The following is a 71,570-nucleotide window of genomic DNA, read 5'->3' on the forward strand; positions in this document are numbered from 1 at the left end:
AGTATAGCCGAGGGGTGAGAACTTGTGCCTGCACACGTGGGCATGAGTGAAGGACGGGTCAGCAATTACTAGGAGAGGAGGCGGCAGACCGCTTGCCACTCGCCAGACAGGAGAGTTTCTCCTAGTTTCCAGAGACTTACCTGGATTCTCAGAAGGATTAACAATAAAGCTAACAAACAGGGAGGCCATTCTTCTCCATGCATTGCCCTGATTAGACTTCTTGACTGTTGAGAGGGAAAATGCATGAGGCTAGTGGAAGACCTGTAAGACAGGACCAAGCCTCCAGTTGTCTTGAATCCGGCAAGGTTCTCAGTTGGTAGCGTCTCTTCACTGCTTGTTGTCTGGTCTCTAGAAAACACTCAGGGATGTGAAAAGTCTTTGCTTCTGGAGTTCTTTTTTTTTTTAAATAAATTTATTTATTTTATTTATTTATTTTTGGCTGTGTTGGGTCTTCGTTGCTGTGTGTGGGCTTTCTCTAGTTGCAGCGAGCAGGGACTACTCTTCGTTGCGGTGCGCGGGCTTCTCACTGCGGTGGCTTCTCTTGCTGCGGAGCACGGGCTCTAGGCGCTCGGGCTTCAGTAGTTGTGGCTCGCGGGCCCTAGAGCGCAGGCTCAGTAGTTGTGGCATGCGGGCTTAGTTGCTCTGTAGCATGTGGGATCTTCCCAGACCAGGGCTCGAACCCGTGTTCCCCTGCATTGGCAGGAGAATTCTTTTTTTTTTTTTTTTTTTTTTTGCGGTATGCGGGCCTCTAACTGTTGTGGCCTCTCCAGTTGCAGAGCACAGGCTCCGGACGCGCAGGCTCAGCGACCATGGCTCATGGGCCCAACCGCTCCGCGGCACGTGGGATCTTCCCAGACCGGGGCACGAACCCGTGTCCCCTGCATTGGCAGGCGGACTCTCAACCACTGTGCCACCAGGGAAGCCCGGCAGGAGGATTCTTAACCACTGCGCCACCAGGGAAGTCCTCTGGAGTTCTTGTTAGAACTTTAGAAGGTGACAACTTGAAATTGAAGGAGCTGATTACAGCCCAGGGCAGGGAACGTGGGCAATTTTCCCTTTCTGTGATGGGATTGTGCAATAGGCGGCCAAATCATTCGGTGGGTTAAGTAACAGTTGAGCCTCCAGGACTCAGATTCTATTGGAGACTGAGTCAGTGGGAGGATGAATACTAGCAGGAAGGCAGGATGAGTAAGATGGAGAGGGACAAGATGTCCCAAGAGGGACAGGGGGGTGGGGCGAGGGCGTGGGAGCAGATTAGCTTGATTAGGAGCCCTGCATTTAGAGTCAGGACAGACCCTGGTGCCGCTCTTTTGCTAGCTGTGTGACCTAACTAGAGATTTAATCATGCTAAGCCTTAGTTTCTTCATCTGTTAAATAGGGCAATAAACTTTAACTTTACTAGCCTTTACCTGGCTAGTAAAGAGGATTTAATGAGATAACATTTGCAAATGCTCAGCATAGCACATGGTGAGCTATCGATAAATGGGCCCTCTTAATAACCCCAATAGCACACAAGTATCGAAAGCAAAAATAAGGTATCATGGGGAATACAATGTGACTGAGATATGGTCTTTGCCTTCAGTTAGCCTACACAGACGCAATACAGTCCAGTGGCTAAGAGTAAGGGATCCTTAGCTTTATCACCTTTGGCAAGTTCCCTAAGCCCTCGGAGCTGGTTTACTCATCTGTGAAAGGCCTAACAATAGCAGTGCATACGTCAAAGGATGGTGGAGAGCATTACATGAGATAGTTCACGTAATATTCCGAGCATCAAGTAAGTATCTCTATTACCACTTAGAGAGAAGAACGTGTGCAAGATTGTGACTGCATTTTTGGCACCAACCTGCTGGCAAAGAGAGGGTCATGTGTTGGCAACTTCTAGCAACAGGAAGGAACAGAAGGAGAAAGGGAGATAGTGGTATTGTGGAAAACCACCTACAGATTCTTCCCAGATCCTTGTGCTAGGGGCCAACCTGAGGAAATCAACAAGGCAGGACTCAGGGTTAAGGGGCAGTAGGCATAGGTCAGAGTGGCTGGCAGGGCTGGGGGAGCAGAGCTCTCAGCTAAGTGCTGGCGAGGTAGGGAGTCAGGCAGGGAATTGCTGGAGTGCTAAAATGGCTCAGGAAGGTGGGCAACTCAGAAGTTTCCCTGGGAGGGGATTTGAGTGGGCATTTAAACAATTGCATCTGCCCAGTGGGCCTCTCAGTGTCCCCTGGAGTGTCCCAGGTAATCACCTGGCTGCTGACTGGGCGTGTGTTCCGGGCAGTGGTGCAGGCCCTGCACTTAGAAGTGCCCTGCACTTGGTGTAACACTCTGCTGTTGCCATCTCGAAATTTTAATTTTGAACAAGGGGCCCTGTGTTTTCATTTTGTCTTGAGCCACGAAATCATGTAGCTGGTCTTGTTAATCGAGAGGAACCAAGCCTACGGGCATTCATGGGAGAAGGGGAGAATCGTTCCCCGCTGAGGGTGGGCAGGAGAGAGGAAAGAAGGTGTCATGGATGAGGATGCTTTTTTTTTTTTTTTTTTTTGCGGTACGCTGGCCTCTCCCTGTTGTGGCCTCTCCCGTTGCGGAGCACAGGCTCCGGATGCGCAGGCTCAGCGGCCATGGCTCACGGGCCCAGCCGCTCCGCGGCATGTGGGATCTTCCCAGACCAGGGCACGAACCCGTGTCCCTGGCATCGGCAGGCGGACTCTCAACCACTGCGCCACCAGGGAAGCCCGAGGATGCATTTTGAATTTGACCCTGAAGGATGGGCAGGATTTGGACAGGTAGAAATCAGAGTATGGCTGTCTGGTTGGAAGAAATATGTTTGAGAAGTCAAGAGGTGGTGAAGGGTGGGCTGTGTTTAGGGAATGGTAGAAACCCTTGTGAATGTGGAGTCCCTGCTCCTGAGCTGCTCACACAGACTCTCTCAGGACAGCGCTGTGCTCAGCTGGCTTTTGGGGCAGCCTTTTTCCCAAGGCCTTTCTTAGACCTTTCCTCCAGGTGCCATTCTGCTAGACGCCTGTTCAACTGATACATTAAATTTAGCCATGTTATTCATAGAAAACACAAAGCAAGGCAGGGGGCAGGAGAGGCAGATGTAACAAAGACTCAAATAGAAAGTTTTCATTGAGAAGTATGGTTATTGAAATAAAAATGAAAAATACTTCAATAGGTCAAATAATAGATCAAATGCAGACCAAGAAAAGATTCAATCCGGAATCCCCATCATCTAATTCGCTCTCTCTCGGTCTTTAGAACACAAGTTCTGTGTGGGGATTTGCACAGCACACACATGGTAAAGGTGGAATTCTGACCAGGGCCCACATCCTGCCCTCTGCCTACTACCCCACACTGCCATGGCCCTCATTTCACCCCATCATGGTGGGTTTCCCCAAACAGAAGCCTGGAGTGGTCCAGAAAACAGTGCCAGTGTTGGCACTTTTATAAGTGCCAACCTTCAGCTATAGTCATACCCTGGCCATACAGAGGAGAGACAACATAAAAGGAAAAAGGCGTTTTTCTTTTAAACATCTCACAATCTCTGTCCCCAACCTCACTACCCTAAAATTTGCAGTTAAAGTTTTATTTCTGTGAACAGCATGCATCATGAATGGCATGCCAATATACATTTTGTGGTCTTTCCATTTGATTTGCATAAATGTTAAACGTTGCCACTCAATCAACATGGCTTGAGTTTTCTTTTCCGAGTTAAATGTGCCATGGCTCCTAAAAGTTGGAGCTCCCATTCCTAAAGTAAGTGAGACAGAGTTACGTAGATAGCTAGTAGGTTTTATGTAGTCCCAGAGCCTCAGCCTCCTCCTAGGCTGTGTTGCTGTGTGTCTGGGGACTGGTAGGACAGATCACCAGGGCACCATTTGCAGGAGGGCTGGGGAACCTTCTGGGGCAGAACCCACCTCCATGGAACAGAGCCAGCACTGACAGGCCTGCCTGGTACTGAGGCCTCCTCCATGGTCAAAGCAAATAACAAAATAGTGTCTGTCACTCAGATTTGTCTCCTGGCCTGGCCCTGCTTTGAACTCATTATCTGAATTCTGAGAAAGAACTGAAGAGGGGCTGTCCCCAGAGGACCTCAGGAAGTTCCAGCATTTATGTTTTGATGCCTGTTGACCGCCTATAACACAGAAGAACAAAGGGACCTTCTCCCACAGTCTGCACAGACGTCGGCATGGCCCTGGGCGCTCCATGGCCTCAGCTGGGGCAGGAGAGGGCAGTGTCTAGCACTTGGAGTGGTGCCAGGACAAGGATGAGCGGTGCAGGGGGCAGGCAGTGTGCCCTGCAGCAGAGAAGGGTGCTCTCACGACATTTGATTGCTGTTAGAAAACAATGTCCACTCACTGTACGTAGCTAATATACAGTATATCTTGAGAAGTGAACATTTAAATTAAATTCTTCCAAAAGAAACTTGGAAGCATTGTGTTTAAGAAGGAATAGGAAATGGTTACCCAGGAAAGTTTAAACCAACAGAGACCATATTATAGAGGGAGAGGGGGTGGCAGCATTATCTCTTTGTGAAAAATCCAAAACTAACAGTTCAAGGTTGATTTACTTTCTGATGTAATATAAGTCCAAATTCAGTTTGTTATTCATATGTCCTCTGTCCATGAGCGCAAAGATAAGTCCAAGGAAAAGTTATTGACCAGAGAACCTGAGGCAGGGGGACAGGAGGGCATACAATGGAGTGGATGGAGGTGGGGCTTATGCCCTAATTTCCATCAGCACTGCCTTTCCTTTTTTATGAATGATTGATGTTTCCTCAAGTTAACATAAAATGCTATAGGAGTGCCAATTTATGACATGTCAGCTGCTCTGACCCAACCCCAGACAGGATACCCTGAGCCCCGCCGCTAAGTAGAAATCTAACCCACCAATGCCTACAAGCCTCAGTTCTGCCTCCGCCCTGCCACTCTGATGGTGTCACGAACACGCTGAGCCCAGTTTTCCCACCACGGTCGGGAGAACAACCATAACTCATTGCCCTCTCTCTCTCTCTCTCTCTCTCTCTCTCTCTCTCTCTCTCTCTCTCAAAACCTTGATTCTTTGCAGCTATCTCAATTGCTTAATGGTTTCCTCAGTAAAGGAATTTAGAAATTTGATACCTATTTAAATAAGTCTGATTTAAATTTCAAACTGTTCTAACACTTTCCATTGAGATAAATTTACACACAAGGGAAAAGTCATTTTTTTTTAGAGCATGTGTGGTGACTTTGCAGCAGCTGCGACTTCACCTGGTGTCCCTGACAACACGGGGGGCTGCTTTGCTGCAGCTCTTCTGCTCCCCCTGCTTTTTGTGCGTGAAAGGCAGTGGCAGGGTCTAGCGCTGTTGTTCTGTGGCGTACACAGGAGAGGCACGTGATAAGATTTTCAAAGAGGAAGGTGTGTGAACGAGGAGGGAGAAGATGATGGGGGCCGTGCTCCACGAGGGGAGGAGAGGGCTCAACAACTGGACCCAGCATGTCATTAGGAATGGTCTTTCCATGAACCAGAACCATCTTCAGCAAACGCTGGACCAGGGATGGCCCAAGCTGTCTCCTGGTGTGCACCTCCCTACCCATCCCAGTAGATCAGAAAGCACCCCCAGAGTTCTGCGCTGATAAGGAGTCTGAGTGCAGGGCCAGTTGCGGGGCGGGGTGGGGTGGGGAGGAACAAGCCTGCACCCCGACCTGCGCTGGCTGGCTTCCCCGTGCAGGAGCTGGCCTCTGGGCATCATTGGTTCCCCAGGGCCTCCAAAGTTCACGTACATTGAGGCTGCTTAATAAATGTGTAATAAATCAATAGAGTGTATTGTTTTCCTCTTACGTTTCCCTTTGAAAAAGTTTGCAATTATTCCTAATTGTTTTTATACCAGATTAAGCCTGTAAAGTCTTCCACAGTTGAGCTCTCTCTCGCCGCTTGATGTAACTCTGCCCACTCCCTCTCTGCACCAGAGACCCTGGGTTTTTCCCTGGCTTAAGAGAGGACACGGAGTCCCTGCCTGAGTTAGAGGGGAAGGGGCCGGCATTCATGGCCCATCAGTAGGGGGAGCTAAAATGACTCTAGAACAAACGGGAAACCTGGCAACTGTCAGTTAAAGTTTCCACACCTGACTCCTTAGTCTGCAGGATGTACATCAGCCCGTCCCCTCCACGGCAGACAGCGCCCTCTCGTGGAAATAAAGAAACCTTCTAAAAATGTTCCTTGTGGGTCTGGGCTTTCCCTCCGGAGGGTTTTTGCCGTCCGTGCCTGCAAGCTCAGGCTGTGACAGCGACTCTGAGATAAGCCAGCTGGCCATCGCTTGCTATCAGTAGCCAGGGCAGGCTGGAATTCTGAAATGGAATAATACCACCAGTCACAGAAACAGCTAATGCATTTTACTGTATAAAATGAAAACCCTTAATATGTGTCTTACGAAAACGCTTGGCTCAAGACTCACAAAACAAATAACCACACAAAACACAAAAAAAGGCAAACAAATAAAAAGACAATAAAACAAATAAAGTGAAAGAATTTTGCCAATATACAGTCAGAAAAATAATTTAAAAGATATTTTTAGGGGACTTTAAGCCCAGAACAATATAAGTAGAATATATTCTTAGGAAGCATGAGTGGATAAAGTTATTCATTAAAATAAATGGAAAACTGTGAAAGGAAAGACAATTTTAATTGTTTACATTTTAACCATATTGTCAGTACATGTAATAATTTCTACAGCTTCAATATACAGGACGAGGTGCATATACAACTTTCACCAAAGAAAATCATTTCCTCCCTGTCCCCCTATATAAATGTCCAAAGTGGAACGTTGTTTTCAATGTATGCCAGTCCGTGAACCAGTCCAGGGAGGACCCACCAGGGTCTGGTCTGTCACTGCACACACTCGGCCAGTAACTTGGCCCTGCTCCTCTAGGTTTCCGTGCACGTTTCTCATAGATTCTTCCTTCATGGAACATTTCAGGACTCAGCCTGGCTCTGCCCTTCCAGTCCCTTGAGCCATAGCTCTGCATTTGCCCCTGGCAGTTACGAATGACATGCAACTTCCATGCAAACTGCCCCTTCAATGCTGGACCTTAGGGTGACCAAGCATCCTGGCCTGACTGAGACTAAGTGGTTTCTGGAATATGAAACTTCCAGTGCTAAAACCAGAAACTAACAGGGATGAGTTGGTCACCCTAGTGCTGGTGCGGGTCACACCAAGTACCGTGAGCCTTGACTTTCAGAGCTCCAGCAGCACAGGCCCAAGAAATCTGAGGCTTTCTGCTGTATTTACACCCTGCCAGATGGTACATCGCAGGCCAGCTCTGGAGACACCTGTGTTTATTTCATAGCAGGCTCTGAGTTTGGTTTGCCTTTCCCCCTTTTAATGTTTAGTACTTTTCACCTGAAACCAATGACTGCCAGATATTTCTCCAGCAAAGATGGGTTTATTTGGGGTCAGCAGAGAATTGCAATTTGAAGTCTGCAATTAAGGTGAGCCACATACAAGTCCTCGCCTAGCAAGGGAAGGAGAATACTTTTATAGAGAGTAAAAGGAAGCTGGGAGGGCTGGAGTAAACAAACAGTCCGTGGCTTTTCATTGGCTGAGTCCTTGCCAGGAAAGAAGAGGAGTCTTTCCTCTTTCTGCTGGACTCTGCTATCATCTCAGGATGTGCGAGCTCCCCATTCTCATCTCCCTCTTTAATTGAGGTTTCTGTTTATTATTTTTTTACGTTTTCCCCTTTTGATCAAGATCTTTCTCTGAAAGCATTGCTGAGCAAGAATCAGATTTTCTAGTTTCAATGGCTTTTTTGTCTCTCAATGTCAGGAAGAACATTTCCTGGGTGTAGTGTCTTGTGGAAGGAAAGTGCACAGACTAGAAACCTATTAAGGTCACATCTGAGTAACAAGGAAAGGGAGGAGGGAGGCTCTCAGGCCCTTTTTATCTAAAGTCCATATTTTATCAAGATCCTAGACACTGGAGATCATCTGAAGTGTTATGTTATCATCAAAGATTTGGTGACAAACTTCCAACAGGCCTTGTCTGGATATCTTGGAAGAGCTGTCTCATCTGCTGTCATCTGCTTCAGTTCTGGGAAATCTTTACTTTCAGGTCACCAGATGATGGGCAGGTTCAGTCAGGGTTTGGCTCTTTCTTTAGTTGTGTCACATGAATCCAAGAGTTTATTCCTTGGAGATGGTGGCACAAGAGCTGGTTAGCAGTACTTGATAGGGGCCTTTCCATGAGATTGAAGAGAGTTCTCCTGGAGACGTCTTTTCCAATAGACAAAATCTCCATGTTGCAAGGTGTGATGCTTGAGGTCTTTGCCCCCCAGGGGCACACTGCAAAAAGATTGCTTTACCAACACATGGTTATTTTTAATAGAAGCAATTAGGCTTTTGCAATATTGGAATATCTCTTCTTTTTTTTCGGTACGCTGGCCTCTCGCTGTTGTGGCCTCTCCCGTTGTGGAGCACAGGCTCCGGACGCGCAGGCTCAGTGGCCATGGCTCACGGGCCCAGCCGCTCCGCGGTGCGTGGTACCCTCCCGGACAGGGCACGAACCCGTGTCCCCTGCATTGGCAGGCGGACTCTCAACCACTGCGCCACCAGGGAAGCCCAGGAGAGGGAATTTTAGAATCTCTGGTAGGACTGGGTAATGATTTGGTCCAAACCAGAGCCTTCTCTTTTTATCAAATCAACAATTATTGAATTGCCAACCTGTTTTCCTTTTCTGAGACCAATTTTTGGGCCTCTCTAGCCAGTTTTTATAAACTATCATTTGGGGAAATCTCCCTTTGGACCATGTCAGAGGTTTGGCTGCTGTTGGTCCCTTTAAGGACAGAAATCTCAGCAAAGTGATTTCCCTTAGCTTCCAGAGAGTCAAGTTTTGAATGACCTGGAATCTTAATTATAGCTAAAGTGGTAGATAAAATTATTGCACTTGATAATTCCTAAACATAGGGGTCATTTTAAATTTTATTTCCCCTGGAAGTAAGGAAACCATGTTGCTTCTACAACATTCCAAAATCATGAGCTAATCCAAAAGCATACATATCTACTTATCAGTATAAATATTGGCAGTTTTGCCCTTGGCTAAAAGTACAAGCCTGTGTAAGAGCGTATAATTCAGCCTATCGGGTTGAAGTAGCTGTAGTAAAGATTCTACCTCAGCATTATCCAAAGGACCTGTAATAGCATACCCAGCACACTATTTGCCATTCTCACCTTTTAAATAAGAACCATCAGTGAACCATGAGAAATCAATGTTACCCAGTGGAATTTCCTATAGATCATCAGGGGGAGTCAGGATGTGGTTCAACAGCATCAAGCAGTTGTGAGGAACTTTCTCAGTGACAGAGGGGGAAAGAGTAGCCAGGTTAAGCTTATTATAAGGTAAACTAGAGGTTGTCTTTTAACTAAAGACAAAACTGCTAATATATATATATATATATACTGATGGTAGATACGCTTTGGGCGTTGCCCATGATTTTGGCATGCTTTAGAAACAGGATTCTTATCTTCCTCAAGGCAAAAGGTTAAGAACAGCTCCTATGTTCTAGGACTTTGGGATGCTATGCAGCTGCCCAAATCCTTGGTGGTAATCAAAATGCCATTCAACAACAGACACAGGGGAAAGCAAGGGATACAGCTGATACCACTGCAAAACTGGCTGCCCTCAAAAGACACAAATTGGTGTTAGCAGAACCTTGCCTGCCTACAGAATCAGAGTATGAATGGATCACTAAAATATTAGAAGCCCAACAGCTCTCCATCCAGATGGACTGAGAGAATTGGATTAGGCAAGGCTGTACACATAATTCAAAAATAAACCTCTGGGTAGGGCAAATGGCAGCACTGTCTTCCCCGACCATCTACAGAAATTTATCCTGGTATATACACATAACCTGACACAGTGAAACATGGACAAAACTATTCAGTGGGGAAAACAATACTACTGGAAACCATCTCCTAAGGTGGCTCACCAAGTGTATTGAAGCTGTCAGGACTGCCCTAAACATAATCCGGGGAAGCCTGCTCACACTTCCATGGGCCATTTTCCTTCACCCTCAGGACATTTTGAGGTATAGCAAATGGACTTTATCCAGCTGCCACCACCTTGAGCCTATACATATATGTTAGTAATGATTTGTATGTTCTCTCGTTGGGTGGAAACTTTCCCTTGTCTCAGAGCCACAGCCATGGCAGAAAGTAAAGTTTTATTGGAAAAAAATTATTCCTACTTGGGGCATACCCTTTGAGCTTCATAGCAACAGAGGTTCCCATTTTACTGGTTAAATAATCCAATCTGTAAAATTTGGCCCATTTTATAACACTTCGATTGCACTTATCACCCCCAATCATCACGGCTGGTGGAACACATTGATGGGATAAAAAAATCCAACTAGCCAAATTTGTTGAGTTGCTCCAGCTGCCCTGGCCCAAGGCATTGCCTATAGTCTTACCCAACCTAACGTCCACTCATGGAAAGAGCAGGTTATCTCCCTTCAAGATCATCACTGGTAGACTCATGAGGCTTGATGAAAGCATGTGCGATGCTGCCCTTATTAAAGGAGACCTCTTGACTCACTGTAAAGAACTCACCAAGGCCTTAAAAGCTAACTTGTGGAACAATCTTTTCACATTACATTCTCGGGAGATGAAGATCTACATCAACATAACCTTCAGCCTAATGACTGTGTATGCTCCTTAAGGATGCCCTTTGACCTCATTGGAAGGGACACTATCAGGTATTATTAACTAATCCTTATGCAGCTAAACTCAAAGGCATTGATCCATGGATTCATGTTTCTCCTTTAAAGAAGACCCCTGCACTTGTCTGGACCTCCCAGCCTACCAAAGTCCTCAAATTGAAGTTATCCAAGAAAACCTCATGACTGATGGCCAACATGGATGAGGAGCAGACAACATATGTAGTAGACGGCTATCCCAAGATCTGGGACCAGGCTAGTTTTTATTAGACAATGGGCTTTCTTGGTAAAGTTGAAATTCTAGCCATTGCTTTCTTGCTTATAGGTATTTGCGTAATAATAACTCTTCTGTATACTGTTGGAATGATAACACTTTAAGAAGACCATACCCTTGATGGTTCCCACCTCCCTATGCTCCTCCTTGTCTGGATTGTTTCTGAGACGTTTTTATGCCATTCTCATGTTTCTGAATGGATCTATCAAAACAAAGTCTGGACGGAAGACTGAACTGAAATCATCTGGGCATGGCCTTGGGATCTTGCCCTGATTTTCACTCTCCCTAGCTATGTTCTCTCTATAACCAGTCCACCGCCCTGGCAGAATAATGCTATCGTAAGACTCTCTTGGTCCCTTGCATCCACGGGAAATTTATCCAATTGCTGGATATGCCATTCCCCTCCTGGGGTGGTCTTTTCCAGGAATATTGATCCAATCATCATCCCTATGACTAATTTTTTCAACGCACCAAATTATACCATATACTGTGATAGACATGCTTTTGGAATAGCTTACTGAGTCCAAATCTTCTCCCATGCAGGTATCACCCCATCCCTTGCTTTTCCTTGACTCCTTCTATAATGGTCCATATTTGTAACTATTGACCGACTAATTCTACAGACAATGCCACAACTGTATTCACCTTCCCAGCCCCCACTACTTACTTAGATGTTGTCTGTAAAAATGTTACTTTCAAATCAACCCCTTTATGTCAAAAGAGAGGCACTACATGAACTATGTATAAACAAGGCAAGCCAACAGCCCTGCCAATTTGCCAAATAAACTCTACTGCTGATCCATAGACCCTTCCTAACACCAACCCTTGGTTCTCATCTATTCTTGCTTTCTTACCTATTAACCAGTCTTTGAACCTTTGTAACCTGTCTGGGATTCTATGTGCCCCGAATGGATATACCCTTACAGGTGGGAAGATTAAGATTTTGGCTGGCCTCCTTAGAGGTGACTCATCTAGAGTATGAGAGAGCTGATTTGCAACATTCACTAAATCTGGAGTGAACATAGTTTCCCTTCTATCCTGGTCCTTTTTACTAGAAGGGAAAGGTCCTGGTTCAGCCCATTAATAAACATAGAGTTAAAGGCTACCCGGGTGGAATCTACATCTGAAGGAAGACCAGAATCTGAAGCCTACTGTAATATTCATAAACAGGTTCATCAGAGTTTTGTGTGCAAGCCTGAATTTTGCTCCCATCAACAGGCCTTGCAAAAGCCATAGCATGCTTGATGAAATTGCTTAGCAATTGCCTGAGTCTGATCATATGATAAGTTAATGGGCTGGTCTCCCAGCTGTAATTCTAGAGACCTTTCTGGACTTTCCCAATTAGTAGTTTTCATCCAGTGCTGGGCCTAGCCTTCACCACCGAGCATATGAACTAGCTGATACAGTCAGAGAAACTAGTTTCATAAGTTTGAATTAAATTCCTCAGCAAATCTGTGAGGATCTTCAGTTATTTGGGGAAAATCTTTGACTATGGCTCACAGTTCAACTTTAGCCCAGGGAGTATAAGAAATTAAGAGTTTAGCCGCTGGATCCTCAGAAGGCTTAACTTTAAAGAGACAGGTTCTGACAAGTGCAGAGGAAAAGGGAGTGGGGAGAGTTTCAGAGAAAAGGGAAAGTTTGGTGGGAGAATTAGTGTGAGCGATTTGAGGGTATAGGCATAGGCATTGTAGAAGTGAAGGAAGAAGACAGTGCCAGAGGCAGAGCCTGAGACAAGGAAGCCAAAGAAGAGTCTGAGGATTTGTGAGCCGTTGGCTTTCTTTAATTGTTTGCTTGCCTCAGTTAATCTTAAAATCTTATTTTGCAGAGAGGCAATATGAGAGGCCTAATAATGTTGGGAAGCCTGCAAATGCCAATTGAAATAAGCATTCCGCTCAGTTCTGGAAAGTGAGCTATTGCGGTCCAATTTGGTTGCAAGGAAATTAAGTTTGTAGATTTCAAAATTTGCCCATAATGGCCACTGATATTCTAAATTGCCTTTGGTCAGGTGGGTCCATTTAGTTAGAAATGCACTTGAGGAAGAACCTTGGTTTTCGAACATAAAACTGACCAGAGTTCCTATAGGGGGCACCCTCAAAATACTTAGGTAACTGGGGTCTCATTTCTCAGAGGCTTTTCCCTCTAGAGTAAGGAACAATTTTCAAACACCTTACAGCACTAATGGCACAATTTAAACAGCTTGCAAGCCAATCCCAGCCAGTCTTAAGGAGACAGCTTGGTCTTGGGGGAAACAAACCAAAGGCAGTCCCTTCGCAAAGGAACTGGGCCGAAGGCATTTTCAGCCAGCTTCGGTTGAAACAGTCTGATTTTAAGATCAGACCAAAATGCCAAACAAGTACTCACATAGAGAATAAGGCTTTAACCAGAAAGATGAAACCTTTAAATAGATCCTGAATAAAGGGGAGTTTCAAACACAAGGGGGTGTGAGCTTGGATCCAGGAGAAATATGTACCTTCAAACTCTAGGGTCCATGAGAAAAGCAGTAAGCCACTCTGGGCTCAATTGTGGATACCACACCTATTTGCTCAGCAGCCCTGGAACCATCGGGAGTCTTCTCTGGTCCCTGTTCGGGCCACCGAAATGTTGACATGAAACAAATAGACTGCTAAATATTTCTCCAGCAAAAATGGGTTTATTCGCGACCAACAAAGAATTGCATTTCAGTGCCACAACCACGGTGAGCTACAGGCTAGTCCCCAAACAGCAAGGGAAGGAGAACTCTTTTATAGAGAGGAAAAGGAAGCTGGGAGGGGTGTAGTAAACAAAAAGCCCGTAGTTTTCCATTGGCTGAGTCCTTGCTAGGAAAGAGGAATCTTTTTTCTGTTGTGCTCTGTTATCCTCCCAAAGCCTGAGAGCTCCCCACTTCTGGTCTCCCAACTCTATTTGAGGTTTCTTTTATTAATTTTCTATAGTACGCATCCCTCCTCCTAGCAGTTCCTGTATTTCTGGACCTGGAGCCGACTAAGAATGTAGCATCATTTTCCATCAGCTCTCTGCAGAAATTCTTCAGCAGGAACATTTCTTGTTTTTTTCAGAGTGGGAAGTACCACAGGGTCAGAAATCCACACATGAGCAGGTCAATAAATGTTTTACGCTGTTTGACATTGGGGAAAGATAACCTAAGATTTCAAAAATGTGATGTTTTACCAGAAATGCAAATTTCTTCAAAAACAGTTTAATCACATTTATTGCATAACAGTAATAATAACTGTCTTAGTTCAGGCTGCTATAACAAATTACTATAAATTGCCTGTCTTAAACAACAGACATTTATTTTCACAGTTCTAGAGGTTGAGAAGTCCACAATTAAGCTGCTGGCAGATTCAGTGTCCGGTGAGGGCAAGCTTCCTGGTTTGCAGATGGCTGTCTTCTTGTTGTATCCTCACGTGGTGGAGAGATCATCTCTCTCACATCTATCTTTATAAGGCACTAATCCCATTTATGAGGGTTCCACCCTCATTACCTCCTAAAGACTCTACTTCTGAATACCATCACACTAGGGCTTCAACCTATGAATTTGGTGGGGGGGGTAGGTGGGGGGGGAATTAAGGGCCACAAACCTTCAGTCCATAGCAATAACTAATATTTAAAGAGTGTTTGCTACACACCAGTACTTTGCTAAGTACTTCTAAATACATCATGTTGTATAGTCTTCAGAATATGAGGTAGATAAGGGGACTGGGGCTCAGAGAGGTTAAGATATTTCTCCGAGGTAACATTGCTGATAATCAGCAGATCTGCACTTGGATTCAGAACTGTAGACCTGGGGCTAATCATGATCACAGTTGAGCAAACTGATAACACTGCAATTTCACAGACTGCTTTCTAGGAAATTGTGGAAGATATCAGTCAGGATATCCTTCTTTAACCTACATCTATATCACTGGTGGGGCTCTCAGTTTCTACAGCAAGAGTTAAGTAAAAGATAAAATATCTGTGCACTAAGTGGACCCAAGAATTGCCCAGAGTTTGACCAGATAATCTGAAATATCAGGATCATTCTGGGATTCATACACTATCACCAAAATTCCAGGGACAACATGCCCATAGCTAGTAGCCATGGATACTTCTCAGCTCAACCAGTTCCCCTTGACAGTGAGCCACACTGATAAAGTCTGGGCCGGAAACTTCAGATACACCCTAAGGTTTGTGCTTCAAAGTCCATCAAAGAAATTAAAAAACAAAACAAAACAACTCATAGTGTGGTATTTTGTGACAGTTTTTAGTTTGCATCTCCTTCCTTGTTCAAATTCTCTTCATGCACATACATTCTCGGATTAGCTGTGTTTTGAGTTCTTCCCTAGATTTTCAGGTTCAGTATATTCAAATGTCACATCTTTGTGGGTGTGGTTTCCCAAGTTTTCTGCCTTGAGCATGAATTATTTGGAGAGGGGTAAGTGTTGGAGCCCCCTGCACTAGAATGTGAGGCCCCCAATGCGAAGAATCATATCTGAGCACCTTACATATCCTCAGCACCTTGCACAGTGCCTGGCAGCTGGTGGAAATGAATTCAGTGATCATATTATGTTGAGTCCTGAGGAATACTAGAAGATGCAACTGACTTTAAGAGACTTTTCTTGTGCTATTTGGTTTAAAAAACAATTAGTAGTCCTCTTTTCCCAGAACTGGGTTCTGAGAGGTTTCGGCAACTGTAGTCAGGAACCAGATCTTGACAACTCTTGACAACCCTCTCGGTTTTGAGTGTCCATAGCTTTGATCAGCATCCCTCATGTTCTCATGGAAGGTCACTGATGTGTAATCCACATTTTCCAGGCTCCCCCAGCACGGAGGGGAATAAACCCCTTGACCAGAATGGTGTGACCTTTGGCTCAGGTCCCATCTCCAAAACTTCTGCTCCCAGAATCCTTCCCTTCCTGGATGGCAGGGGGACAGGGTGGTGCGAATGGATTTGCAGATAGTCCTTTCATTCTTCTTGAGTTTCCCTGACCTCTTTCATGCTGTTCTGACATTGTCTCTTGGTCACAGCTGCTGCTCTTATGTTCACCTCATGTGATCAGCTGGGGCAAATTGTATCATCCAAAAAGGGCCACAGCAATATTTGCAGGTCTACATACTCTTTCAAAACCTCGAAGATTCTTTCATCAAAATGTTGAGTCTACTTCTTCTCCCCTGGAATATGGGTGAGTGTTTATGGCTGCCTCCATGAATAGAATGTGATGGAAAGGATGCTGCATGACTTATGAGGCTAGGTCATAAAAAGAAATGAAGCTTTTCCTTTCTTCAGTCTTTTGGAACACATATTTTGGGAGCCCTGAGCCGACATGCAGGGAGTCCAGCTATGCTAAAGCTGCCATGCTACAGTGACCACATGGGGATAGAGATTCTCAAGGAGCCTCATGGTTCCAGTCTCCGGCTGCTTGAGTCCTCCCAGGATCAACTGCCAGACATGTGAGTAGAGAGCCTTCAAAAGATTCCAGTCCCGGGCTTCCCTGGTGGCGCCGTTGAGAGTCCGCCTGACGATGCAGTGGACGCGGGTTCGTGCCCCGGTCCGGGAAGATCCCACATGCCGCGGAGCGGCTGGGCCCGTGAGCCATGGCCGCTGAGCCTGCGCGTCCGGAGCCTGTGCTCCGCAACGGGAGAGGCCACAACAGTGAGAGGCCCGCGTACCGCTAAAAAAAAAAAAAAAAGATTCCAGTCCCCAGGTTTTGAGCTGTCCCAGTGGATACCACATGGCACAAAGGAGTTGTCTTCATCAAGCCCAGACCATACTGCAGATTTGCAAAAAAAAAAAAAAAAAAAAAAAAAATGTTGCTGTTTTAAGCCACTAAGTTTTGGGGTAATTTGATACATGGCAATAGTAACTGGGACATCACTGTTAGGGCATCATAAGGCTGCTCACCTGGTTTCCCTTTTGTAGCAGTTGCTGAGCAGAATTAGGGGAAGCTCCCTGCTCCCACCAGTGTCAAAATTCCTTTACCAAACCTCAAAACACGGAGACATTTAACTCTTACAATTTATAAGAAGCTAAAGACTTATAGCTTCTTATAATGGCCCTGATAGTATAAAACTTTTATTCAACTGACTTTTTAGTTTGTTACGGTTACCTCCCCTCAAAATTCAGTGCAAGTCCTCTTGTAATTGTGTTGGGAGACATCAATTCAAGTGACACCTTGATAGTGTTGCTGCCAAGTCATGCTTTGCCATCAGCGCTGTGGATGAAGCTGGTATATCCAACCCTCGCCTTCCAGGTTAATTTGCTTCCCCCACCGTAAGCATTGTGCAGGAGTCAAAGCTTGTCTGGTCAGCTTTAAGGTGTCCTGCTTCTCTCCTTGGACTTTTTGGACCCACAAGCCTATAAGAGCTGTGAAAACTGTTACTTACACATACACTAGGTGCTTGGCATTTTAAACTGTCTTCCTGAATGCTCACCACTAATAAAAGCATTGAATAGATCAGGACTGAGAACATAGCTCTGTTTTGTGCCAGCAGAGACCACCTCCCTTTCAGGTTGACATTGGTTCATTAATTAACAGCATGTTCAAACATAATTATTGAGTTATGAATCCAACTATATGCCTCTATTTTGCCCCCAAAGATATAAAGATCTGAATCATCAAATGCCTTGCTGAAAACCTTGTCTATCAATTTTCTGCTGTCCTAGGTTAGTGACCTGTTAGAAGAGGCAGAGGCTTTAATTACCTGACTTGTTCGGTTTCCACAACTGATATTAGATCTCAGGAGCCATCTTTTATTTATTTATATTTTTTGGAAGAATTATCTCTAAATCAAAATCCAGCCCATATGGAAGCTACCTTCTCTACATTAGGATTAAGTGAGGCTAAGTGAAGAGGGCAGACACAGTCGAGGTGCATTACTTATTTGAGTTTGCATTGAAAATTATCATTCTTGTTGTTTTAATGAATAACTTGATTTTTAGTGGTAATAACTAGAAAATGACTTAAAAGAAAACAGGGCTTCCCTGGCGGTGCAGTGGTTGAGAGTCCGCCTGCCAATGCAGGGGACACGGGTTCCCGGTCCAGGAAGATCCCACATGCCGCGGAGCGGCTGGGCCCGTGAGCCATGGCCGCTGAGCCTGTGTGTCCAGAGCCTGTGCTCCACAACGGAAGAGGCCACAGCAGTGAGAGGCCCGCGTACCGCAAAAAAAAAAAAAAAACTTTACAAACCTTAGTTAAGCAAAATAGAGATACTAACTTGCTCCTTTTTGCCTATATGTCCCCAAGCCAGCAATTCCAGTTGTGACTGTCCAATTATTCAATGACCCTGTGAAAGGGGTACTATTATTATTACCATTTTGCAGATGGAGAAATTGAGGCACAACTTGTAAGTGGTAGAACTGGAATTTGATTCTAAGGGGTTTGATTCTAGAGTATATACATTTAAATAACTATGGTATACAGAGTGAAGTAAGTCAGAAAGAAAAAAACAAATACCATATGCTAACACAAATATATGGAATCTAAAAAAAAAAAAAATTGTTCTGAAGAACCTAGGGGCAGGACAGGAATAAAGATGCAGACGTAGAGAATGGACTTGAGGACATGAGGAGAGGGAAGGGTAAGCTGGGACGAAGGGAGAGAGTAGCATTGACATATATACACTACCAAATGTAAAACAGATAGCTAGTGGGAAGCAGCCGTATAGCACAGGGAGATCAGTTCCGTGTTTTGTGACCACCTAGAAGGGTGGGATAGGGAGGGTGGGAGGGAGACGCAAGAGGGAGGGGATATGGGGATATATGTATACGTATAGTTGATTCACTTTGTTATAGAGCAGAAACTAACACAACATTGCAAAGCAATTATACTGCAATAAAGACGTTAAAAAAAAGATTAAAAAAAGAGAATTATCTGTTACAAAAGCTAAGTTTAATACATTGGAAAGACTCAATAAATACTAAAGCCTTTAAAAAAATAATTATGGTATATAAAACCTCCAATTTTGCATCTATATTCTGTCAGAAAGAATGACGTTTGAAACATAAGGGTAGAATGAACAGCAGTAAGAAGAAATGGAAGACCAAGAGGGAAGAGCTGATTACAAGAAACACTTATTAACACTTCAAAGGAAATTATGTCTTCTGGACTAGACAAAATCCCAGAGTACTGAGAGGAATATAGAGGAGGTTGTTAAACACGGCTGTGACTTTGAGACACTGTGGAGGGGTAAGAGGCTGAAAGACTGGAGATGGGTGATTCTTCCAAAAGCTAAGAAGGTGACAGTCAACTTAGGCATCACTTGTAAGCATGTAGATGAGAATGTGCTGATTGCTAGGACCCAATATGGGCTTGCTAAGAAGAAGTCATGTGAGATATACCTCATTTCCTAATAGGCTGTTGTATAAATGGATTTCAACAAGGCCTCTCAGCATATCCTTGTGGACATGATAAGAAATATGGCTACATGCAAAATTTGTTATTTTCATGGAGGTTGATATGACTATATGCCAACGTTTTGATGAATGACAACCCGGAGAGAGGCTTTCAGTGGCAAAACCCAAGAGTTGTCCTTCAGTTCTTTGGTCAGCACTTTGCTTCACTGGATAAAAATCTTGATGTCTCAGCCAAAACAGCGGACAGATAACATCAAGCAGAGAGGCACAGACAGAATATTGGATGATTGAGTGGGGATCCCAAAACATCTTGACAGTCTGGACCACTGGACTGAACTGAATGAGAGGTAATTGAATAGGGAGGAAAAGGAGGTCCTTCATCCCAAAGTTGTAGTCAACTTCTCTCGTGTTGAGAAGTAACCTGGCAGCAGCGCTACCAATAAAATGATAATATGAGCTACACATGTAATTTAAAATTTTCTAGTATCCACATTTGAAAAAGTGAAAAACCAAAACCACCTCAGGTGAATTTTATAATGTATTTTATTTATCATTCTAATAATATATTTCACCAAATATACCCAGAATACTATCATTTCAACAGGTAATCAATATATAAAATTCGGTTACTTTACATTCTTTATTTTGTACTGTATTCAAAATCTAGTGTGTACTTTATACTTATAGCACCTCTCAATTTGTACCAGCCGCATTTCAAGCGCTAAGCCACATATGGCTCCCATATTGGTCAGAGCAGCTGTAGAGGGTTCTCATTGACACTCAGCTCTGTGACTGCACTGCCCTCTACTCATGGCATTCTCAGGCTCGCTGCATCAACAGAGGTACCATACCTAAAGTTGTACCACTCATAAGTACTGATTTCATTTAGTGGAAAGAGAAAGGGTCTGGGCTCTTTGACATATAAATCACTGTGGAAGCTGTACTGGTACCCACTGCCTGTGACCTGTAGTCAACCCTTGATCATGAGTACCGGTACCATGTCAGTGACTAAAAGTCTAGAATTTTAAAAAAGTGAATACTCATCAAACCATTTTTTCCTCTCTGCTTATCTCCTGGAGTCCTTGGATGTGTATCTTTGTTCAAGGTAGACGTTTTTACTGGAGCTAATTGCAGCTTATCTTTTGTCAAGGAATAGAGTAAAATCTTCCTTCCATTTCTAAGAACAACCAATGCAACTTTTCCAGTGGTTTTGTTTCCATATCCTGTTCCCTTTTCCAAAAACAGTGATTTCTGAGCACTAACACCCATCTAGGATTCAGGAATCTGGCAACATAAACAATAGTGAATGCAGCTGAGGACCAGGAATTAAACATAAATAAATGTGTAGCTAAAATATGTTAGAAATCACAAAAGCTCAAATTAAAATATATCACCCTTCATTATTTCCATTTTGCAGGTGAGAAAACTGAGGTTCAGGGAGGTTAACTGGCTTGCCCAGTGTCACAGAATTGAATCCCATCCCAGGCCAACCACCCTTTCTGCTTCATTACATATCTCATTGGAGTGACATTTTTCCTTGCAGGGGTGAAGACATTATTATTTGTTCTCTCACCATAACTACCTAGAATACTTCTTCCACACCATTTATTTTCTCTAAGTAGAAATCATGAATTCATGGTAGTTAAGAGCACATTCTCTGAAGCAGACTGCTTGGCTTCAAATGCCAGACCCACACTAGTAAGCTGTGAGATGTAACTCATTTCCTTATCTGCAGATTGAGGATAATACTCCCTCTTCCATACAAACAACCTCATCTATATAAGGCACTTGAACAGAAACTGGCACATAGTAAGGACTCAATAAATACTTGTTACTAAATGAGTAAGAGAGCAAGTTTTCAGTTCTTCACTTGAAAACTCTGTAACACATAGAAATCTTCAGCTTGAAGGGAACATATACTGACCATTACAACCTCCCAAGCCCATTTCTGGTAGGGAGCTTGCTGCCTCGGGGACCACCGCTCCATTTGGGGGCAGCATTAACTTCTGGGAAGGCAGTTGTACCTTAGTGCAAAAAGCTTGGGCTTTAAAGCCTGGTTTTCCGATCTTCCTGTCATCTCCACCACACCACCCTGTTACTATGCTTTATTACAAGAAAATCTATGGAACTTTGATACAAGTCTTTCCACATTATAATGTGCTTCAGAGAAAGCACTTAAAGTAAACTGAAGCTCACAAAGAGTCAATGGTAAAAGAATATTCTTTTTTAACTCATTCATTCATGGCCATCTGGACCATGGATAAACAGTAGTGACAAAGCCCCGTGAACATTCTTATTTATAGAAAAGCGTTATATCTGGGGTCTTTCTAGCTAAGAATAATAACTCTAGTTTGGTATGTGACTCTTTGCAAAAATCTTGGAAAAAATCAGCAAGTGCAAAAAATGATCAAGAGCTCTCCTGGGCTAAGATATAGAAGAGAAATGTTGATAATTACTCCTAAGAAATTTTTTACTACAGCAACTCAGTACATAATGAATATTAAATATACAAAAGTTCATGAAACACACATGTATTTATATGGGGCATTTGATTTCTAAGATAGATTTTCAGCATTTCAAATAAGCCTCTGAATTTTGTTCTTTTTCTTCACAAGTGAACACACAGTTGGATCACTCAAGTCCAAATAGTGTCTGGGAGCTTCCCTGGTGGTGCAGTGGTTAAGAATCCGCCTGCCAATGCAGGGGACACAGGTTCAGGCCCTGGTCCAGGAAGATCCCACATGCCGCAGAGCAACTAAGCCCATGCGCCACAACTACTGAGCCTGCTCTCTAGAGCCCACAAGCCACAACTACTGAGCCTACGTGCCACAACTACTGAGCCTATGCACCACAACTACTGAAGCCCACGTGCCTAGAGCCCGCGCTCCACAAGAGAAGCCACCACAATGAGAAGCCCGCACACCGCAGCAAAGAGTAGCCCCCACTCGCCACAACTAGAGAAAGAGCCCACGCACAGCAATGAAGACCCAACACAGCCAAAAATAAAAACAAATAGATAAATTTTAAAAAAAATAGTGTCTGATTGAGGTTAAAAGGTATGCTTTTTCTTTAATTTATTTTTGGCTGCGTTGGGTCTTTGTTGCTGCGCACGGGCTTTTCTCTAGTTGCGGCGAGAGGGGGCTACTCTTTGTTGCGATGCGCGGGCTTCTCGTTGTGGTGGCTTCTCTTGCTGCAAAGCACGGGCTCTAGGCGTGTGGGCTTCAGTAGTTGTGGCACGCGGGCTCAGCAGTTGTGGCTCGTGTGCTCTAGAGCACAGGCTCAGTAGTTGTGGCCCAAGGGCTTAGTTGCTCCATGGCATTTGGGATCTTCCCAGACCAGGGCTCGAACCCATGTAACCTGCATTGGCAGGAGGATTCTTAACCAGTGTCACCAGGGAAGTCCTGGTGTGCTTGTTCTTAACTGTTCTAAATGGATGAAATTTCCTCCCCACCACCTTTCCCCTAATTTTTATAAAACAGGGCAAAATAAATGAAAAGACAATAGCAGCATTGGCTGCTGTATAGCCAAAGGTGGGAATGTTGCTGGAACCAAACTGATGGCTAGAAGGCAGCTCCACACACTCTCTGCAACAGCAGTTGTTCAACAACATTGAAACATTCACTAGCTAAAGTAACATAAAGAATGTAATTTGACTGTATAATGTAGAAAAGGGAAGGAGGTTACAAAGTCAAATATATTGACGTCACATACCACCTGAATTAGGTTCCACTGGGAGAAGCAAATACAACATGCAACTCTACTGCTTCAAATTCATTTTCTAGGGCCGACAATAATCCTAGTTCCTAACACAAGCCGAAGACTTTTCAAACATGAGGTCAACTGAGATTGGATACATGAAAAGTGCTTTCTAAACAGTAAAGTTTCCATGTCAGATTTGATTATTCCCAAATTAAATGAGAGGGAATATACTTTCTCAAGGACAATTAGGTGGTTGTGTGACCTTGTTTCACCTACTCCAATCTCTAATTTTCTTCAGGCTCCTTTCTAGAAAGTGCCATGTGTGTTTAACTGGGTACAGGGACTGGATCTTCATCACTCTTCCACAGGTTTGTGCATTCATCTTGCTTGATGGGAGGAAAACCCAACTAGCTCACAGGCCCCAAGGAGGGAAACGAGGCTGATCAAGGAAAAATGACCAAAATGGAGATGGAAGAGACAACAGGGTAACTACACCAACAAGAAACAGGAGTCAAGAAAAAATTAACAACAAAATTGTATTTAAAAACAGACTTCTCCAGTTGGCATTTCGAATGAAATAGCTAACAATTAACTCCAACCCTTTATACTGTGTCTTTTGCTCCTGGAGTCCTCTTGCAGCTTTAATTCTTGAAACTCAGGTGGCAGCACCAGACATAAATCCCCAAAGGGAGAGGTATTATTAAACCTTTTGCTGGTCATTCTTTTCTCAACACGAATGGACAAATTCTTAAGCCCTCTTATTCATTTCATGACGATCATTAGAAGAAAAAAAAATTAAACCAAACTTGCATATCGAAAATGAAAACAAAAACAAAAAACCCTGCAGATAATAAATATCGCTGATTCACTTATTTTAAAACAAAGTCCAATTTTATTCGCTCTTAGTATCCTTGCAGTCCATTGTATACCTTCTGCACTGACCCTTGATTCAGCAGCTGTTTGATACCTGAGGAAAGAACGAACAAATGACTCCGTTAACAAAAAAGTGACTTCCCCAGAGTTTGAAGAACATGTTTCATGGGGAGGCTCACAAAAGGCCTTATGACAACCAGGGATCTGAATTAAACAAGTAACTACCAATGTCTAACTTTATCGCATGTGGATACCCATACATGCACGTCCAAGGTGAGCCCCTGTCTTGGTGTCTCAGGCACACATACCACACATACATCCCTCAAAATCCGATAAGAGGCAATTGAAATGGACAGAAAGCTCTTTGGCTGTCTTCCATTCCTTCTTCTTTGTCCTCTTTCCAGTTTTGACCTCTCTCACCTTTTCCTTTTTACTTAGGACCCACTGACTGGGCCCTCTTCTCAATCAGTCATTGCAGACTTCACCCCTAAGCCTCTAATCCTTCTAATGTAGACCTCATCTTTCCTTGAACAGTAAACATTATACCCTCACCTTCTCTTGCTTCCTCTGATAACTGTTCTTTTGGAAAATCCACATCAAAAGTGATTATCAAAGAGCCCTTGATGTTGTTGTTGTCAAAGTTGGGGAGCCCTTCCCCTTTCTTCCATAGCTTGGCTCCTGGTCTGGTGATCTTATCCCGGGAAATATGTACCTGGAAAGCAAAGGGGATGGACTGGAGCAGGACTGGTACTCTCGAAGCACAACACACAGCTTCCAGTGAGTACTGGCGCCCAGAGCCCATGTCATGGCTCAGAGCAGCAGGATGAAGGGGCAGGGGAAACATCATTAGGACAGTGTGAGCCAAAGAAAGAGAAGGTTTTCAAAAAGAAAAAGAAAAATGAAATACGTAAAAAAGTAAGGCTTTTACCAACGGAGACTGTAAAGACGAGACTGCCAAAGGCTGTGCAATCACCTGAGTAGCTGAGGGGTCTGTGGCGTTGTTACTGCTACACATTCAGCAGCAGAGTGAGGAAAGATGACAGGACAGAGCCTGAGCACTTAGTCCCCGTGGCTCCAAATGACTGAAGCGGCTGAAGTACCCTCAACAGCAGCCATGTGAAGGCTTTAAAAGGACAGGAAGCGGGAGAACTGGTTTGCTTACCTTGTGACCATCCAAGTGAGCAATATCCATCTCGAAGCCCACCAGAGACTCCACGAGGGAGACTGTCACGTTTGTGTACAAGTCATCTCCTCGCCTTTCAAATATTGGGTGCCTAGAACAGAACAAGGTAAAGATCATTAACTTCCAAAGTCTTTCTTTGGGAAGAGTTCAAAAAGTTTTTAGAAAAATCATGGAAAAGGATGAATGCCACTCTTTCAAGAAATAGGCATTTATTAGACACTCCTTTGTGTATAGTATTAATCAAGACTGTAAAGTAGCCTAAGATTTATTAAACCCTAATCTTAAGGAGCTTACAATCAGCAGAAGTCAAAGCACGTAATTAAAATACAAGTAACTAGATTATGGAAAAGAGAGAAGGACAACTTCTGGCTGTGGGACTGGGGGAGAAGGGCATCAGGGACGGGTCCTGGGGGGCTTCTAGAGCTGGGCTTGTAAGGCCCGATCAGCTCTGAAGCTGCAAATAAGGTGGGCGCAGGGGAGGGTGGGGATAGGGCAAGAGGGAATTCTGGCAAAGATAAGGACTTGAGAAGGTACCAGGTTTATTCAGGGAACAGTACATGTGCCAGTTTCTCTGGGAAGTGATGGGAAAGACAAGGTAGGTGAGGAAGGTTGGGGAAAGATCACCGAGATTAAAGAGTGCTATGAGGGAAAAAAGTCCTTGGCACTGGGGGCCCATTTCTCCATATTTGGGTGGGAACCTTGTTTCAATGAATCCTTAGAAACAGAGGTATCACTGGTTTCCAAAGTGGTAACAAGAGACAAGTGATAAACAAGAAAGCCTGAGTCCCAGGTAAAATTCTTATGTAAGTAGAACTGCACGTTGAAGAGAAGCCAACCAGAGAAGCTGCCCAGCAGCTGCAGATCATGTCACAGAAGCTCCTTTCTATGGAAAAGTCTCCCATTCTTGTATGGGGCCGTATTTCCTCAGTTAAAATCTCTGGTCTCCTTGTCTGCCTCTCTTTCACAGCTCTTTACTCATAATATCGATGCTTTCCTCCCAACATCTTTTGGACTTGGAAGTCCTGAGTAAATAAATAAATGGACTCAATCCTAGGCTCCAACCCCAAATTTTCAGTATGGCTGTAGAGTTACGTATTTAGGGTATTAAGGGCATGAAACAGAGGAAAAAGTCTGAAGTGCCCTGGTGGCCACCCATATTTCTCTAACCTGACTCCTCTGAAAAGCAAGGGCTAAAGAGAAGGCCTCTAAACTGAGATTACTTACTTGACAACTTTGATTCGGAACCGTAAGTCTCCTGGCTCTCCATCCACATGAGGCTCACCTTGTCAGAAGAGAAGAGATTACAGCACACTGTAAGCCACGCAAGTTGAACGCTGCGAATCTATTTAGCAGTTGAGAGAATTTTCTAAAGCCACTACCTTAGGCTTTGACTGTCAAGCCTATCTGTGAGAGCAGCGTGTCTGTGTCTACCTGGTTATGTCAAGTCTCAGATTATTAGTGAGGATCACCTGGGACTCAGACACAGCAATAAATAACTTGACCTACTTCCTAAACAAGGAATGATTCACTGGTCTCCTGAATCTGATGTTTTAAAGCTATTTTTCTTCTAGAGATTTAAATTTAACCCCTAAGTGAGGTCTGAGAGCATCTTATTAATGCCAACTAGAGTTACATAACTTCTTTCATTGCTGAGTTAAAATTAATCCATTAAGTTCTGAACATTTAAACTTTGACCTAACTTAGGCTACTTGACAGTAACTTTTGGCCATGATAATCAAAGGATAAACAGTAATGCTACTGCTTAAGTGGACCAGCCAGGATGCTTAAGGATGGTCATAAAAAGGCTTTCTGTGTCCTAAAACTGACTGAAGTGTGTTGGAAATGATATATGCATTTACTAGGTGGCCACGAGGTATGGGGTGAGGTGGGGGTGGGAGGTGTTCATAAGCAGGCGAGAGCATAAAGTTACAATAATAAAACATCAATATCAATATTTCACCTTCTCCAATAAAGGGGTACTCCATGCCATCTCTCACCCCAGGTTCAATTTCCACCTCCAGTGTTCGTTCTTCATTCACTAGTCTGAGACAAAGAGCATTTAAAAGAAAAAAATAAAGAAAGAAAATATAAACCAAACCCCAGATACAGATAATAAAGTTTTATCTACTCAATCAGACCTTTTCTCTTAGAAGACTATCCTGTATCCCTAAATGACAAAACCACCTGATATCCATTTACACCTTCCACTTGCCAAAAGCCAGGGCAAAGCTACTATATATCACATAACCATGCGATTGCTGACTCCAAAAAAGCCTGCAGTAGACTGATTGCCTTGAAGTGAGTGATCAGTAACAGAGAAAACTACTCGCACTTCCATAAATGTGCACCTGAAAGGACAGCATCATGTTTATCAAAAAATCTAACAGAAGAGTTTATCCTATTTGATTTTTTTCACTGATCCCACAAATAACTGAGCTAGTTTTAATATATACAATTGAAGGTTCAATTAAACAGTTGTATTTATAACATAAATCAGCAAATAGTACTTCTCTAATCTGAAATGTTAGCTGTACACATAAGATTGCTCTAAGTATTCCAAGTAGGAAAAAGGAAACATTCCAAGTAGGAAAATGGAAAAATATCAACATTTTTGTTAAGTATATTCAGAAATAAAGGGCACTGCTTATTAGTTCATAAACATAAAAGGAGATATTCTTAATAGATACTTTCAGAAAAAATTAAACTGTACATTTCTTTGCTCTATCCTCTGGCAGAACATGAGGGAGAGAGAGAAGGATGGGGGAGAGGGAGGGAAAAAAAATCTAGGTATGGACCATTGGCATTTTATTAGACAAATGAGATGATTAAAGTGTCCCTTGGCAGAGCAAAGAAGGTGCTTGCACTCACTTGACATTCGGGCACTCGTCGCAGACCACCTCCTGGGTCATCTGGAAGCGGCCGGGGCCCAGCTGGGTGGTCCGCATCTCCTGCCTGCAGTTGCACTTCCGTTTGCCAGGGGCCTGCCTTGCCACGGGTTTGTTTCTAACCACCTAGCAAGTACACACACAGGATCAGCTTCTCTCTTGTGTCCCACAGCCTTTGGTTTCCTCACCAGATCGGGACTCTGCGCACCTGCCGGGGTTGGCACTTCCCCTTCTCTCCCAAGCCATCCCTCAGGGAGACCCACAGCTGAGAGAAGTCTTGGAGGAGTTACAAGTCAGCTCCCACATAGGAGTTGAGCAAATGGATCTTTAACTGACTCAAATTCTAAAGGTGGAGAAGAGAGAGGAGGGTAAGAAAGAAGAGAACTGAAAGATAGTATGTGTGGAATCACCTTTTCTAAGCCATGACAATATACTACTGAGTTAAAGTAGTGCACAGAATTGCTATCTCTTGAGAAATCTGAGCTGTGTAAGGCGTAAGCCCTGAAGAACAACCACAGCCTTCAAAAGCTGGTTTGTGGCTCCCACCCCAGGATTAGTCATGATTAACCTCATGAAAACACTTCCTTGTTGCAGGCAACTCAATCTGGCAGTGTTTTCCAGTGCTGTCTCGATTCAGATACTCTAACCCGTAAGAAAAGACACAACGATCATCTCCTTGTAGCTGACGGCAAGTAAACATTCTGATCCCTCTAAATCACTAGAAGCTAAAATATATGAAGAAATGTAATCTTGATTTTGCCTGTTTAGTCAAACACCTACTAATCACAGGGCACGTGCTCATGCAGTGAGATGACATGAATGCCTGGAGAAAAATCCCTCAAAGCCTACGAACATATGAAAGCCCAGGTCAACAGAATAAGTAACAATAACAATAATTAGAGCCAACACTTTATAGCACTTAGTATGTGCCAAGCAAGGCCCTAATCACATATATTTATGAACCCATTTAATCTTCATAGCAGCTTTATGAGGTAGATGCTGCTATTATCTCCATTTTACAGAGGAAAGAATGAAAGCACAGAAAGGCTCAGTAATACGACCAAGGTCACATAACCAATGTATGGTAGAGCCAGGATTCTAAACCAGGCAGTCTAGCTCCAAACTCCGTGCTTTTAATCACTATGCTCTCTCAAGGTAACTTTTTCTTAAAAAGAACTTACCATGGGGGCATTTAAATAGCAAGGTCATATACATCCTTTACAATAATTAGATTAAAAAGGAATTTGTTTAGGAGCATGCTAACTGCAAAGAGTGATGCACATTATGTATTAGCAATGATGACAGACAACAGGTCTGCAAGGGAACATGGGAAATTAATAGTTTTACCTGGATATATGTACAAGACTTCCTAAAAGCACAGCTTGGAATTGAAAAAAAGTGGAGGTAACCTACATGCCTGTTGATGCAACGTGGTCACAATGAAATTCTCTTCAGCAGAATTATAGCTATAAGCAAGAACATGGATGAATTCTGACAATATTAAGAGTGAGTAAAAAAGGCCAGTCTCAGAAGATAATGTATAGTATGATATCATTTTTACAAAGTCAAAAACAGTGAAAGTAAACAATATATTATTCAGGTATTCCTATATATGTAATAAAACAAACAAACACGAGTGGCAAGGGAACAATAAAGACAAAACTCAGGATATTAGACAGTTACCTGGGAAAGGAGGCAAGTGAATGGAATAGGGAAGTAGCATGTAGGTAGATATAACTCCTGGTATTGTTTTATTTAGTTCTTGGGCTGAGTGATGAGTTCATGAAATAATAACAGCATATCATGAACCAAGAATTATGATTAATTCAATTCTATACACCTCCCCACCCCCTAAAAGACAGAGAAGGTACGTAGAAACCTCTTGTTTTTAGTCATAAGAACACATTCTGGGAGTCAATATTAATAGCTGTATAGTTTGGACTTACTTCTACAAAATTTCCTGCATATACTTCTTCCAAAGTGACTTCTAGATCTACAATAATATCACTTCCTCTTGGAATATTTCTGTCTTGCTGACGAGGGGTTCCTCCAAACATGAAACCAAAATCTCCAAAGAAGCTGTTGGTAAGTGTAAAATCATCATGAAAAGAAATCAGAGTTCACCTCTTACAATTTTAGTTTTCTTCACATTGATAAAATATTGTGTCCCACCAGTGAGCAAAACTGAAAGACATTTTAATACATTGGAGTCATACATCATACACAATTTTCAATTTATATAATGTCAACTATATTGCCCCACTACAAAAAAATTTACTTTTTAATATTGTCCAGACACACAGTACAGTGTATACAGTATGCCAATGAATTCTTAATCAATGAAAAAATAATCTCTCTCAATACTGACAAATATCAGGATATAATGGAGACGGAGAGAAAGGGTATAGTCTATATAAATTCATGTATTGCCAAACCTAATGGTAATTTTGGACATTTGTAGTGTTCACCTTTACATGCTTTTTTAGAAACTAACTTCGCTGAAACAAGCTACTGCTTTGTACAAGAATCTTGGAAACATAATTAAACTAAAAAAGCATCAGCCTTAGTAAAACTCTGGATCTTACAGAAAAGGAAGTTCTGGTCTCATAAGACCAAAATTAATTTGTTAAGTAACAGAAGCGTCACTTTGAGATTACTATAAACAGTGACCTTCAATTGCATAGGCGTTCTAATCTTGATGTTAAGTTTTGGTTATTAAGAGCCTCAGATGTTAGCACAGTGATGACAAATATACAACAACCCCAACCCCTCCTAAAAACAAAACCAAAACCCAATCTTGGTGAATGGATTCCCTGAATCTTAAATAAAAGCAAAGAGGGAGGATTTTGGTGGGGAAGGAGCAAGGGCAGAGCCTTTTTTCTTTCTGGCATCCCTGGGTATCACTTCTAACTGCTAAGGGGTTCAAACAGGACACTTCCCTGGTAGGCTGAAGCAGCCAAATCAATCCTGGGGAAGAGAAAGATTTCCTAATAATATTACTCACACATCGTCCTACGTCCTGAAAATCTACTGTCACCCCCAAACACTAAATGAGGGAAGCTGTTGTACCAACAGTGATTCTTACTTCTTTTGGGGAAGCGTTCACAAATCTGAAGAAATCTGAGAATCTAAAGAAAATTCTCTTTGAGAATCTGAAGAATCTGAAGAGAATCTGAAGAAAGCAATGCATCCTCTCCCCATAGAAATGCATATTCAAACATCTTTTTATTTATAAAACCCCAGATCAAGATCTCCTATTTATGCATCATCAGGACATATGAAAATCCAAATGCTCAACAAAGAGGGGCTCAAAGAGCGGGAAGGAAAGATGTTTATTATTCCAGCCTCTCAGCACTCCCAGAAAGCTGGGATGAGGAGCCTCTAACCCAACTCCTTCCAACAATGCTGATTATCATAATCATCCCTCTCTGGTGGACAGGATGAAGAGTCAGTTTTGGGTATGAGAGTAGGAATTTCTCTCTCCGCTTGTAAGAATCACCTTTGCTCATTAAGTGGTTTGGCAGATTCTAAGACAGCAAGGAGATAAAATGGACTGGTTTCCGACATATATCCCCCCCAACACAGTCAGGGTTGATTTAATTGATATGGTTGGCTAGATGGACATCCCTTTTAGTGCCACCTGTCTTTTCTGGAGCTTTGTGAAAATAGAGGAGTATATTCCCACAGAAAGGATGATGAATGACCTCTTGGTCAAGGATCAGTTGAGTTGTACTCTTCATCGAAAGCTTCTGAACAAGGGAGCAAGGATAATTCTTTAATAATCACTAAGTGATCCATTCTCCGACACTAATACCCTGCAGATAGATAAATTACTTACTGTGAAAAAATGTCTCCATGGGAGCTCTGATGCCCATCTTTTAATCCTTCTTCACCATAAGTATCATATTGTTTCCGTTTCTCACTATCTGACAGAACCTGGGGGCAAAAGCCAGTGGAAGAAAAGATTATGAGTTGGTAATATTCAGGTAAGGTGAATTCACATTTATGTTTTTGTTTTTTTAAACTCTGATACTGTGTGTAAAATTTTAGTGGAATTCAGTTTTCATTATGTATGGTATTAAGGCATGTTTATAAAGTTATTTTCTTTATCAGATTAAATTCTTTGATCAGTGCTCATTTTGTAACTTTCCACAATGCTCCATTCATGTTTTTAATTTAAATTTATCAAAACTCACCTAGCCACATAAATATCATGCTGGAGATTAGCGACATGGCTATGAATGTGAGGGCAGTAACAGGAAGAGGTGAGATGAATTCCTCAGGTTTACTTCCCGTGTAGTTTGACTCCAGTGTTTAGGCTGTTAACCACTATGTTATATTCTGTCTCTAAACTATAAACTAGGACATGACTATGACAGACTGTCATTAGTCACAGAAGCAGTAAATTAGGACAGCCGTCAAGTTTGCTCAGCCCTACACATCTATATCATAACCCCTGCACCCCACTACCACACACACATTAAGAGACTGGTAAGTCAAGGGACTCCAATGACAGGTCTCCAGAAAGCTCTACACTGCAATATTTTCATATTCCCTTTTCATTCTTTTGATTCATGTAGAAATCCATTTGTGGAAGAATGCTGTCTGCCACACACAGCTCATAACCTCCTGAGTTTGAACTGCAAAGAGTGAAAAGGGACACTGCTCTATGAAGGACGCTCAAGCTCAATTTCACAATTTGAAAAGACTTTCTGAAGTTTTAATGCTTTTAGAAAACTACATACTCAGTCACAGGTATATGCTTTCTCATTGGGACCATTCCATATATAGAACTAAAGAATGTAAAACAAAATAAGCTTCAATGTTCTTCAAAATTTGCCCTCCCCAAAAAAAAGCTTCCCATTTACTTAGAGCATTCTGAAATATATGCACACATATAACTTTGAAAATTGAATAACTTTATGTTATTTGATATTCTTAAATGTCTATTTAGATAGCAGACTGAAGGAGAAAGTTATTTCAAACCCATACTTGTGTTGGCTCAGGAAACGTGAGGTTGGAAGTAGATGGGGCTTGTTGACTCAGCAAAAGAAAGGGAAGATCTAACTGGCGTACGTAAATAGGACACACTTTTGGCTCAGGGCCTGAATGATGTGTAAGGTGCCACAGCAAAAATCCACTAACATTTAAGATACATTTAGAAGGATAAAAAGAAATTCAGTGTACAGGAGAGTGAGCATTCTTAAAAGCAAAGACAAATGGGTTAGTCTAGAAGTGACCAGAGTACTCAACTAAAGCCACTGTGATAGAACAGGTGAGAAAAAAATAGTTTGGTAAATATCCTAAAAAAATAGCCACTTTGGGGAAGTAGAAATGGGCAGAGTTAACTTTAAAAACAAACAAAACAAAACAAAACTCATTATTATGTGATCTGGATTTCCAATATTTTCATTTTCAAGTCTACTTCTCTGTTCCTGTCTTAGCAAAGAAATGAACCCCACATTTGGGTCCATAAGAAACACCATTTCAAAACCCCAAAACAAAGACTATTTTTTTAAGTCAGCTTCTTTTTGGACATAGGAGGCTTCTGTAATAACTACCCCCAAATTACTCTTAAAGTTATCTATTACCGTTCACTTACTCCTCACTTTTCTTCTGTCTAAGGAATGCAACTTTATTCCATAGTCTTGGAAACTTTTATTATTAAAAGAAAAAAAGGAGTTTCTTAGTTGATTGGCCAACCAACCAGAGTCTCAACTAATTAAAATGCCAGTAGTAATCCCAGCTCAGTAGAGAAGACAGATTTGTATTCACAAAAGACTCTTCAACTTTACTTTACTGGGATTCTGACTTGTGAACACTAATTTATCTAAGGACCAAAGGCAGGCAATCAAGTGAATGATACAAAGAAAAAAGAAAATTTGAACTAGTGACCAGAAAGGTTCTTAAGAGTTAAACTGCAATATCATGAATGATCTATGTATAGCCTTGCCTAGGTCATGGCTAAAGAACATGGTAGAGTTTTTTTTTGTTGTTGTTGTTGTTGTGGTACACGGGCCTCTCACTGCTGTGGCCTCTCCCGTTGCGGAGCACAGGCTCCGGACGCACAGGCTCAGCGGCCATGGCTCACGGGCCCAGCCGCTCCGCGGCACGTGGGATCCCCCCGGATCGGGGCACGAACCCGCGCCCCCTGCATCGGCAGGCGGACTCCCAACCACTGCGCCACCAGGGAAGCCCATGGTAGAGTTTTTAAAGAGCACGGTAAATTCTTAGCAACAGCTTCCCCAGAAAATATTTTTGATTATTGGGTTCCTAGCAAGCAATGGGAATACGCATGGGAAATACAGTGTGAAATATGGAATCCATATTATCAACGAGAAAGAAAATGTTACATACAGTAATTTAGGAGGGTCCACCAACCCTCTCAAGTTTATTTGTGGGCCCGAGGTTAGGAACTTTGGTCCTACAGGTGTTGAGAGAAGAAAGGGAAACCCCATTAGTTCTAGGTTTCACCTGGGTATATAAGTCACTGTTTTGGTTCATTCACTTCTTTAACCTAGGAGGCCTTGGGATCCCTTCCTTCTGGGTTTTTTCCACTAAAATATTTTTCAGATTTGTTTTCAGTCTTCTCACTATACAGGGATTTAATTTGAATTCAGAAGTTGTAGCTCTCTGACTTTTGGAGTCAAATTATTTTTTTCTGTGCCCTTTTAGAAAATGTGAATAAATGGTGACTAGAATTGATAACACTGTATTGTATAACTGAAATCTGCTAAGAAAGCAGAGCTTAAATGTTCTCACCAAAACAATAAATATATGAGGTGATGGATGAACTAGATGGGTGAAATCCTTTCACAATGTATATGTGTACCAAGTAATCACAATATATACTCTAAATATCTTACAATTTTATTTGTCAATTATATCTCAATAAAGCTGAAAAGAAAAAGTATAACCACAGAATAATAGTAGTCTATTTCTAGGGGAAAGGTGAATTGCAACACACACAAAACAGCTAACTCCTAAATTAATACATATGAAAGATTATCAGTGACTTATTTGTAAAATTTTTTCACCACTGTGTTGAAAGGTTCTGTGTATAATGGTTTTTCAAATAGTAAAAAGATTATTAAGCATTCAGTAAATATTCCTCTGTGTTGTTAAAAACACTTTTTTAAATGGTAATAAGAATATGCCCAGCTCTACCAAATCTCAAGGTGTCCTAATGAAGATTAAATGAGATGATACACATGAAAGTATTTTGACCTCTAGATTACAGGTTGCAAATTCAAACTACAGCTGTGTTTTCTTTGATTTGCACGAAAAAGAAAATTTTAAATTGAATTAGTTACCAACATTTTACAACCAGGAGAATTTACCAAAAAATCAGGATTTCCACTCCTCTTGAAAAATTAAATGATCTGGCCACGGTGTGCAAACACAGTGGTTGCATCTGTATATGGCAAAAACTGGCTGGTGTTGAATAACAGCTGTTCCCTTGAAATGGGGCAAGAAGTCTTCAGCTTGTCACAGTCCTCTTCAATCGCTACTGATTCCTAACATGGAGGTAGAATATCCACTCTCCTGTTTTATCTTATACCTGCCCTGAATGTTATCTGCCTGATCCACATGGGCACATGTGGATTTGCAATCCTCATTTAGATTTTATTTCTGTTTCTGGCTCCAACTCTCAAACGGATTGATTGATCATCAATCTACGTATTAACCTACCGATCCTATTTTCTTTCATTCGTCTTTTTCAACATTACTCTCCTTAATAAGACAAATACTGAAATGAAAAGGGCAGGAAGTAGCACCTACTAACATTAATGTACAATATAGCATCAACTGCTACTTTTATCTATTGTCAATTTTTTTTTAAAAAGTGACTTGAAAAATGGGAGTGTTACTCAGCATTACATGGCTTTTTCTGTATCTGTAGGTTTTATTCACACTTTATCCTTTTCCTGACTCACCTCATAAGCAGCACCCAGATCCTGGAATTTCTCCTGCGCTCGAGGATCATCAGGATTCCGGTCAGGATGAAGCTGCAGGGCTAGTTTCCTGTAGGCCTTTTTAATATCCTTTATAGAGGCACTGCGAGGCACCCCTAAGATCTTATAGAAATCTCGCCTGAGGGTGGGGGAGAGGGAGAAGATATTTCATTGAAGAGTTAATACATTACATTTTTAAAAATGAAATTTTTTCCTTTACATTTAGGTTTGTGTCTGAGCAAAGAGGTAGGAAAATGAAGGTACCCACGTGACACACGAAAAAGAATGACTAAAAAGAGAACACACCAGAATTTGTAATGAGTCTCATATTGAAGTAATCACAATGAGAGGCTACGTACTTTTTGAACAATACTAGAATTATTCAAAATATCTCTGGCATTCTTCTCTTAGAACTACCTTTAGTCAAGAAAGTCATTTTCTTATTTTATGGTCACACATCATTTTCAACCAAGAACTGTATACTCAAATTGACTCTCATTTATCTCCCCTATTATTGACTTCAAATGACTTTTGACTGCTTCCAAAGGTCAATCTCAAAGGATGAATTTCTTTGTTCAAAAAGATTATGTCACAGAAATGTTCTAACAGTAGCACTCTTGGAATGTTAAAGATGAAGTGACTGAAGTTAACTTCAGAGGTTAACACAGAGGTTAAGTCAAAGCCCAAATAAAAAGCTTGAAGAGAGAATAACACCCATTTGAATGGATGAGTTGTGGAGTTTTTTGCTGAGAGAGAAAATTTCAATTTTGCAGTCATTACTAGTGGTTATACTAGTTTGTCTAGGTCAAGTCTTAATTAGAGACAGCTGCTGGAACCCATATGCAGGCGCCTATAAGTCCCAGCAGCTGCAAATATGTACATGGCATGAGCTAGGAGATAAAGTGGAGATCCACTGACCTCCTTGCCAGGAACTATGTTGGAACCAAATTAATTGTAAAGGGAATCTTTGCAGGAAGGGCCAATGGGAAGACAGAATAAAGACTAACAAACTTTTAGGGCAGGGACCATAGCCAGCCCATAGAAGACACCAATAAATATTCGTTGAATGAAATGAATAAATAAGCATGCTCACAAAAGTCTATTCATTTTGCCAGAGTCAGCAGAAATTACTCTGAAAATGCATTTTCTCAACCAAAGGGATGGGAAAGTTGTTCACAGGGAGATGATGTAGTAATGATGGTAATTTTAAAATGCAGTGCGGAAAAATGCATTGGGGTATCAAGATCCACGTAATATATGACAGAACTTTTTAAAAAAATGTATTTCATAAGCTCTTAGTCACACTTCAGGAAAATCATTTAATCATTTTATGTATAAATTTTAAGAACTATCACTGACAAGGGGTTCCATGAGGATTATTTAGGTGCTTTATCGCCACACCCCCAAAATCTGCAAAAACTTGACATCTCTTGAGACAAGAACTAAATAAATCAAAAGTTTCACTAATGTTAATGACAAAAGAGCTAGCTATATAAAAAATGAGGCTTAGGATATACTTAATATAAAAATGGTTACGTAACAGCTGAGAAAAATACAGGGAAAAGATGGCTGGCATAACTCAGCATCAACATGACGGTTCCCAAGAGAATCCTTTAGGAAAAACTGAAGTTTATAGCTACAGTACTAACAGTATTTATCCTGACATCTTGTTTAAACAACTTAAGGTACCCATTCCTTTAAGTGCAAAATACTAACAAAAAACATGTTTAAAAACCCAATAAAGCATTACCTAGGAGAAGTTAATTTTTTCAGAAATTTAATATGTTTCACAAGAAAAAAAAACCAACAAAGTTGAAGCATATATGCACAGGGAAAAAACTTTTAAGAGAATAACAAGTACTTAAAGTTTAAAGCTCTGCTAGGTAGTGCTTTCTACATTCAGAGTAACCTATAAATTTGTCAAAAGCTACGACTTTACTATTCCCCACATTCTAAAATATGAGCCTGGCATATCATACCCTGTGGTCAGCAGGCCTATACGATAGTGGATCTTATTAAAGGCCGGAGAATCTCAAGAGTTCAGGTGGTCCTACTTCCTTCAAACAGGTGGCACATTATCATCCTCATGTCACAGATGAGAATTAAAATGTTCCTTCAAGGTCACATAATTCGTAAGTGGGGTGGGGGTGGGGGGGGTGGACTAGAATCCCAGTCTACTACCTATTGGTGTAGTAGTGGAAATGTTTTTTCCCCGCTCGTAATACCATTCAGCTTCCTAAGAATGCTCCATGGAGAGACAGTGAGGCATGATGACAACTCAGGCTCAGCATCTCAAGAAGCTGAGAAGTACAAGGGCTCTCCCAAGGGTCTGCCTTGCTCCCTCAATCCAACTTCCTTCAATCCCAGCATGGCCTCCCTAACCTGTCCTCCCCACTTCCTCACTTGGCCTGGCATCATAACCCACCCACTTAATGTCCGCCCAATGGCTTGTTGCAGGCTCAACACTGCATCGTCCTCTTCTCCAGCTCAGCAGCCCCCTCACACCACGTTGCTTTTGGCACTGCATCCAACCCCCACTTCTCTAGGCAAATCTAGCTCTAGGTCTTCTGGGTCTAAGCCCCTCTCACCCGTATCACCCTCTGCTCTCCTCTGCACCCCACAAGCCTGGCCCACGCTACCCATTCCTCCGCTCCACCGCCTCACCATAGCAACGCCCCTCTCCACTCCCCCAGTCTGACAATGCCCCCTCCTCCCTCAAGCCCCCTCCCCAGCCAAGACTGACTTAAGGGCCCCGTGCCCGCGGATGCCAGTTCCTCACCCGGCGATCACGGCCCCGATGAGGTACAGCAGCAACAGGCAGAAGGTGCCCAGGTTCTGCGGGGCCATGGTCTCTCTGTGCGGGCCCCTGACCCCCGCACTCTTCACAGCCTCCGCCGCCGCCGCCGCGTCGGCTCGCCAGCCCACCCGGCCCTGAGAGGCCGCCTCACGCCGGAGTCTCCGACTTAGTCGGGAGCGACAGCTAGCTTGCCCCCCTCCTCTACCAGTCCACTTCCCGGGAGTCCCGAGTCCCGGCGAGAGAAGCACCCAGCGGGCCAGAGCCAATCGCTGCTCGGGACATCACACGCGGCCGGCGCCTCACAGCCAATCAGCGCAGTACACTTCACCTCCGAGGCGGTGAGGCCGGCCAGTTAGGCTTCGGAACTGCAGCCGCAGCTCCCGGCCAATTAGAAGGGGAAACGTCAGAGAATCGTGCCGCCGCAGGAATCCACTCAGCCCCGGCACCTGCGAGTCGCAGAAAATTACGTAAAGATTGGTGGTGGGGAAGGGTTCCAAAAGCCGGCATCGCGGTACACACAGTTTCCCTCCGCCCGCCTCCTTGGACTCTCCACCAATCACGGGGCTCCTCCTCCAGCACTGACCAATTGCGGGAGGGAGGTTTTATCTTGGTTACGAGTCTCGGAATTTCATTCACCTAGAGCTAGGCGCTGTACGCCGGAGAGGAAGGACGCGGGCGAAATGGGCGGGGACAATGACTCCACGCCAACAGTACGGCTGATGCACAGCTTAGATCATATTTTATCTTCTAACAAACCTAGGAGAAAATTGTCTCGGTTTCGCAAAGAAGAGGCTGATGAGGAGTGGCCCTGGAAGCAGACTTAGGTTCGGATTCAGCTTCCACCACTTCCTAGCGGTGAGAACATGCTCCCTCCCCGCTCCCAGCCTGACACTAAGCTGCTTTATCTACAAACCTTAGGCAAAGCGTTTACTGGTAGTGTTGTGAAATTTTAGTAGGAGAAAATCTGTAAACCGTCTAGCACAGCGTCTGGCACATAGTAAGCACGCAAAGAACAATAAATATTACAGTTAAGAGAACGGATCCCCCCCCCCCCATTTTTGCTCATTTCAGTAATTGCACCACCTAGTTGTTCACTACAAAACGTTAGGTGTCTTCCTTGATTCTCTCCTGTATCCCCTATCCAAATCTTTACCTTTAAACCATATATTGAATCTGTCCACTATTCTACATCTCCACTACCTCTCTGGGCTAAGTCACAACATCTCCCACCTGGCAAGGGCTTCCTAACTGGTCTCCCTGCCTCCACTCGTAATATCTTAGTATCTTTTTTTCACCCCGTCCCTTCCCCCTGCCATGATTTTTTACAAACATGTCAGATCATATAATTTGTCTGCTTAAAAGCCTCGAATGGCTTTTCAATGCACTTGCAATAAGATCCCAAGTCTTTATATTTATACTAGCTTATAGAAACATTATTTCTCAATAAAGCTGGGGAAAAAGAACAAAAATCTTATATGATCTGTACCCTCACCTAGTATACTCCTTACCACGTTCCAATAAAAGTGGTTTCTTTTCTCTTTTCTGAATACGCCAAGCTCATTCCTGCCTAGGGCATTTGTTCTAGCTGCTCTCTGCCTGAAACGCTCTTTCCTCAGATCCTAACATGGGTGGCTCCTTTTTAAACTCAGATAACAGCTTAAATTCACCACCTCATAGCAGACTTCCCTGACCAACCAATCAAAATTAGCCCCTACTGAGTCTCTATTCTTACAGTGTGCTATTTTATTATTTCCATCCCTGCCCCCCACACTCACACACATTGGAATGCCACTTTCATGAAAGCATGAATCTGTACTGTTTTGTTCACAGCTGTCTAGAACAGCAACCTAGAACAGAGCCTGTGACAGAGACACAGTCGCTTTGACTGTGATCTTCGTGTGCTGGCTTCTTATTCTTCAGGCCTCAGCTCAGATTCGGCACTCACCCCTTTCCCCAAATTTCGTAACACTTACTAACAACTGAAATTATCTATTTTATTTTCCTAATGTATTATCTATTCTCCCTATTAAAATATACACTCCAAGAAAGCAAGAACCTTATCTGTTTTGTTCACTGCTGTAATCCTAGTGCGTAGCACTGTGCCAGACAGAGTGCAGAGGTAAGAGGTAGACCAGGTTACTGCTTTCAGGAAGATGCCTACTAGGGGAGAGAGGCCACATAAAAGAGGAACTAAATTGCATTTTATGGTCTTATTTACCTTTGTATCTCCCATACCTAGAGAGGCCATAAACGAACTAAGAAAGCAGGAAATGACCTTTCCTTTAACATCAGGAACAAGACAAGGATGTCCACTCTCACCACTATTATTCAACATTGTTTTGGAAGTCCTAGCCACGGCAATCAGAGAAAAAAAAGAAATAAAAGGAATACAAATTGGAAAAGAAGAAATAAAACTGTCACTGTTTGCAGATGACATGATACTATACATACAGAATCCTAAAGATGCCACCAGAAAACTACTAGAGCTAATCAGTGAATTTGGAAAAGTTGCAGGATACAACATTAATGCACAGAAATCTCTTGCATTCCTATACACTAATAATGAAAAGTCTGAAAGAGAAATTAAGGAAACACTTCCATTTACCATTGCAACAAAAAGAATAAAATACCTAGGAATAAACCTACCTAGGGAGACAAAAGACCTGTATGCAGAAAACTATAAGACACTGATAAAAGAAATTAAAGGTGATACCAACAGATGGAGAGATATACCATGTTCTTGGATTGGAAGAATCAATATTGTGAAAATGACTATACTACCTAAAGCAATCTATAGATTCAATGCAATCCCTATCAAACTACCAATGGCATTTTTTATGTAACTAGAACAAAAAATCTTAAAATTTGTATGGAGACACAAAAGACCCTGAATAGCCAAAGCAGTCTTGAGGGAAAAAAACGGAGCTGGAGGAATCAGACTCCCTGACTTCAGACTATACTACAAAGCTAAAGTAATCAAGACAATATGGTACTGGCACAAAAACAGAAACATAGATCAATGGAACAAGATAGAAAGACCAGAGATAAACCCACGCACCTATGGCCAACTAATCTATGACAAAGGAGGCAAGGATATACAATGGAGAAAAGACAGTCTCTTCGAAAAGTGGTGCTGGGAAAACTGGACAGCTACATGTAAAAGAATGAAATTAGAACACTCCCTAACACCATACACAAAAATAAACTCAAAATGGTTTAGAGACCTAAATGTAAGACCAGACACTATAAAACTCTTAGAGGAAAACATAGGCAGAACACTCTTTGACATAAATCACAGCAAGATCTTTTTTGATCCACCTCCTAGAGTAATGGAAATAAAAACAAAAATAAACAAATGGAACCTAATGAAACTTAAAAGCTTTTGCACAGCAAAGGAAACCATAAACAAGACGAAAAGACAACCCTCAGAATGGGAGAAAACATTTGCAAACGAATCAACGGACAAAGGATTAATCTCCAAAATATATAAACAGCTCATGCAGCTCAATATTAAAAAAACAAACAACCCAATCCAAAAATAGGCAGAAGACCTAAATAGACATCTCTCCAGAGAAAACATACAGATGGCTAAGAAGCACATGAAAAGCTGCTCAACATCACTAATTATTAGAGAAATGCAAATCAAAACTACAACGAGGAATCACCTCACACCAGTTAGAATGGGCATCATCAGAAAATGTACAAACAACAAATGCTGGAGAGGGTGTGGAGAAAAGGGAACCCTCTTGCACTGTTGGTGGGAATGTAAATTGATACAGCCACTATGGAGAACAGTATGGAGGTTCCTTAAAAAACTAAAAATAGAACTACCATACGATCCAGCAATCCCACTACTGGGCATATACCCAGAGAAAACCATAATTCAAAAAGACACATGCACCCCAATGTTCATTGCAGCACTATTTACAATAGCCAGGTCATGGAAGTAACCTAAATGCCCATCAACAGACAAATGGATAAAGAAGATGTGATACATATATACAATGGAATATTACTCAGCCATAAAAAGGAACGAAATTGGGTCATTTGTTGAGACGTGGATAGATCTAGAGACTGTCATACAGAGTGAAATCAGAAAGAGAAAAACAAATATCTTATATTAACGCATATATGTAGAATCTAGAAAAATGGTACAGGTGAACCAGTTTGCAGGGCAGAAATTGAGACACAGATATAGAGAACAAACGTATGGACATCAAGGGGGTAAAGCCGCGGGGGTGGTGGTGGTGGTGGTGTGATGAATTGGAAAATTGGGATTGACATGTATACACTGATGTGTATAAAACTGATGACTAATAAGAACCTGCTGTATAAAAAATAAATTAAATTTTAAAAAAAGCAGGAAATGACCAAAAATCAAAATATGGAGTTTTAGAGGAAGGAGTTATGTTCCTATGATGGGTGAAATCCAAAAAAGCTTCCTGAAGGCGGTAACATGTAGGAAAAGCTAACAAGGAGCTAACCCTGGTGGCTCTCGCTTCAGACATCCTGGGGTTTGTGTCTTAGCTCGGTCTCTGTGTTACTTTCACATCTCTAAGCCCTCATCAGTAAAACAAACGTACTTAACTTAGAGGGCTCTTAGGAAGACTGAGATAAGATACGTAAAGGTGCTTTAATCGGTGCCCAGCCCACAGTAAGCATTCTATAAATGTAAACTGTCATTATCATTATTGTTACTGATCAAAGCGTGCTGACCTTACCAGCAGCTAGTGGCTGACCACAGCTCTGTGGAGCAATGGAAAACTTCCTAATACCCTGAGTAGAAAGGCGCGACACCACAAACCGGCCGGATCTGGCTCCACGTTCCAGCATCAAGGACTCTCAGCCTCAGCCAACTGTTTCCCAAATCGCGGAAGAAGTACCGGGCCGCTCTAGCAACGTTTTCGTCCAGCTCTCGGTGGTGCGAGGCCTCGCGCTTGCGCAGTGGGTGGGCGGCGGGCGCTGGCCGGTCTGGCGGAGGAGGCGCGGCTGCGCGCTGGGAGATGCGGCCAGTTGGCCCCTACCTTCGCAGGTAACCGCGCGCGGGCCGGTGCCAGGGAAGGAGGGAGGAGCCCATCAGGCCTCGGGCTCGGGCTGGGGAGGCCGCCTTCGCGCTCGCCAGGTCTTGGGTCCTCTACGGACCCTGTCAGCTGGGGCTTCTCGGTTCCTGAAGTGAGATTGGGGCGCGCTCGGACGGCCCACTCAGAGCCGCATCCTGGACCGCGTCCTACCCCAGAGAGCGGACGAGGTGGCGGCAAAGCCTCGGTAGGACCGCCTTGGGCCTCACGCCGATCTCCCTGCCCGAATAAGCCGGATCCCAGCGCATCCCAGGGGAGCTCTTGAAGAGGGAAGGAGCCCCAGTTTATGTTTACGAATTTAGCCCTCTCTAGTTTCGTGGTTGGAATAGAGGGTTCATCCCCAGGTTCTGGCTTTTGATTGCTAACTTCAGGGACAGGGGTCAGTACCTCACAGAGCAGCCTATTTTCATTTTGGAGCGGACTAAGATCTTCCTCACAGAACTTTCATCGTCTGGTGTTACTCAGAGGGACGTTAAGCCATTCCCAATTTGGAAGACAGCTGCCATCTACCCTCTCACACCCTTCTTTTGGGTTTATGCTTCCATGATCTTACACCTGGTCCTTAGGTGGCCTAACATTTAAGGCCAGTCATTCTGGTCATTCTCTTCTGGATTCACTCCTATTTTCCAGAGTCTCCCAAAACTGGGTTCCTAAAATACATTTGTAAGTAACACAGTTCTCAAGTCAGACAGACTTGAATTCTAATCCAGGGCTCTGCCAACTCAAGTATGTGACTTTGGGTAAGTCCCTTAACTTTTCTAAGCCTCAGTTTTCTCATCTGAAAATGGGGATAATCATATGTATCTCCAGGTGGTTGTGCGGATGAAAGGTGAAGAACATGAAATACTTAAAATGCTACCTGGCACATAGTAAGCACTCAATTGATGTCAATTACTTTTTGAACAGAGAATTCCCAAAAGAAGCACAATTTTCTTAAAGTCAAATGCAAAACATAATAATAGCAATAAAACATTTTGATATAATCAAATTGATGGAACAATCTGATATAATCATTTTGGAAAGCAATGGTAATATATGTCAGGAGCTTCAGAAATCTCAGTTACTTCATTTCACAAATGCACATCTGAAAATTTTCTCTGGGAATTAATCATAATGCAGAAAATATGCAGAAAGATGGTAATTATAGCATTATTTATAAAAGTGAAAACATTTAAACATTTTTTAGTGGAAAATTTTAACATACACAAAAGTAGAATAGGTAAGTGAACCCCCATGTATTCATCATCTAGCTTCAACAATGATAAATAGTTTGCCTATCTTGTTTTTGTGAAAAAGTTTAAACCTACGAAATGTCTGAAAATAGAACAGTTGAATAAACTGGGGTACATTTATTTAGAGTGCTATTAAGCTTTTAAAATAAGACAGAATTGTATTATAAAATAATACAGACTATATAGTATTATCACAACTATGACAATTCAAAAACTAATATCTAACTTGTGTAGAAAAAAAAACAAGGAAGTACAGTAAAATATTAACTAGTTTCCCTTTGGTGGTGGGACTGTGGATGATTTCCTCCCCTTCTATTTTTAGATATTTAACAAATATTTCCTAAAAATCATGTATTGTTGTTATAACAATGAACAAACAAAATCTAAAAATATTGCATCTGAACTAAGGACAGTAGAATATGCCAGAGCAGGTTCACTGTTATAGAGACTAAAGATGCTTTGACTTTCCTTGATCTATTTTTGCAGCCTACGTTTACCTGAGCATTCTTTTTCTTTTTTTTCTTTTTTTTTTTTGCGGTACGCGGGCCTCTCACTGTTGTGGCCTCTCCCGTTGCGGAGCACAGGCTCCGGACGCGCAGGCTCAGCGGCCATGGCTCATGGGCCCAGCCGCTCCGCGGCATGTGGGATCTTCCCGGACCGGGGCACGGACCCATGTCCCCTGCATTGGCAGGCGGACTCTCAACCACTGCGCCACCAGGGAAGCCCTACCTGAGCATTTTTGTCTGCCACCCTGTGCTAGTGCTTCATATTGAGTTCATATGGTCAGCTAACACGTCCAGATCTTTAATCAGGCATCCTCTATGTGTAAGTGATTGGACTTTGAAATTTTATTCCCCTTATTTTGACTAGTGTTTCCCCTCAGGATAGAGCAAGATTTCTGGTGATAGGATGGCTCTTTCCCATTTCTTCTTTTCTTCGTCCTGAGCAGGCGTCTATCTCATACCTCATGCATTTACACGCTTCCTTGAACAACCACTTTGAACAACTCAAGTGAGATAGTTTTATTACAATATTTTTCTTGCTCAAATAGATTATAATGTGATCTGACCAAAAATCTATTCTGCTTTTGTTTGATGAACTAGATCCACTTTTTAAATTGACATAGTACATTTAAAAACAGTTAAGGGAGGGGTCACCTTACAAGAAACTGTGTAAATGCATTTTATTTCAAATTAGCTTGTGAAGAAACTTTGTTTCCTAGGTATGCAAAGAAGCCTTTTCACACAGATGTCCTTAGAGATAATATGGATGAGTCCGGAGTTCTCCTCTGGGTGAAAGCAGAACCCTTTATAGTGGGCGCCTTGCAGGTCCCCCCTCCATCCAAGTTCAGTCTTCACTATCTCAGGAAGATATCCACCTATGTGCGAACCCGGGCCACAGAGGGAGGTTACCCACGCCTGTCCTGGTCTACATGGAGGCACATTGCATGTGGAAAGCTGCAGTTGGCTAAGGATCTGGCCTGGCTTTACTTTGAAATATTTGATAGTCTTGCAGTGAAGACACCGAAGGAGCGCCTGGAATGGTCTGAGATTCTGTCCAACTGCATGTCTGAGGATGAAGTCGAAAAGCAAAGAAATCAGGTATGGATTTATGTGTACATGTATGTGTGTTTAATTACTTTGGGAAATAAACTATTTAAAATTTTTGTACTAGCTGTACAGTGTGCAGTTTAAGGTTTTAATGACCATGTGATGCCAAAGCACCATTTAAGTTTTAGCAGTTCCAGTTTGACAATATTTAGTGACTTAGTCCTTACTTAGCAATCCTTATTCACTTATTTTTAAAGCTGTAATGTTATAGAAACCCTGTAATTGGAAGAGAGAAATATTTTCATTGACATTAAAACTACCGAGGTACATGAGTGCTTATGAACTGCTGACATGTTACGGTCCGAGCACCTGACTCTTTTTAAGTGAGCGTCTGCTATATGCTGAGATTCAAAGATGATTAGAACAGCAGCTCTGACCTCATGGAGCTCATAGACTAGTAGGTGAAGCTGGTGTGTAAAAAAGTGCTATTTAATAGACATTTCTCCAAAGGAGACATACAGATGGCTAACAGATGCTCAACATCACTAATTATTAGAGAAGTGCAAATCAAAACCACACTGAACTCTATTCAGTACTCTGTAATGACCTATATGGGAAAAGAATCTAAAAAAGAGTGGGTATATGTATATGTATAACTGATTCACTCTGTTGTACAGCAGAAACTAACACAACAGTGTAAATCAACTATGCTCCAATAAAAAAGAAACCCACATTGAGGTATTACCTCACACTGTTCAGAATGGCTATCATCAAAAAGTCTACAAATAATAAATGCTGGAGAGGGTGTAGAGAAGAGGTTACCCTCCTACACTGCTGGTGGGAATGTAAATTGGTGCAGCCACTATGGAAAACAGTATGGAAGTTCCTCAAAAAACTAAAAATAAAGCTACCATATGATCCTGCAATCCTACTCCTGGGCATATATCCAAAGAAAATTCTAATTTGAAAAGATGCATGCACCCCAATGTTCACAGCAGCATGTTTACAATAACCAAGGCATGGAAGCAACCTGAGTGTCCATTAATAGATGAATGGATAAAGAAGATGTGATATATTTTGATATATATATGTGTGTGTGTGTGTGTGTGTGTGTGTGTGTGTATAATGGAATATTACTCAGCCATAAAAAAGAATGAAATAATGCCATTTGCAGCAACACGGATGGACCTAGAGGTTATCATACTAAGTGAAGTAAGACAGAAAGACAAATATTATGTGATATCACTTATATGTGGATCTAAAAAATAGTACAAATGAACTTATTTACAAAACCGAAACAGACTCACAGACATAGAAAACAAACTTGTGGTTACCAAAGGGGAAGAGGGGGAGTGATAATTTAGGAGTATGGGGTTAACAGATGCAAACTACCATATATAAAATAGATAAGCAACAAGGATCTGCTGTATAGCACAGGGAACTATATTCAATATCTTGTAATACACTATAATGGAAAAGAATCAAAAAAAAGAATATAAATATATAACATATGTACATATGTATAACCAAATCACTTTGCTGTACACCTGAAGCTAACAAAATATTGTAAATCAACTATACTTTAGTTTTAAAAGTGCTATTTAATAGTATGGAATGTGCAATAAAAGTATGCATAAAATACAGAAATAGAATAGAGAAGACAATGATTAATTCTGGTGATGAGGAAAGACTTCACAAAGAAAGTATATTATTCAGGGTAGGCTATTACAGTAACAGGTGATCCCAGCATTTTAGTGGCTTGGCGAAATAACAGTTTATTTCTTATTCATGTGGCAGTCCAGTATAGGGCATCTGGTTGGATGAGTCTCTAGGCTGCTGTCATCTAAGCAATGACTGAGGGATCTAGGCATCTTCTGTCTTTTGGAGCCACTATTATACTAGGTTAAAAACAAACAAAAATGAAATTTCAGTGGCTTACAGTAACTAAGGTTTATTTCTTGCTTATTTTACATTTAGGCTGCACCTTAGCTATGGCTCTTTTCCAGGCTGTGTCTCTATGTGTCTGCCCATTTGGAGACTCAGGCTGAAGAAACAGCTTCTATGTAGGTCATGTCTATTCTTGGGATAGAAGGGAAGAGCAACAGAGCAGGAGAAAAGTCTTGATGCCTCTTAAAACTTTTGCTCAGATGTGACATAAACTACAACTACTTTTGTTCCATTGGCCAAAAGCTTTGTCACATGTCCATGCCTGAAATTAATAAGATGGGAGGTAAACTACCTCACAGGAGGCACGGAAATCCCATGGCCATGGGAAGGGCCGTGTAAGCCTCTTGGAGGATGAGGAAGTGAACAATTGCAAATAAAATACAGTTTGCCACAGCCATTCCCACTAGGGCCTGAGTCCTTCACTTCCATTTCTTTGGGAAAGTTTTTGGGAGGCTTAAAAGCAGTATATGTAAACCCACCCACATTCCATTGACTAACCCAGTTATGCCATATGCAACTTCAAAGGAGGCTGGGAAATGCCATCTAATTGTGTGATCAGGAAGGAAAGGCATTTAGTTAGCATCTAGCCAGTCTCTACCACATGGTATAATATCTAAACAAGGGTTTGGAGATTGAAAAAAGAGTTTTGCAAGCAACCAGGAGGAGAAGGGCATTATAGTTTTCATTAATTAAACATTTATTGAGTGCCTACTATGTGCTAGGTACAGTAGTGGGTGCTGTGGATACAGATATGAATAAAACCTTCAAGAAGCTCCAATTTTTTTGAGTGCTTACTATGTACTAGTTTCTATGCTAGTTACTAGGAATATAAAAATGAAAAAGAGAAAGATCTTACAGTCTCATGGAGAGGCAGGTATATGAAGGAATAATGATAATATAACAAATAATTGTTAAATGGAAGTATGTATAAAATCAGGGAATTACGTTGAGTGAAAAAAGTCAATCCCAAGAGGTGACATACTATATGATTCCATTTATGTAACATTCTTGAAATGACAAAATTATGGAGATAGAGAACAGATAAGTGGTTAGGGGCTAAAGAAGGGGTGAGGTAGGGTGGGAAATGGAGCCACTAGTATAATAGTGGCTTCAAAAGACAGAAAATGCCTAGATCCCTGAGTCATTGCTTAGATGACAGCAGCCTAGAGACTCATCCAACCAGATGCCCTGTGTTGGATTGCCACGTGAATAAAAGGCTATACATAAAAGGGCAACATGAAAGAACCTTGCGTGTATGGAAGTGTTCTGTACCCTGACGGCATCCGTGTCAATACCCTGGCTGTGCTGTTGTATGATAGTTTTGCAAGATGGGAAACTGGATAAAAAGTACATGGGGGCTTCCCTGGTGGCGCAGTGGTTGAGAGTCCGCCTGCCGATGCAGGGGACACGGGTTCGTGCCCCGGTCCGGGAAGATCCCACATGCCGCGGATCAGCTGGGCCCGTGAGCCATGGCCGCTGAGCCTGCGCCTCCGGAGCCTGTGCTCCACAACGGGAGAGGCCACAACAGTGAGAGGCCCGCGTACCGCAAAAAAAAAAAAGAAAAAAAAAAAGTACATGGGATCTCTCTGTTCTTGCAGCTGCATGTGAAACTGCAGTTACCTCAAAAAGTTTAATTAAGCAAGTAAAAATTTTTTAAAATATATAGATTCATGAGGTTCCACATTGACAGCTGATTGAATTGGTAGGTTTAGGTGATCCTGAGAATCATATTTTTAAGTTCTCTAGGCATACTGACTTTTAGCCATGTTGGGAATCAGGGTGAATATAGCTGTAGACCCAGATGTATTACTTCACTTTTTTGCCTCTCTCGTATGTGTATGGGAATGGGTATATGAGGATAATCATGAGCTTCAAATCCTGAGCTTCAAACCACACCCTTCTTCAAATAATAAATGACGTAACATCTGTCAGACCAGTAGTATTTTTTTTTTAAGTCAAACACCTTTTTTAAGAATTTGATGAGAACCTGAGGCCTACTCCCCACAAAATGCATATACACCAAAAAATTGCGTACAGTTTCAGGTGTTGCACTGATATCCTGAACTTTCTTGATAAGTCTGTGATCGGGTTAAACTAACCTCTGTGTCTTGATTAAATTTCCTTCTTCCTTTCTTTCATCTATTTGTTTATTCAGATTACTAAGTTTTTTTTTTAATTGTAATTGTAAACTTCTGAAATAATATGCTTTAAAAAAGTATGTACTTCATCCTTTCCACTTCATCAGTTTTGGAAGAGAATGACTATGGCCATAGATGCTACATAGCTTTCTGAGAAAGTAAATGACTCTAGTTTAATTAGTTTTAGAAACTCCTACATCTGGGTATCAGAGACATACATATCCAACGCTAGCAATGTTTCCACATTTGTCTTCTTAGGATCAGCACACTGTTGTGAATTTCTTTTACTATATCTACTTAGTTACTATATCTAATAGTGGGTGATGTTGTTTTAAGACATGTGTTCATCATTTATTTTCTTCTTGCACAGCTTTCAGTGGACACCCTACAGTTTCTGCTCTTCTTATATATACAACAGTTAAACAAGGTCTCCCTGAGGACATCTTTGATTGGAGAAGAGTGGCCTAGTCCCAGACACAGATCTCAGTCTCCTGACCTGACTGAAAAATCCAGTTGTCATAATAAGGTACTGTTTAAATTATGATCTCTTTCTCTGAAAGGGACAATTTGTGAGGGAGACAGTTTGCCTTCATTAAAAATTACTTTGAATTGCTTATATAAGCCAGAGATTTGTTGGCTTGATTTGTTTTGTTTTGTTTTTTCTTTCTTTTCCTAATTATAAAACGAAATCAATATGTACAATCTTAATCAAGATAGAGAAGTGATTTCAGTTCCTGCAACGACACAAAAATCACTTAGATAATTTTCAGGCAAATCGTTCACTCTACTCTTACTAGTATTCCCATTTTTGCAAATGTTAATGAATTTGATTTCGCATGATTGTAGGCAACTCAGTTAACTTCTCTAGCTTGGCTTCTTTTCTCTAAATGGAGATGATAATGCCTATTTCTGAATGGCTGTGAGAATTCAGTAATACATAGCATGAGACTTGTTGCATCATAAGCACCAGTATATGGTGACTTTAGTTTGTGCTATAGCATGACCTCTCCCAGCAACTGATTGGACCAGGGGTGGACACTTGACTAGAATAACCCATTCCTAGGTATGTATTTGAAATTGGTCTGATTTGAAATGATGATCTGGCCCAATCAGTACCCCAGGGATTGAAGAAATTACCCAGTTGGTGATAGGTATTTGCTGGTAGCTCATGTGGCATTGGGACCAGAATAGCTACCACATCCGTGAGTGACCTGGAGTTATGAGGGATTAGCAACTCTGAGATAAAGAAGAGAATGGAACAGACATGCAGAGAGACCTGAGAGAGAACCAGGTTCAAGATGGCTTTCCAGTTCCAGTTCTGATGAGGTTTCCCTGTACTTCAGTTTGGGAGATGATTGTATGTCCCTACAGTAGAATCTCCCTTCACTTGAATTATCTTGTATTCCCCATTCCAGTGAAAGTTACCACCAGCCACCCTTGCTTTCTCTATCACCACCCATACCTAGTTAGTTGTCAAGTCTTACTGATTCTGCATTCAAAATAACTCTTTAAAATTTTGTCCTTTTTTTGGGAATTCCCTGGCAGTCCAGTGGTTAGAACTCGGTGCTCTCACTGCCGGGGGCCTGGGTTCGATCCCTGGTCAGGGAACTAAGATCCTGCAAGCCTCGAGGTGCAGCCAAAATAAAATTTATCCTTTTTCTTCCTCTGTATAGGTCCTAATGTCATTTTTTTTTTTTTGCTTTGATTTCTATAATTAGATCCTACTTGGTCACCCTGCTTTCAATCTATAGCCCACCTACTACACTGGACTTTCTAAAATACAGATCCTTTGTATCCATCTCCTGTCAGAACTCCATCAGTGAATTCTCATTGTCATTGTTGTTTTCATCTTGTACTGTTTGGAGCCTTCTTAAGCCTACTTACCGTGGGGGAGGGAGATGCAGCAAGAGGGAGGAAGAGCAGGTGAGGCTGTGGACAGCTCTGCTTTGAAATGTTCTTTGGCATCCAAATGAGAGTTTATTAAAAAGAAAAATGGTATAGCTATTTACAAAATAGCTTATTTTGTCTCTGGCACACAAAATAAAGTCCAGATATCTTAGTATTTCATACAGAGCCTTTTGTGACTGGTCCCTGCCTACCATTTTACCTTTACCTGCCACTTCCCAGCATGCTCCCTACACCCCACCCAGACCTTCCGTTTCTCTGAACACAGCAGGTGATTTTACTCCTATGGGCCTTTGGTTGCTGTTCCCTAGGCCTAGAATGCTTTTTTCCCTGCTCTGTTTGCATAACTACCAGTGTCAATCAAGAATCTATTCAAACAGCGCTCCACTAAGATTTGTTTTCCCCAAATGAAGTTCTTTGTTCTTCTCATGCTCATAGAACATCTTACAGATCTCTGCTATAGGTCTCATCCCACTGTGTTATAGTTATTTGTTTATATTGTCATTTCACTACATAGTTGCTGAATTCCTTGAGGACAGGAACTATGTCTTATTTAGTTTGCATAATTCATCACTTAACACTGCTCATATCACATATCTGTCAAATGAATAAGCCAAGTTATTGGTACGTCTGCCAACTCAAAGCTTATTCCCAAGGTTATAACTTCTCTTTTCTTTTTTTAATTTATTTATTTTATTTATATTTATTTTTGGCTGCGTTGGGTCTCGTCGCTGCACGTGGGCTTTCTCTAGTTGCAGCGAGCGGGGCTACTTTTCATTGCTGTGCGCAGGCTTCTCATTGTGGTGGCCTCTCTTGTTGCGGAGCACAGGCTCTAGGCACACGGGCTTCAGTAGTTGCAGCACGCAGGCTCAGTAATTGTGGCTCACGGGCTCTAGAGTGCAGGCTCAGTAGTTGTGGTGCCTGGGCTTAGTTGCTCTGCGGCATGTGGGATATTCCCGGACCAGGGCTCGAACCCGTGTCCCCTGCATTGGCAGGCAGATTCTTAACCACTGCGCCACCAGGGAAGCCCCCAAGGTTATAACTTCTCTTAAATCTGGTTACTGTAAGATCAGTTGCCTTGTTTCATTAGATTTTGAAATTCCTTCTGTAATTTGAGAAGGTAAATTTTAAAAAAAACCTAGTGCTTCATGAAATGAATGTCTGAGGCGGTTATTTTTATGTTTGATCTGAAACTTTTAGAATATTTAATACTAGCTGTGTGACCTTGGGCAAGTTTCTGAACCTTTTTGGATCTTCATTTCTTCATCTGTAGAATGGGCACGGTAATAGCATCTATCCTAAGACTGTTGCTAGTTATAAATATGTTAAAGTTTGTATAACAGTGCTTGGCACACACTGAGGGTTAGCTACTAGTATTACTTTTGAGTTATCTAAGGTAGAGAAAGAATCTGTTTATACCTATTACGTGCACAGAAAATCTTTATAAGGTTTATATAGCCACTTTAAATGCTTTTGGGAGGATGAGGCAAAGTATAAATACAAAATAATTAAAATATAAAAGTCTCAGGTCTTACTGTTCTGTTGAAACAATGAGTTTCAATCTCATTGATCTGTTAAAAGTGCTTTCTTTTGATATTTTTTAGAACTGGAATGATTACAGTCACCAAGCTTTTGTCTGTGATCATCTGTCAGATCTCCTTGAACTGCTTGTAGATCCAGAACAACTCACTGCATCATTTCATTCAACCCATAGTAGTCTAGTCTCTCGAGAAGCTGTTGTAGCACTCAGCTTTCTTATTGAAGGTACAGTGAGTGGAGCCAGGAAGATATATCCACTTTATGAACTTGCACTGTGGCAACCACTACATGCAGAAAGTGGCTTCTCAAAGACCTCTAAGGCCTTTTCTTTCTACAAGCTGGAAGCCTGGTTGAGAGCCTCTTTAACTGGGAATCCATTTGGTGTATCTGCTTGCCTCAAGTCTGGGAAGAAATTGGCTTGGGCTCACCAAGGTATTTATTAATATTTTAATCTATATTAAATTGAATGACAGGTTAAGGAACCTAGTGTTTTCTGGTGTATTAATGATCACATGTCTTTTGTGGAAGACCTAAAAAATATTGCTACTATAAAACAGAAAAAGGGAACGTCTCTTTTGTATATGACTTTTTCTCAAGGCTGCAACAGTTTGAGAGAGTTGATTCATTAGTCCAAGTTGTTTTGGTTGCAGTTAGTAGAAACTCCAACTTCGGTTGGTCCTTTTCTTTGCTCTGCTCTTCTCTTTTCGGACTCTTTTCCCCCTCTCACTCTCATATGCTCATTTACTTGAAGCTTTCCTATTTTCTAGGCACCCTACCAGAAATTGGCCATTCCATAGTTACAACCTCATAGAATTGGTGTAAAGGTGAGATTCTTTTTTAGCTACACAGACACAAGCAGACTAGCTATTTCTAAATTGGAAATTTAAATTCATAGTAGAGAGAATTACACTTTGGTTGCAAATGTATCTATTCCTGATAGTCCAGGGATGGCTAGAGGGATAGGTTCAGGTACTGTATGACTTCTTCAGGCCCAGATATAAGTTTTAAGAAAAGAGGGGCCCAGATAGAAGTTTAAAGAGAAGTAGGTATCTGTACTAAGGCCAAGCAAAATTAATGGGAAAAAACTAGAATATACTTCCACAATCTCTGAGTTTCAAAGGTAAAGAAAAAATAGTTTCCGTGCAAATGTAAAAAAAAAAAAATCAGTTTCATATCAAATGTTTATAATTCTGAAAACCAGAAAATGGTTGAGCAACATCTACAGTGACCCAAGTATTATATATGCAACCAAGCTATTGCTCTAGCGTGAGCTCCGATTCTCAGATATGTAAGGCTCCTACAAATATACAGGAGATACTACATAATTCTTAATGTTGGTAAAAGAATATAAGTAAGTTTTTAAACGTTGTTAAGGTAGGCACTGGAGGAAAAAGGACATCTGACCTTTTAGGATTATACCAAAACATACTAGATAGTAGGATTACAAATAATTTTTATCTTGTTTTACTACTAGTATTTAAAATTTTTCTACAGTAGCCATATATTACTTTTCTAATAAAAGGAAACAATAAGAATTGTTTTAAAAGAAGAACAGCATACTATGTGACCTCTCCACATTTGGCCAGTTTTCTTTACAAGGGTATCCTGATGGTTTTCTGGGAAGTACAGTCTGAGAAGGCAATGATGTAATGGTGGGACTGTGTTAGGAGGGCAGCCTGCACAGATTTCTTGAGGGGTGAGTTTATGTTTAAGGCACCACGTTCGAGAGGAAGATGTGCTCTCACTTAGTAATGATCCTAGGAGTAAAGACGTGAACCCAAATACAATTCATGGAATGATGTGGTGAGTAACTTAGGAGGGGTTCAGAATTAGTATTATGGCAATTTAAAGAGATTATTTAAGAGTTGGGATGATAAATTAAGGCTGGTTGGAGAAGATACTATTTGAGTTGGGCCAGCTCTGCCACTTACTAGCCATATGGCCTTAGGCACATTACTTAAGTTAAAGGGTAGGCATGAAAAAATCTTAGATCTATAGGCAATGTTGAATGGATTATAGGTTTAACCTTTTTTTAAAAAACAAAAAAATTTGAAATATTGCAAATATACAGAAAAGCACAGAGAATAATATGGCATACCCAACACCCAAATCTAACATTTTTTTAAACCTCACACGGGTCTAATTTGAGACATGTAGACATGTGTAACCTCGTATGGTTGATTGTTTTTCTTTGAAACAATCTCATTTATTTATATTTTTCTTAAATAGTTGAAGGGACGACCAAAAGAGCTAAGATTGCTTGTAATACTCATGTGGCCCCTAGGATGCACCGCCTGGTGGTGATGAGCCAGGTTTACAAGCAGACATTGGCCAAGAGCTCAGATACTCTGGTGGGGGCACATGTAAAGATTCATCGTTGCAACGAGACTTTTGTATATCTGCTGTCTCCCTTACGGTAAGCAAGGGTGTTTTGATGTTGTGACGTTTTCTTTGGACCAGGATTTGTCCTTTTATTTGCCATCAGAATAATATTGTAGTCAGATATTTTTCATCGTATTCTTATTCAGAGAAATTTACCTCATTTTTCAGATCTGTAACAATTGAGAAGTGCAGGAATAGCACCTTCATCCTGGGCCCTGTACAGACTGCTCTTCATCTCCACAGCTGTGACAATGTTAAAGTCATTGCTGTTTGCCATCGTCTGTCCATCTCTTCTACAACAGGTTGCATCTTTCACATTCTGACGCCTACACGCCCACTTATTCTCTCTGGGAATCAGAGAGTAACTTTTGCCCCCTTTCATACCCATTACCCAATGCTGGAGGACCACATGGCCAGGACTGGCCTTGCTACAGTGCCTAACTATTGGGATAATCCCATGATTGTGTGCAGAGAGAACAGCAGCACAAATGTCTTCCGTCTCTTAGCACCATGTGAATTCTATGTGTTTATTATTCCCTTTGAAATGGAAGGGGACACAACAGAGATACCTGGGGGTCTTCCATCTGCATATCAGAAAGCACTGGGCCAAAGAGAAAAAAAGATACAGACCTGGCAGAAAACTGTGAAGGAGGCTCGTTTGACAAAGTGAGTATTTTCTAAAAGTAGTAATTTGTCTTATGTAAAACTCCATGGGAAAGCAAATGAACCTGCACATGTTTATAATTGTGCTAAAGAAATCAAAAAGACATAGTGTGTCTTTCACTAAGGTCAGTATCCCAGGCACAGTTTGGTTGGGGGATGGGAGCAAGTGGATACTCAAGTATTAGATTCCTTTCTTTTAAGTAGCTTAAGTTTAACTGGCAGATATAAGACTTAAATGAATGAAAGATCATATATAAGGTCAATCACAAATGGATTGGTTTTAGTTTTTAATTTACTTCTCTGCACTATACTAGTGGTTCTCAAACTGCATTGTGCATCAGGATCATCCAAAGAGCTCGTTGAAAATACAGGTTTCCTGGCTCCACCACTCCACAGGCAGACGTGCAAGGGTGGACTCCTAATGCTGGTCCATGGACTAATGCCAGTTTTTGTCAGAATTTTCCTAATCCACGGTAAAATGTGAAAAATAAGTACAGTGTTTTAAAATAATGCTAAATTTAGTCAATTTAGAATACTGTCTTTTATTCTGAAATTACTTTTTACTTTGGGGGTACTAAAATATTTTATTTTTAATAACATGCTTGTGATAGTAGATGGTTATAGTTTATTATGTCCACCACAAAATTTTATTTCAAGCGTTTTGATCTTTGAACTCTAGAAGCCAGGGACACGCTATATATAAACCATATATAAAGATTCAGAAAACATCAGTGTGGGTGGTCAGAGATTTATGGAGAAAATAGAATTTGTGTTGGACCTTGAAAAATGAGCAGAGTTTGGAGAAGAAGTGAGGGTTGGGCAGCATACTTTTAACAGCACTAGAGGAGCAGATGTGGAAGCAGAAGCAGACTTCAGGTATCCTGGAAATCAGTTGCTGAAACAAGATTCTGGTTATGGATAATGATATTTAAACTTGGATGGGTAGATTGAGCTAGATTATGTAGAATCTTGAATATCAGGCAATAAAGGTTAGATTTAAGTGGAATTAAGTAATAGGAGCCATAAAAGGGTTTTGAACAATGGAGTGAAAGCCATTTCATTTATTCAGGAACATTTATAGAATGCCTACAATATGCAAACCACTTTATTAGATGCTATGGAAGATTAAAAAATGTGATTGGCACATATGGAAATCCTCTACTTAGATCTGAAAGAGGGAAGTCAGGGTGATATTACAATATTCTAGACTAAGAAACTGGACTAGAGTGGAGATGAAGTGGGTGGAGACCAGAAATACTTTGACAGGAGGCTGGACTTGGTGCAAGATTTTGTAAAAAAGACAAGAAAATTAACGATGACTCCAAAAATTGGAGCCCAGTTTAGAAACATTTGATCAGTTTTCTTCTGGACAGAATAGCATGTACAACTTAAAAGCAGTGGATGTTCAGAATAAGTAATTATTGTCTATACAAGTATTTTGGTATTTAATTAAATTTTATTTGTTAGAGATATTAGGAGAGGAAACAGTACTGAAAGATGGAGGGGTGCTTCTTCTACAGCATTGTCCATTTGGGAGCTGGAGCCAGTTTGAGAAAAGGGTATCAAGTTCTTTTGGGGGATGTTTACATGAAATATCCTATATTCTGATAATGTCTTGGTCCTTGAGACTTAGAAAAACTATTACTTTAATAATTGGATTCCATTTGCTTGGTATCAGTCTTTTTGTTTGTTGTTGTTTCTTCTGGTTGTCATTATCTTGGAAAATTAGCCATTCTAAAAATGTTTCTATTTCTGATGATCCAGAACTGTGATTTGATGTGTAAGTAAAAATGCCTATTTTAATTAGATCTCTTGGTTTTATTAGATGTTAAAATTAGTATTGTTCTTTGGATAGCTGTGTCTATATTGTAGTGGAAAGTACTCTGACTCAGGAATTAGTACAGATCATGCCACTTATTGTGTGACATTGAATGTGTCATCTGACCTGTCTAGCTCTTAGCTATATCATATATGAAGTATATTTTCTACCTGATGAAATTGATATAAAAGTTTAATAAGATAACTTATAGTAACGATGTGTGTGTAAGACACTGTAGTGGTGTGTGCTGTACTGTGTGTAGTAATGTGAGTGTAAGGCACCCTGCTTAGTGATGAGTTTGTGAGACACATCTTCTAGGTGAGATTGTTTACCCACAATATCTGAGACCTGCCCTGTTAGAATTAGCTTCATTCTAAGAGAAATTGTTGAAGAAAGACTTGATCCAGCCATGGTATTTTCTGGATGCATTCTTGTGGCATATGGATTAAGGAAGGAAGTATATAATATATAATTACATAGTTGCATTTAGATTCTTTAAAAGAGTTGCTACCTGCCAAAAATACAAACATCAATAACAGTCACAACTCATGCTTTACCTGGGAATCCACTGTAGTAATACTGCTGTTATCTGTTACAAACATTCCACCTGGTTTGTATCTCATGGATTGAGCCACCAGGATACTAATACTACAGATCAGTCATTCTCAATTTAGCAGAATAGTGCTGATGGCCATAATAATAGGTAATATGTATTGAGCACTTACTGTGTGCCAAGTACTGTTCTAAGCACCTTCTATGTATTAATTCATTTATTCTTCCTAATAGTTCCCTATCACAGTTGAGGAAACTGAGGAACCGAGAGATTTAAGTAATTTATCCAAAGTCACACAGGAGCCAGGATTCACACCTAGACAGCCTGGTTCCAGAACCTGGGTTCTTAGTGTCTTTACTGTTTTCTGTGAACTGTCATATATAATATAATCATTATACTGATGTGATATAAAAATGGATCATTGGAAGAACGTTCTTTTAAAGCAATTCTGTTGTTTGGATGCTGCTAGTATTTAGATGGCTAGATTTTCTTACACATATGAAAAGCTTATACACATGTGTGGAATCTGGAATGTGGTAAGCATTTAATAAATATTGACTCTGAATCATAGCATGTTGAAGTGATGAGATCCATGATAACACTAGAAACCAGCAAGAGCATGCAATTTAACTTTGGGAACATGGGAAGACAGAGGAATTATTTTTTTTTTTTTTTTTTTTTTTTTTTTTTTTTTTTTTTTTTTTTTTTTTTTTTTTTTTGCTGTACGCGGGCCTCTCACTGTTGTGGCCTCTCCCGCTGTGGAGCACAGGCTCCGGACGCACAGGCTCATCGGCCATGGCTCACGGGCCCAGCCGCTCCGGCATGTGGGATCTTCCCGGACCGGGGCACGAACCCGTGTCTCCTGCATCGGCAGGCGGACTCTCAACCACTGCGCCACCAGGGAAGCCCCAGAGGAATTATTGAATAATTTGAAAAGAAACTGCCAACACGATCCTTTTAAAGTGATAAGATGATGTCATTTCCCTGCTCTGTCCCTTCTAATGGGTCCCCATCATACTTGGAATAAAATATAAAACCTTCACAGTACCTACCAGGCCCTCTCTGCCTCATTTTCTGTCATTCTTTGCCTCATTCACTTCCCTCCCACCATACTATAGTGTTACTTAGTCATTGCTGTCCAGCCAAACACCACCAGGAACGTATCTGTAGAATAAAGTTGGATTTTGTTACTCATTACAAGGAGGGAGAGAACTAGTTTCATCTCTATAAAAGCGTGTTTAAAAGAACTGATAATTGGATTCTGGCTGTTAGGTGATTTGGGGGAGGGGTGTAGGAAGCAAGGTTTTGTTGTGGGTTGGATGCAATCTGGAAGTGAGGGTAATTCTATGATTTGGTATTGTAATAATTTTTATATTAAAGAGGAGGGAATAGAGGGGCTAAAACTATAATTGTAAAGAAACAGCAGTCACTCATTAGCCAGGAAAGGGTGATGCTCGGTCATTTTTGTGGTTTGGACCACAAAATGGTTTTGTTTTTTGTCTGGACCTGAGATATGATTATGGAATGAGTTTTGTTTTTTTTTGCCTTGATCTAGCATTGTCCCATAGTGGCCTTGTCCCCTGTTGGTGTGCTATGGGATTATTTATGTTCAACAGAAGAGCAGCAGGCCAGATCCCAGCTACACCTAGGCCTAGCTGATGGTGCTAAGCTAGCTCCTGGCTGTCAGGAGCTTCTCTTCTCTTGCTTATCCTGAACATGATAAATATTCTCTCACTTTAGAGCCTTTGCACTTTTTGTTTCCTCTGCCTGGAATGTTCTCCAGATATTTATTTTGCTTAATCCATCACTTCATTCAGATCTCTGCTTACGCGTCATCTTAGGCTTCTGTCCATCCTTTTTTTAAATTAGCATTCCAAATACTCTTGATTTCTCTACTCTGCTCTATTTTTCTCCAAGGCACTTACAACTACTAAGTTCATATACATATTTATTTTATTTATTACCTATCTCCCCTACTAGAATATTCAGTCCACAAAGAGCACAGACTACATAGGTCACAATGTGAATGGCGCCCTCTAGAATCATGCAGTGCAAACCTGCCCGGACAGAGGCCATTTCTCTTCTCTTCACACATTTATCCTCATCAGTCAGAACACTACCCAGCATCACTTGGTCCTCAGTAAATATCTGTTGAGTGAATAACCACAGTAGAACAAAATATATAATTACTGATAAGTTTTTACAAAGAGGGAATTGTATCTGACCAATCTTTTTTTTGGTGGTGGTGGTGGTGGTGGTGATTCAGTGTATAGAACTGAACAGAGCAGTTATTCGGAGAGAACAAATGGATAAGTAGAAATAATTTAACATTTATCCCATTAAAGTATTTTATAATCACTTGGAGTAAAATTAATATGAATTAGTATTGCTACATTCTTTTTGCAATTTTAGGGATCAAAGGAAGCAGTTCCAGGTACTTGTGGAAAACAAATTTTATGAGTGGTTGATTAATACAGGACATCGTCAGCAGCTGGACAGTCTTGTGCCCCCTGCAGCAGGCTCCAAACAAGCAGCAGGATAAGACTTCCTCATCAAAACACTGGTAGGCATTTATAATGGAGAGCACTTAAAACAAGTTATTGGGGGAGATATTACAAGCATACCAAAAACCACACAGAATATTATGTCACCAACTATTGCTGATTTTTTCCACCGCTCCCCCCAGCATATACAGATATTTACATACCCATATATACTACATTTTATAGTGAGAAGGCCAAGCAAAATATTCAGGTGGAGCCTATAGAGTTACGGGCAAATATAATAGCCAAATTTGTCTTTTTTGTCTCTTGCCTGGCACGAGTTAGACCGTCCAAAGCTCTTCTGTACTTCCCCATATATGGTTTTAAGTCTTACCCTTTCTGACACATTTTTTTTCCTCTTTCCCATAATCCCACACGTAAATCAATTAATAAATTAGCTAATCTTTGTTAATTGTACATATGGGCATTAATAAATTACCAGAATTAGTCCAAATGAAGATTTGAATACTAAACTCTAGGAGACCTACAGATTCAGTAGAAGAGAACATGGATACAGGCAAATTTATTGGAAGTTATTTAATCCAAATACATAGTATTCTTTTTTTTTTAAATAGAAATTAGCTTATTTTGCTATTTTAAAGTATCTTTAGAGACTAACAATAGAAAAACACAAAGGACATAAATAGGCAGTTCACAGAAAGATACTTACAAACACAAAGATGCTCACTTTCACTTAAAATTAAAGAAATGTAAGATACTATTTTTCATGTATCACATTGGCAAGGATCAAAAACATAGTACACAACACTGATAAGACATTTCAGTTACCTCTGGGGAAAGTGTAAATTTGTGCAACCTTTTTGGAGGATAGTTTGACAAAATCAGAATTAAAAATGCACACATTCTTTGACTTTGCAATTTCACTTCTTAGATTTATCTTACAGATACATTCATGTATGTAAAGATCTGTTTAAAAGAGATGTTCAGAAACTAATACAACATTGTAAAACAACTATACTCCAATAAAAAAGAAGTACGTACATACATACATATACAAGAGATGTTCATTGCAGCATTGTTTGAAATAGCTGTAGGCTGGAAACCAGCCAAATGCTCCCCATTAGAGGGCAGGTGCCTAATGAACTGATTCATCCATGCCACGGAATGCGTCTTTGAAAGGAATGAAGCACACCCGCATGTGCTGATCCTGAATGACCTCTAGGGGGTGATGGTGAAAGCTGGCAGGGGGCATAAAATGTTGCCTCGTGTATTTGAAAAAAGGAAAGGGATAATCACATATTTTTATGCTAGTTATATGCCTTAAAAATTTCTGAAAGGATATAAAGAAATTGTTAGCAGTGTTTGTCTTTGAGGAATGAGACTGGGTGTCTAGGGTAGGAGAAAACTTACTCTTAATTTTTATTGAGATATTCACATACCATAAACTTCACTTTTTTTTTTTTTTTTTGTGGTACGCGGGCCTCTCACTGTTGTGGCCTCTCCCGTTGCGGAGCACAGGCTCCGGACACGCAGGCTTAGCGGCCATGGCTCACGGGCCCAGCCGCTCCGCGGCATGTGGGATCTTCCCGGACCGGGGCACGAACCCGTGTCCCCTGCATTGGCAGGCGGACTCTCAACCACTGCGCCACCAGGGAAGCCCAAAACTTCACTTTTTTAAAGTGAAGAATTCAGCAGCTTTGATTATATTCACAAGTTTGTACAATCATCACCATTTAACAAATCCAGAACATTTTCATCACCCTAAAAATAAAGCCCGTATACATTGACAGTCACTCCCAATTCCTCCAACTCCCCATATCTCCTCTGCCGCCTGGTCCCTGGCAACTTCTAACTTCTACTATATGTCACTTGAGTTGTCAGTTCTGGACATCTCATATAAATGGAATCATACAATATGTGGCCTTTGTGTCTGCCTTCTTTCACTTAGCATAATGTTTTCAAGGTTCATCTATGTTCTAGCATGTGTCAGTACATCATTCCTTTTTATGGTTGGATACTATTCCATTGTACGGATATACTGCACTTTATTTGTTCATCAGTTGATGGACATTTGAGTTGCTTCCACTTGTTAGCTATTGTGAATAATGCTGCTATATGTACTTTCGTGTACAAATTTTTGTGTAGAGATGTTTCTATTTCTCTTCAGTATACTATGCAGAGGAGTAGAATTGCAAGATAATACGTTTAACTTTTTGAGGAACCGCTGAACTGTTTTCCAAAGCTGCGTAAACTTATTCTTTATTTTTCATATATTGTTTACATTTTCAAAGTGTGTATTACTTTTTATAAAAAAATAATTTTACAATATTTAGTTAATAAATACTGAGATTAAGAATTGGAAATCTGATGACGATTATACAAAGGAAATGGGAACTATAAGAGGATAAAATCTTACTTTAGACTAACCCCACAGCCTGCTACTTTATGCCTATGTATGAATTTCTTTTCTTCTATTATGAACTAATGTGACCCTCAGAGAAAAGGAATGTAATTAACTTTTAACTTCACATATTTTATCACTCTAAATCATCATCTGACCAATTTATGTGATTTTATGAAAAGGATTTTTTCCTATTTTTACACGAAGGTGATAGAAAGTTAGTTTTTTTGTTTTGTTTTGTTTTTTTCATATTCAGGGCCCTGGAAACAGGAGGATGAATGCAAGATGGTGCACGTGTTGAAACTAAACTGGAAAGGTGCTCTTGCTGCTTAAGAGACTTTGGGGATTTTTCTTCCTATTTAAGACCTTTCCTTAAGTTTCCTTCCAATGTCATTTGCTACTGTTTACATTGAATTTTAGATAAACTTCTATTATATAAACATATAGTTTATAGAACATCAGAAGGCTCATTTTGTGATGCTAAAATGAAAAAGTTGATGAAGGCATTGTATATATGTTAATATTAAAGTGATTGAGAATAGGTTTTATAGTTCTTTGTAACTATTTAAAAGGAAATTACTACTCCTTTTAGAAAAGAATTGGAATGAAGGTATGATTTTTGGAGTATAAATATAGCAGGAAAGATTTTATACAAAGATATTTTAGTCCTTAAAGTATGCAACAATGAAACTGTATAAAATCTTTATTTTTCATTTCACTTTCTGCTTCAAATTTTCAATAAACAAACTCTAAAAAGTAATCTTCTCCTTTCAGTAAAAAGATAAAGCTTTACTTTTAATTTTAGAAAAGATTTCCAATGTCATTCTGTGATGTTATGTCAAAATAAAGTTTACATTTGATGGGAAAGCTATGTTCTTTAAGATAAAAGTTACCAGTTTAATGAATCTGATTGCTGATGAACATTGTTTCATATGCTTTTTGGCCATTTAATTAGTAATTATATCTAAAAGCGCTTGATCTCTTATTTCTAAAATGAAAATTAACCCTCAGAATGTGTTTTAATTATAATTGGAGTTTTTATTTTAAACTTGCTTGATGAAATTCAAGCAAGGAGAGCATTACCAAATAAAGAAACACTGGAATAATAGAAGTGTCTTTTTGGAAACCGCTATTGTTTAATGAAATTAATGGTATTAATTAGATACTTTCTTTAAAGTTTATAAAGTTCAGAAAACTAAGCATATAACTTAATACTTTGTAACTCAACAGTCTTCATATCAAGGCACATTTGTCATTTTCTGGCTGACCAAAATATATTTTAGGGGCATCCCATTTATAAAAATATTTGCTGGAGGCTTTGTTAAGGGGAAAGATGAGGAAGTTGGGCTTTTGAGAAGAATATATTTGACCAGGAAAATTAAAATGGAGAACAGTTGATTTGTTGTTTCTTCGAGTTTCAGTAAGATGTAATCTCATTCCTAAAATCAGAGGTATATGAAGCACCAAAAACTGTTCCCTACACAGTTTCCAATATGATATCACGCAGAGAAACGCCACCTAGCAGGTGGCAAGCTGGGCTTAGCTAAACCTTTGCAAATTCAGGATTTCCACAGTAACTTTCTGTCTCTCGGGCTACGCATTGTAGCACCCTTTCTTGTGGACTGGATCTTTTGGGTGTATGTGTGTGTTTTGAAAAAATTTCACACTTAAAGAACAGTGGCAGGAATGTAAATTCCCACATGCCTTTTGTCTAGATTCACCAACTGTTAACATTTTGCCACTTTCACTTTACCAACCCTCTGTATAGTGTTACTATTTTATTTTTGCTCAACAATTTAAGGGTAGGTTGAAGACATCTGGGACCTTAACTCCTAAATATATTAGCATGTATTTCCTAAAACCAGACATTCTCTTACATAGTCATAGTACGTATGATTAAATTCAGGAAGTTTAACAATGGCACAATAGTAGTGCCTAATATATAGACTGTATTAAAATTTTCTAATTATCCCCCAAATATCACTTGTGTTGACTTTTTTTCCAAACACAAGATCATGCATTGCCTTTAGTTGTCATGTCAGTTTTACTGCTTTGGAACATGTTTCACTTCTGTTCAGAATTAGAGGGTGGTTTTTTTGACTCATCTCCTGCAAGTTCTTTTGAAGAAAAAAAGACATGGGGAATTTCAAGGTGGCTACTTGCTAGAAAACCAAATTGCCCAAGTAAGAGGAACTTTTCTGTTTTCAATTTTGAAAAATTTGGCTGGGTTTTGGTGTCTTGAGTCAGCAAAGTCTATAATGCAGCAAGGCTTGGTAAGCATTAAAGAGGGTACTGAAGCCTTCCTTTATTTCATAATCCTGATTGTTTTTCTAGAAACCATCAATAGCCTCTAAATGACTGACTCAATTTTTGGATCCTATTCTCTTGACTAAGCAAATGTTTGATTTGAAACCAACCCAGTATAAATGTCTCTGTGCCTCTAACTCTCTGTAGCTATTCCTGGATTTCAGCACTGGGGAAACCAATCTATGCACCAAAAATGTCTAAAGCTGGAACCAAGGTAAGTAAATGGTCATGCTGATTTCTAGCCTACCCACTTTTTTACCTAATGATACATTGAAAGAAACATGGAGAAAAGCTTTTGCTTCTTCACCTGGAGGTGAGTATGATAGTGGATAGAAGGCTGGGATTGATTGAAGAAAAGATTAAGGAATGCTTATTTTATTTTCTATTCTAACAGAATTACCAAATAATTTATTAAGGGTTTATCTTCATGTGTGGTACTTACTATGTTGAATACTGCACAGGTATGTAATGTGTAAATATCGTCATGATTTCTGCCTTCCAGCAACTAATCTCTGTATTTCCACAGGAATAAGACATGCAGATAAGAGGATTATATGGAGTAGAGAACTTTCAGTGTTCAATTAAAAATCTGTCTTTTGAAATTTAGCATCAACCATTAATATTCTAAATGGCCAAAACGGATGAACCAATCAAGTGAATTAAATCCTACATATCCCCTTCATTCAGCAGCTACTCTTATCCCTTTTCCCCCAAAAATTGTTTACTTACGTTAGGAAAATTGCCTCTAAAATATGTGATTCACGATTGTTGGACTGGAAATTGATTCTCTTTGGGAATGAGGGAATATACCTTCATTCTCTTTCTAGTTCTTCACTGACTGTAGGTCTAAAGCAAAGCCTCTGGTGCCTGATTTTTCCACCTAATGTTTTACTGTGTAAATGTTCAAGCCCATTGAATCTTAAAAGAATACGTAAGAGATGGTAAATGAATACTTGTATGTCCCTTACTTATATTCTCCAATTGTTTACATTTTGCCATAACTGGTTTCTCTCTGTGTCTCTCTTTCTCTTTTTACTAAACCATTTGGAAATAAATAGCAGACTTCATTATACTTTTGCCTTAAGCTTTTAGGCATGTATATCCTAAAATCAAGGGCATTCCCTGTATAAACATCATATCATTAGCAGGTCCTCCAAACTGATCAGAATATAATACCTAATATTTAGACTATATTCACATTTCCTCCAGTTGCTCCCAAAAATGTGCTTCATGGCTGGCTTCTCCCCTGATGTGGGATCCAGTCAAGGGTCATGAATTTCATTTGGTTGTCAAGTTTCATTAGCCTCTTTTTTTTAGCCCCTTTAATATAGAGCAATCCCCCTAGTTTTTGTTGTTGTGAGACATTGACATTTTTCAAAGTCCAAACCCAGGTGTCTTATAAAAAGTCCTGACATCTGGACTTGTCTAATTGTTTTCTCATGTTTAGATTCATACTAACCACCTTGGCACAAAAACTACATAGGCAATGTCAGGCACTTTGCATTGCATTTTTTCAGGAGGCACCTGTTAACTTGTTGCATAACTGGTGAGCGCCTGATTTTTTTTCCCGTTTGGAAAATAGAACTAATAGTCGTATTTGCATCCAGAAGGTTTGGGGAGAAAAATGAGACAGTGTCTTTAGTGCTCTGAGGTTTTTGAAAAATATGCCATGAAAATCCCACTAAAAAGCATCTGAAGTCCTTAGAGGGCTATCCACGTGCCTGGAGGGAAGGTTGTTACAGAACAGCCCCACTTTCAATGATTTCCAGTGTAGGGATAATGTACTCTTTTATTTCTTGTAGCTGGTCTGTTCACTTAGTAAAAACTTTTTGCTTGCTAAGCCAAAGGAGATAGTCATAGCAATTTATCTTTTACTTTTTTATTTCTTCTCCCTTTCTCACTGTCTTGCTAGCAGTTTAATCAGAGGAGTTATGGGCTGGGCAAAAGCAATGCATTTTAATAAGTTTGTTCTTGTTACCTGTGGAATAGTCAAGACATTTTCCCCTCTGCTATATTGGATTAGTAGGCTATTTTTCAAAAAATTAACTTGACAATTAGAGTAATTTTGTAATAACTTCTAGGAAAATCTCCTGCACATTTCTTAGCCTTCTCTACAAAACTTTTTGTCCAAGAGTCCCAACCTCTCAGCTGACCGTAAAGTGGATTTCATGGTCTTCTACAAATGGAAACTGAGTAAAGGTGCAACATTCTCTGGGCCCTGAAACTTGGAAGGTCTGCTACTGAAAGAAGAGCTTGGCCCTGGAGCTCAGTAATGGTGCTGTGGCAATGCTAGTGCTTTGTTTCAGCCTTGGGATGGTTGGCTGGTCTGCTGGAAAGGTGGACAGCAAGGAAAAAATCATATATATTTCCACTTTTCATATACTGAAGTCAGTCAGGTAAGTGTGCAGAGGGTAGTAAGTGTGAGAAACAATGAAGGAAGAAAGAGGATATTAATTTCCCATGGCATATCCCTTGCAGAGCCCCTTCTTTGGTGAATAGTTGGCCAAAAACCAAAGGTAAATTTAATTAAGTTTAGAATCTATCCATTCTTAAGAGAGTTTACCTTGATTTTCTTGAAGATCTTGCCACAGGTTTTGGGAAAAGCCTCTGAGATTCAGGATTGGTCTTGTTCCATTGCTAAGAGTAAATGGTATATTTTGAACAGAGTTAGCTGTGCAGGTAGGAAGACAACAGAGGGAGATGAAGTGAAATAAAATGAACAACAGATTACTAACCAGGAGTCTGCACTGTTGTCCACTGGTTTGCCTGCAACCAACTTGTAACTAGCTAATGACCTTAGGCAAGTCATTTAACTTCTTTATCTGTAACAGTTGTAGCGAAAGCTTATTGGAAATCCTGAGGCAGGTATTAAAATTGCTCTATTGGCACTGTGCCATCGGACCCTCAGAACAACCCTCTACAGTGCATAATGTTACCCAGATGTAACTAGTGGTGCTGCGCTTTTGTTTTCTCACCTGTACCACGTATCTAAATCTGTGCTGTGCTAAAATGGGAAAGGGAGCGGGAAGAGATCGAGATGACTGTGGGAAGGGAAGAAAGGAGGTGAAGTAGGTGATTTAGGGGCAGGAAGGGTAAGGAGCCTTTTAGGGAACAGGAAAGGGAAGAGTTGAGAAATGGGAAGGGCAGGAAGGAGAAAGTTTACAGTGGAAGGAAAAGCTATTAGTAGGTTGCTATGTAGAAAGGCTCACCTGCGTAAAAAAGAATGAGGCCCAGCTGCGAACTATTTTTAGTGTCTTCCTTCATTCCCTGCATCTAATTAGTCACCAAATCCTCATTTCTTGTGACTGTCCTCATGGTCATTCACACTGCAGTTGCCTTTGGTTGGTCCTCAGCATCTCTCACCTCCGCCCATAGCAATCAGCTATTTCTAGGTACAGACCATTACATTACATTTCCCACATCATCACCAGAGGGATTCTAGCATGGCTCTTGTGTCACTTCTGGCTTTATTTCCTAACACTTCACCACATGCTCAGTCTGCACCAGGCTTAATGAACTACTTGTCCCTATAGTGGGCCATGTCCTTCCACTCCTTTATTCCATTAAACGAGCTGTTCTTTTTGCTCTGCCTCTGGAAAACCCCCTACTTATCCTTCAATCCTTGCCTCAAAGATCCTCTCCTCAAAAATCTTCTCCAGACTCTAACTGGCTCTGTCTGCTTCTTTCATCTGAAATGGCTGACATGGTTTTTCTCCTTCTAAACGTATAAAGCAAATTAGCCACAAGGTGGCGGCACAACACCAGGGAATTAACTGCTCAAATCAATGACACCTGTGATTTCAGTTTAAATTATAAACTGGCATTGATCTTGGATGTGGAATTACAGAACAAGAAGGGACAGACTGTGTGGTCCATTTGGTCTACTGGTTTTCAGAAACTGCATCATGAATCCCTGGGACTTCCCGGGAACTCTGTTGCCTGTTTCAAACAGAAAAGTTTTATTTTATAGCCAGGGCTTCAAATCTAGTCCAGTCCTTTCATTTGACAGATGGGAAGCTGGAGCCCTGAGAGGTGGCTTGACTAAAATAGTAGGGCTGATTGTAGAGATGCAGCTCTAGAGCCCAGGCGTAGTATTTCCCGTTCCTCAGGGCTGCATATTTCCCAGTGCCATCACAGGCTTCAGAGGTTTACCCCAAAGATTGTGATGCAACTTGGTAAGAGTTTGAAGCAAAGGACATTCTTGCCTCGTCATTTTGTTACTTCGCAACTACTTTGTTGGCAACAAAATAGTAATACAGAACATATGATATATTTTCATGTCTGTATGTTCTATATCCATCTAAAATAAGCTCTAATGCTAAGGTCTGTGTTTTCTTTTTCTCTATATATCTCTTCCATATCACCTAGAATGGGTTTCTGTATTTGGAACTCACTCATCTTCATCTAGCATTTGTTGAGGGTTTGTCAAGTGCAGGGTATAGGGGTCCACAGCAGAAATAAGGCTTGGTCCTTGCCCTTGGAAGAAGTCTAGTAGGTGTCGGTGGGAGAGACAGATAGAAAAGTGGAAAATTTATTACATAAGTACAGTGAGAAAGAAGCCATGAGCTTGAGTCTGAAAATGCTGGCTGACAGGAGCATTCTTTTGTTTTGCTTCGTTTTAAGGCCTCAGAAGTGCTCATTCCTGTTGTTAACAACTAAAGTTGTCTGCCAGAAGGCAAATGTTGGGAGGTATGGTAGAACTAGATATTTTCTCCTCAAAATGGAGGAGAAAGGAATTCCTAAAGTGGGGAAAGTGTTCTTAATTTTCTATGAACACAGCCACTTAACCCCTCAGTTTTTCCACTTTGTTTGCCCTGTGCTCCAGATTACTTTCTTTGAAGACAAAAACTTTCAAGGCCGCCACTATGACAGCGATTGCGACTGTGC

The 71,570-nt window shown here is 40.9% G+C and overlaps 3 protein-coding genes and 1 long non-coding RNA gene across 8 annotated transcripts in view; 2 read left to right on the top strand and 2 right to left on the bottom strand.

Annotated features, from left to right (window-relative positions):
• Positions 1-23,464: 23,464 nt before the first annotated feature.
• Positions 23,465-39,089, bottom strand: DNAJB11 (DnaJ heat shock protein family (Hsp40) member B11). The gene is made up of 10 exons (XM_082839930.1): positions 38,648-39,089; positions 35,851-36,007; positions 31,752-31,849; positions 29,860-29,992; positions 27,897-28,039; positions 26,989-27,071; positions 26,253-26,310; positions 25,008-25,119; positions 24,398-24,557; positions 23,465-23,939 (listed from the first exon to the last, which is right to left on the bottom strand). Exons 1-10 carry the CDS (start codon positions 38,713-38,715, stop codon positions 23,875-23,877), a joined length of 1,077 nt encoding a protein of 358 aa, XP_082696056.1. The 5' UTR covers positions 38,716-39,089; the 3' UTR covers positions 23,465-23,874.
• Positions 39,090-43,621: 4,532 nt separating this feature from the next.
• On the top strand, positions 43,622-66,930 carry TBCCD1 (TBCC domain containing 1). 3 transcript variants are annotated; one of them, XM_082840526.1, is made up of 8 exons: positions 43,622-43,697; positions 46,198-46,576; positions 50,981-51,136; positions 54,120-54,486; positions 56,284-56,470; positions 56,605-57,102; positions 61,884-62,034; positions 66,831-66,930. In XM_082840526.1, the coding sequence occupies exons 1-7, from the start codon at positions 43,669-43,671 to the stop codon at positions 62,011-62,013; spliced, it is 1,746 nt and encodes a 581-aa protein (XP_082696652.1). In that variant the 5' UTR covers positions 43,622-43,668; the 3' UTR covers positions 62,014-62,034; positions 66,831-66,930. The 3 variants fall into 3 exon arrangements, with proteins under 3 accessions (XP_082696652.1, XP_082696651.1, XP_082696653.1); XM_082840525.1 differs by lacking the exon at positions 66,831-66,930 and adding an exon at positions 64,633-65,424; XM_082840527.1 differs by lacking the exon at positions 66,831-66,930 and adding an exon at positions 64,633-65,424 and having other exon boundaries at positions 51,029-51,136.
• LOC309962629 overlaps positions 60,129-71,570 on the bottom strand; it is a 742,666-nt gene continuing 731,224 nt past the window's right edge. For both annotated transcript variants that reach the window (XR_014326252.1, XR_014326253.1), the window contains exon 2: positions 60,129-60,191. This is a non-coding gene — a long non-coding RNA (uncharacterized lncRNA). The remainder of the gene's footprint in view (positions 60,192-71,570) is intronic.
• The window catches only part of CRYGS (crystallin gamma S), a gene marked incomplete at its 3' end in the record, with an annotated part of 5,559 nt that continues 850 nt past the window's right edge, over positions 66,862-71,570 (top strand). The window contains exons 1-2 of one of the 2 annotated variants that reach the window (XM_082840537.1): positions 66,862-66,897; positions 71,509-71,570. The exon at positions 71,509-71,570 is cut by the window's right edge and continues 181 nt beyond it. In XM_082840537.1, coding sequence (XP_082696663.1) covers positions 66,877-66,897; positions 71,509-71,570 — 83 coding nt within the window. In that variant the 5' untranslated portion in view covers positions 66,862-66,876. Of the gene's footprint in view, positions 66,898-71,346 lie in introns of those variants that run through there. The other variant, XM_082840536.1, reaches the window with a different exon arrangement.

Source organism: Leucopleurus acutus (assembly GCF_964270905.1).
Source record: "Leucopleurus acutus genome assembly, chromosome: 5".
Taxonomy (NCBI): domain Eukaryota; kingdom Metazoa; phylum Chordata; class Mammalia; order Artiodactyla; family Delphinidae; genus Leucopleurus; species Leucopleurus acutus.

Bases quoted from the DNA above. Each gene is read 5' to 3' on its own strand.
- DNAJB11 (XM_082839930.1), bottom strand. From the start codon at position 38,715: ATGGCCCCGCAGAACCTGGGCACCTTCTGCCTGTTGCTGCTGTACCTC. The intron at 28,040-29,859 runs GTAAGTCCAAAC...TGTACTTGCTAG, and splicing joins ATGCAGGAAATTTTGTAGAA to GTGGTTAGAAACAAACCCGT. The intron at 25,120-26,252 runs GTAAGTAATCTC...GTTCTGTTCTAG, and splicing joins TTCCGAATCAAAGTTGTCAA to GCACCCAATATTTGAAAGGC.
- TBCCD1 (XM_082840526.1), top strand. From the start codon at position 43,669: ATGCGGCCAGTTGGCCCCTACCTTCGCAG. The intron at 43,698-46,197 runs GTAACCGCGCGC...TTTGTTTCCTAG, and splicing joins GTTGGCCCCTACCTTCGCAG to GTATGCAAAGAAGCCTTTTC. The intron at 46,577-50,980 runs GTATGGATTTAT...CTTCTTGCACAG, and splicing joins TCGAAAAGCAAAGAAATCAG to CTTTCAGTGGACACCCTACA.